Consider the following 58,238-nt stretch of genomic DNA (forward strand, 5'->3'; position numbering starts at 1 on the left):
CTTTAGGTGAAGCACACCTTAAAGTGCTGCCTCTGCCCTTTGAGGCCAAGAGAGAATGGCACAGTGAGATGTCTGTGTTCGAGGAGACCAAATCATAGAATCATCTGTGCTGGAAGGGTCACCTAGTCCAATTCCCCTGCAACAAGCAGGGACAGATCATCCCCTGTATTTAACATATTGGCTTATTCCCATGCTAATGGCTTTGATTACTGCCAGGCTGAGAACTCTAAGAAGAACACTGAAGATCCCCCACCCTGCATCTGCCCCAAGTCCCACTGTACCAGTGGCCTGAGGACCATCGCTGACTTGCTGAACACAGGGGCAGTGTGTGGGGTCCCAACAGACACCGTGTATGCTTTGGCAGCCTCCTGCAGACACCCTCAAGCCATTGAGAAAGTCTACAGAATCAAGGTGCGGATACAAAACTGACTTGTTACTTGGATACTGCTGGCATCCCATAGATGAGTAATGTATGCAAAGAGAAATGGGAACCCCTTCTTCCAAGTTGTTCTGATTCAGAACTGAGCAGATAGAGTCTAGCAAGAGCTTCACAAAAGGCCATGGATCATTTTTTTTTAAGATGAGCAACTGGCAGGAAGAGCATTCGCTGATTTGGGTGTGTAGCACTGGGAATTAGCAACTTTCTGCTTCACTGAAGGGGACAGAACAAAAACCCAATCTCAAACAGCCTTGACATGTTCCAAAGTGGGTCCAAACCTGTATTTGTCCTCTCTGCTTTATGAAGTGCTGAATCAAAATCCCAGATTTAAACTTGCCCAGACTTTGGGAGACATTCAGTGCTGGAAGAAGACCCAAAGTTTGCACCTTAAATACATCTTTTGCAGCCTGGCCCCTTCTGTTCTCCATGAGGCAATTTCCTGGCTAGCCTGGAGAAATAAGCATAACAGACTATCTCAGCTGGCACTTAGTGTGAACATCAGCAACAAAGGCAGTCTTTTCTGTCCTGCTTTGGTGCCAATGCTAACCTTCCTTGTCAATGAGAGAATATAAACAGAATGTAAATACATGCCCAGTTCCTTAGTCATTTGGCCCTGCTGAAAGTGATGTCAGCTGAGGACTGAAATGACACTGCTTTGTGAGCTCTTTTATTTTCCTTCCATATCATCGCTCACTTTACAAGTTTATGTCAAAGCATCAAAGAACTAAAGAAGTGGTCATGTAGATACCAGTTTCAAGGGGTTAGATTCCCCTTCCACCATCCTGTTGGGTTTTCTCTTGATTTATACCAGCATAAGTTAGAAGAAAATCAGGACTCTGGTGTATTAAAAATACTGATAATGAGAAGAATGTTGCCCTGCCTGCATTGGTTGTGTCTGAAGCAGGGGAATTGGGTGCACCCAATTGGGTTGCTCCCAAGAGCAGCCTACTGTGCTCTCTCTTCTTCAGTTTGCACATGCAGATTGAGCTGTGGCACAAATCACAGCATGCAGTCCCCTCCTCTGCTCAGCTTTTTCAGCAGAGAGAGCGCCTTACTTGCTTGGAGCCTGTGGTCCCTAGGCAGTATACAGACTAGGACTCCAGTGGGCTTAGATCTTCTCGATGCAGACTTTTTTGTTTCTGTTTTTTGTTTTTGTAGGACAGGCCTCAAGAGAAGCCCATCTGCATCTTCATTTCAAACCTGGATCAGCTGCGAGCAGCTGCTCCCCCCATCAGCCCACTGCTCTGGGAATTCATGGAAAATGTTTACCCAGGTGGTGTTGGCTGTATTATCAAGAAGGGAGAGTGGCTGAAGAAGTTAGGTGAGTTGAACAGGACAACACCTTTCATGATTTCAGCAATCTATACACTCTCTGAGATGTCAAGGGAGAAAACATCTCTTACACATCTTAGTACTACGTTAAGCGTAGGATGTTAAAGTGCTGGAATGACTCATAGGCAATGAGAACCAGCATGATGGTCTCTTTAATCCAGTCAGACTCAAAGAAAGGGAGGCTCATCAGCCTGGGAGGGTCACATCTTGCAAGCTCATTGCTGTTAACTAGGAATGAGCAAGCCCTGGGTGGAGGATCAAAAAGAGATGAGCAGTCCAGAACAGAAGGATGTACTTGGGCCCTTTTCCTTCCTGACATACGGACTAAGAGAAAACACTGTGAGAAACAGTATGATTTGCACTTAGACTTGGTTTCTGGGAATCAATGGGAATGTTAGAAAACAGAGAAGCAATTATGCATTAGGAGTTATGCATGCTAACCTGGTGGAGGTGTGTGGCAAAGGGTAGGGAAGGTGGGAAACAATCACAAAGAATTTGATTCTTGGATGTAGGTAAATCCATTATCTATGAAAAGAGCTACGCTGATCTGCAGCCACTGAGGTTGTGAGATTTTGCCTTCTGATTCTTACTATTCTCTTACTCCCAAAATCTTAGAGCTGCACTCATGGATTTCTGATCAAATGTGCTGCTTTTCTGAAACTGTGCAAGGAGTCTTGCCATTTTATTTGGTATATGGAGCAGAGTCACTTGCAAGGAGAGTAAGCGGTATTCCAACAATGCCTTGCCAAGTAAACCTCTTCCAGCATCCTCTGTTTGTCTTTCAAGGAGTTGGAGAAGGCTACAGCAGAGTGGGAACTCAAGACAGTATAATGATCAGAGTGCCTGACCTGACTGTCCTGGTGCACCTCATTGACATGACGGGGCCTTTGGCAATCACATCTGCTAACCCTAGTGGAGAGGTTGACAGCACGCATCACGACATGGTCATCTCGTGAGTACCCTGTTCACTGCATTTCTACTGCTCTGCAAACCACCCAACAGGCGGGCAGCCATCATGATTTGATGCTGTGTGTTGAGAGGAACTTCAACATAAAGCAGTATGAATTACCATGCCACTTTCTTTCTTTTTTCCCTACAGGCGTCTTGGCCATAAGCTGGAGGGTGTTCTCTGCGATGGAGAATCTGATGAAGTGGTAGCATCAACTGTGGTCAACTGCACAAGGATTGATGAAAGTGAGTGTCAGAAGCATCTTTCCAGTAGCATATTCCAGGGTTGCTCCCATTCCTTTCAGTAATATCAAACTGGCAGCACAGTGTTCTCAAAGAGTAACAGGTCTCGTGTGCTCAGACTTCTGCAAACATGTTGACAAAAGATGTCTTTGGAGGGCCTCTGTTTTGGCAGAATGAGGCAGTGAGAAGCAAAGCTATGCCTCAAAATTTGCCTTAGAAGAGAGAAAATGCTTCAAGTGTGAGGGTGAATGCTTCTGAAAGGAAGGGCATACGTTCCTTGTAGACCACCAGCATTAAGGTAAAGTAATCCACAGCAGTGTAGAAACACTAACTGTAGTCTTGTTTGCTGGCTCTGGGTCATCATTTGGGTGGGATTCTTTAGTGAAAAACTGAACTTTGAACTCAGCGCTGTGTTGGTGGGCGTCTTTATTTCTGACAAAGTTTATTATTTGGAGGCACTAAGCATCTAGATGGCTTTACTGGTTCAGTGTGTTTATGTTGGAACATAATCCCTTTTCCTTTCTTTCCCCCTTTGGGAATTATCCTAATTTTTTCATTCTTGCTCTGGGAAGGTGGCATCACCATCTTGAGAGAAGGCTGCATACCAGCAGGCAAGGTGATGCAGATATTTGAAAGAGTAAAGAACAGAGCAGTCTGACACCAAAGAAAACCTCACCTGAGCAAAGGAACAGCGTCTACTCTCACAAAAAGACATGATGAATCCCAAACCTCGCTGGAGCACTTGGCCTTGTGAAAGCCATACCTTCTGTAATCAAGCACTTTACCTCCTTGGGAAGCAGCAGCACTTTCCCATCCAGTGTCTCTCCTGGGAGCGTTCTGTGGCTATTAATTGTTTATCTCCAGTAAGTGCCTGAAAACCGCTGGGAAATCTGTCCAGAGTGCCAGCAGGATCAGGAGCTGATGCTGCATTGCAGGAATTCCCAGACTGCCAGTGTTTCCTGAGTGCCTTGGACTGCGGACTTCATGCTGCTTGTATACTCCCTTCTACAACATCCAGATCTGTGTATTTTAAACAGCTAAATTCAACTAAATAAATCCTCTTTTTGGAATATAAGGAAAAGACTTTGGCTTTCAGTTGCTTTCCACCAAACTGTTCATACTCCAAAAACTGCAAAGCTCTACCACTAAGCGCTAGGGGAAGAAATAAATATTGGAAGGCACACTCCTGACAGAGGGTGTACAGTGAGTTATTCACCCCTGCCCTGCCCTGGCATCCTCACAGCCACTCCCTGCTTGGAACAGGACACCTCCCAGCTGGTCTTGGGGTACTTAATGCAGAAAGCAACAGCTGATGTGAGCCCACGGTAAATGGAGGCTGAGGGGAAATCAGGGAAGAGAGGAATTCACTCTTAAAGAAGACAATCCTTATTAAAAAAACAATGAGCTAGGGCTTAAAGGCTGGCTTCAAAACACAGATATGAAATTCAGATTTGGAGGGTTTCTGTAATGTTTTTCCCTGTACCAGAAGCAGTGTCCAAGCAGCAGATCTCTGCCAGTTCCCTACAGTTGTTCCTTCTCCTCCCTCCTACTCTGGGCAGGCAGATTGTTCCCTTGGCATGCATGCAACACCACCTCCTACCACCCAAGGGACAAGCCCCTTTCCAGCTCCCCTTTATCTTAGCTTTGGAGTATCCTTTTCTGCTTCTCGTGGGCTTCTCCCCAGGGTCACATCAGAGCAGGAGTTCCCTCCCTCCCAGATCACCAGATGCTTCTCCAAGACCTGAGCAGCCAAACCTGGTGGGGCTTTTGGGGCTGCATTCCTCCCACACCTCATTATGAACACGTAAACAAACACTGACTCTGGTTCTGAGCGTGCTCAGCTTGCTTTGGCACGGGGGTTGTTGTCCCTCTGCTTCTCCTCAAGGTGCAGCCTGCCATTTAGCCTGTGCTCAGAAGTCCCCATAAATAGCAGCTTTGACTCTGGCTCCAGGTGATGGATGTTATTTCACTACCCACAGTCCCAGTTGAAAGCCTTTGGCATCTGTTCCTCAGGTCTGAGCACGGACTACCCTTGATGCTGCAACCTGGAGCCTTCTGACCCTAAAACCCACCTGTACCCTCCGCTGATGGCACTCACTGTAGGCTGTGCTGGGCACTGCAGGGCATTCCCAGCCTTCTCTGGTTTTTCAGCCCCTGCCAACTTCTCTAAGAGGAGTGAAGTCATGCTCCCCTCCCTGCACATACCCTCAGACAGCTAAACAAGCCTCTGCACACACAGTACCCTTCTTCCACACACAAGCACATATTATGCCCTGGTGAGCCATCAGCTAGCATAGCAGCTATATGACCAGTCCATGTGTCACCTTCTCCCCAGGGCAAGATCGTCCTGGAGCAGGAATCTCCCTTCTCTGTCCCTCAAGCACTTCACAGCACAGGTCAGAGGGTTCAGCTGCATTTGGCATCAGGAACCCAGATGCTGGGAAAGCCAGAGCAAGGCTGGGCCAGCTGGGAGGGAAGCAGGAAACCATGGGAGACAGAGAGGGCTGAGACGAAACAGTAGGGATTTCTGGGGATATTGCAAAATGCTATAATTCTCTCTGGTTCCGACCCAAAGCGGCATGCAACAAAGCCGTCAAGAAGTCAGTGCAATAAAACCCTGCTTCTTCACGGGGCAGAGTTACATGTAGTTCTTGTGCATCCCAGCTGCAGATGCTGCCACTGAATATTTAGTTGAAATGTGCAGATAAATGATTTGTGTATCCATATTAGAAAAACAGGGAGAGAAAGCCACTATTAACAACTGGTCATTGGCGTGGTGCAAAGAGATGTTGATCTTGCAAGCCCCAGTGCTCTGAAGGACTTAGTAAATGTCTTTAAGGCCAGCTGAGGTCCATTGCCTAGCATACTGGACTATTTGAATGGTTGGACTGGATGATATAGATATCTTTTCCAACCTTTATGATTCTGTGATTCTATATGCTTGACTTCAAGCATGTGGTGAAGTCCCACAACATGGGATTTCTCTCACGTTTCAATATTTGAGAAACTCCTTGACCTTTCCAAACAAATGTGGTTGTCAACAGTGGCCATAAATTGTTATAGCAATAACAATAAAAAAGGCAGGAAGTCTCATCTTGTCTTGTCCCCTCCACAATGTCTACATTACTGTCTCCATACTGGTGGCACAGGACTGAGAGAGTGTCCATAGTATTTTGGCTCAAGGCAAGGATGTGTGTTTCACCACAAGCTGTGATTAGTGCAACAAACAGCCCAGGATTTGGTAAACCAAGACAAAGTATTGCCTGTGATCTCCTGAGCCTTTCTATGCAAACAATTTTCCAGCGGCAAGAGCAGCTCTCACCTTGCACTGCTGCTATCTGGCAGGTAAATCACAGCTGGAATGTCTCAGCCCTCGAGGAAAGCACCTGACACACTGTGATGATGAGAAAGTCAGGTTTGAAATTAAGAACCGTTTTGCAACTTCAGAGCTATAGACAAATCTATAACTTAGGTTATAAGTGGGGCAAGATAAGAAAGCATAGGAGCATGCTTTCTACTGATGGCAGACAAAGATGGCGAAAGTGTTGTCAAGATCCAAGATGAAAGGCTCTTTAAAAATTCCTTGTTTGGGTTGCTTTTCCCTCAAAACAAAACTCAGCCCTTTGGAGTCCACTGGGCAGGGCTTCATTTCTCTCCTCTGGGACAAACTCATTGAAGGACTTAAGGCAGGACTAAATTTCAGACTGTTTTAGATCCACGAAGAAGTCATCTAGCCCTGAAATCCACAAGCCTAACTCTATGGCTTTATGAAATGAATTTATCTCAAACCAACCAGACACTTCTTTCCATCTCAGAGGACATAAACCCACGGAAGGCTTGATTCTTTCTTCTCAGTCATAATTTGGAGATGCCTGAAGTGCCAGCAGTAGCTATAGAGGGATCCCGAACTGTCTATTTTCACAAATAATGCTTCATGTATGTGTATATGCTGGTGAAATTTTCCCTGTTGGCTTCAGATGAAAGCTTATTTCCAGGGAGAACCATGATTTTTCAGAGATATTTCCTTGAGAACAAGGAAATATTCTTGAAAATCAAAAGGTTACCTATCAGCAGAACACTATTTAATCAATAAGCAGTCTTTGTGTACAGGTAGAGTGAAAGCCATAAATATAAGACAGTGAAGTTTCTATGTGCTGAGTTTCTATTGCTTATTAAAAAGCAAACAAATGAGGCTATAGAAAAAAAAGTCATTCATTACTACCTGGATTTACACTCAACCTTGTGATATTCTACTGATTGATGAGAGGTTATGGCAAAGAGATCTTTGCACTGTACCGATTTTCCAGTATCAGGTGAGAGACATCAAGGGGAAAATAGATGTTGTATTCAACATAATAAATGGCACGACTTCTTCCGCCTCCCCAATCTGTGCCGGGAATAAGCATGGTTTTCTCTTCAGCAAACAAGGAAATAAATTTTATTTCTTGTTGCTGTTCTGGTGCTGCTAAATAGAGCAACATTTCCTTATCAGAACCGATTTGGGTAAATCCCCATTCTATTATCTCATTATTTCCATTACATTGTCATCATGGCGAAGTTTTGTGATTAAAAGCTGTGACCTGTTATTTGTAACCTGCAGTGATTTTTGTCAGAAATGCCCAGTTGGATGTGGAAGACCACAGTAATACAGGAACCATAAAAGTAAAGGTGACTGAGGACATGCCCAGGAAATAACTTCAAGAAAAGCCAAAGAAAAGTCCAGATGCCGATTGATGAAGTTCTCTGCCTTCAGGAGGGTTTTGTTCAAGTGTTTTCCCAGTACGAACAACTCTAAATCCAGCAGCTGTTGGGTGTCCAGAGATCTTTCATGACTCGGGTTAGCACATCAGGTTGTCCACTCTGCCACCTTACCCAAGTGTTGAATTCGCCAGCATGCTCTGAGCTGTTACCATGACAAATGAACCTGGAATATGATCAGTAAGCAACCCACGGTGGGCGAGTAGCCCTGCGTCCTGACTCCACACATGTACCACGTCTTTGTTTCACAGAAATCTGGCTCAAGAACTTGGTGAGCATTAACAGCTGTTGTGTAGTTGTGTCCTCACAATTCTTCACAGGGACTCAAAACAAACTCCCCAAGCCCGGACCACTCCTGCTAGCATTTTTGCAAGGTTAGAGAGAAACAAACACACCTCCTTTAGATCAACAACATGAGCCCTCAATCCCTTTATTCATTCTCTTTAAACACAGGGTCCTTTCATTAGGGCTATTAGCAATAGCTTTAATACCTCTTGCTGTGTTTTCCATTGTGAGATGCTATGTACTGCTGAAGGCTCATTTCCAAATGGAAGCTGGCAATGAGCAATGATGCCTTTAGATCCCAACCAAAGGGGAACTAGGGATACTGGATTTCAACCATGTCACATTTGTCCCTAAGTCTCTCCTGTGGATGGTCTCTTCATTCTGCCCCACTTCTCAACCTTAGTGCTTGCTCAGAAGTTAGCTGAGCTTTAGTGAGATGGTTTTCAAGGACAGAACATCAGTTCTGCTAGGGAAGAGCAGCACATTTATGTGTGAATTCAGACAGGGGAAGGAAAGAGATGGAGAGGCGCGGACAGGAGCAGAAGGTTTAGAGGTTTAGAGGGCAGAAAGTTTCTGTTCTATTAAAAGAAACAGTGCAAAATACTGTTGCAAAACAGAATGTTGACTCACATCATCACAAAAGCAAATTGCACGGAATGTCACTGGTGGTGAAGGGCATCACTTCTCTGTTCCAAGAGAGATACTGAAGTCTGATAGATGGAACACCACCCCAAGAGGGACATGGCCATGACAGTATGTTTCAGGAGTTGGTTCCTCCACACCTGGAGCTGACTCATGTACAAAGAGTTGTGCTACGTGCTTTCGGTTCTGCTCAGCTCTACTCTCCTTACTTTCCTTCTTCCTCATTCTTGTTTTGCTTTTGGGGTTTGGGGCTGGTATTTTTGTCGTTTGTTTGTTCATTTGTTTTTCACTCTTTGATTATTTCATGTAATCTCTCAATTTTATGAGACATTTTCCTGGAGACAGTGAGATCATAGATCTGTGACTAGGCATTTTGTCAGTGAAAATTTTGAATATAATTTCATGCAGAGGAGGGGGGAAAAAAATCAATGTATTAGCATTTACTGTGCACACACAAACATGACTATTTCTTACCCTTCCCCTACAGATGTGGTAGGACTCACTTCCCCCATATAGAGGAGTACCTGTAGCACCACAGCCAAGACAAGCTCAAAGGACCATCAGATGTATGACGACAGCCTTCAGCTACAAGGCCCTGAGAGCTACCTTGCTTCATACCAGACATTTATCTCTGAGGAGAGATAGACAAAAGGGCTTTAGCTTGCTCAATTCTTCATTGTGTCTTCGGAGAGCTAGGGCCTGGAAGTGCAGTGGAGGATGTAACACTAATACTGGTTCTGGAAGTCTATAGGAAACACATCTCAGCTCCCGTCATGGACAAGGGGAATCATCACACCTGCATCCTGTGTGCCACTGGTCGTGGTCATTGCTGCTCACTTGGATCTGATCTAAGCAAAGCTACTTTGTCTGCTCCTTCTCTATTTCTCCTCCTGTATCAACAGTTCTGCTTCCCACTAAAGCGAAGTTTTAGTAATTTAGACTTGGTTTATTTTGCAAGCGAACACAGCTGCTGGCAGCCACAGGCAAGAAGGGTCTGGAGACCTGCAGGGAGATAGGAAGGAGGACAGAGGTTGTGGAAAGCCCTAGGCCACAAGATCTGATAACCCGGAGTGGTGACCTGACCCTTTGCAAGGTTGCAGGTGGAAAGATGCCACAGGCAGTCAGCAGGCTCATGGGAATTTTGAGGACATAAGGTGAGCCTGGTCAGGGGCTGCAGATACTAACTCATCCTACGGCACAGCGCACAGAATGGAAACGTGGGCACATCCTGCCAGCTTAGGGTGGCTGCTCAAGGTCACAGCAGAACCTGTAAGAGTTACAAGATGGTTCTGTGCATGTGTCATGATTTCAGCAGATTTTTAACAGGGCTTCAGAGCCACAGCCAGGTGCAGGGGCAGCGCTGTACTGGATGCACAGGACGGATTTCCCCATCCTGATTCAAGAGCCTCAGTTTCCAGACTGTTGGCATTTTCCCAAAAGATTTTTACGCAGCCAATTTCTTCTGTCATGCAGCTATCTCTGTTTTGCCTTATTCTGAGCCTCAGCACAGAGCTGCTCTATAAATTCCTTATTGTTACAGCTGACACAAAAGCTGGGGACACCCAGCTGGCTCAAGACCATTACAGGTTGCTTGGCTCTTGGCAACACAGCCGTCACAGACAGAAATCCAATACAAGTATAAATGGATTTTGCAGAACAGTTGAAGATCTGGCCCAAGCTTTGAGATATGCTGTTTTTTTGTTGTTCTTAATATTCCTTCAAAATGTGACAAACCAGATTATCTAGTCATGCTGTAGTAATAACCCTAAACGCTTGATGTTACAGGGAGAAGTAAGAGGAAGAATGCAGCAAGGTGAGTATGACAAAAAATCACTGCAGGTTGTGTTTTCACACGCCCTCTGTAGTACCGAGGAGATGTAAAGGTTTTGTTTCGACTCATTTCCACACCACAAGGAGGACTTGCCTTCTGCCTTTTCTTCCAGTTGATGTCCCACCCTGAGCCATAGGTGGATGCTGGCTTTCATATTTCAGCAGAAGGAGCCAAACAGATGAGGTCTGTGTCCCTACAGCTCCCAGTTCTTGCTGTTTTCTTAAATCAGAGGCAGTCATGGGGCATTTCTGACTCTGTCCATGTCTCAAGCACTTTCTCAGCTGGTTCACTCAGGAGGTAGTGGTGATGCCACCCTTCCTCTCTGAACCGCTCTACCCACTGGAGCATCAGATCCACCCACTATACCAACATGCACCCTTACGAAGATGCCATTGAGTCAGTTCCTGTTCCTATGGCACAGTTCTATTCTCAGAAAGGTGAGTTGGCTTTTCCTGTGACTAGAAAATGCCCTTCTTTGTTTTCCATTCTTTTTTCCATTGACACAGATGTCTGGACTGTACAAAGGGCAAAATCAAGGAGGAACAGGCCTGCTTCCTGGGTTGTTTCCAACCCCAGTGGGACTACAGTGTTGTTATTTTCACAAACAGGCCCATTCATGAGATGATTTTGTGTCCCAGAGCGATCTTTCAGGCCTGAAGACCTCAGAGTCACTGACAATAACATTGGCCCTTCTTGGAAATCTCTTGATTTTCTTCAGTGACTTCAAACTCCTCCTTGGATGGATATTTGAGGGTCCCGAATCCCTTTACATCCCTCTTGATTGCCACCCTGCAATGCAGCGACTCCTTCCCACTGAGCATGATGTGAGAGGAACAGCACCAGAAGGGCACACTGAGAGCCTCCTCTGAGGAGGGCTGGGCAACACTTTTTGACAAAACCCCATATTCTTAGAGGTGAAACTATTTTACAGACTCTTGTCAACATCTCAGCACGGATTTGATCTATGATTTTTTCAGCAAATTGTGCTGAAAAAGGCCAAGATTTTATAATGGGAGTATTTTGGGTTTGACACTTGTAACAGTGGCTCTTTCTCTATTTCTTTTTAAAAATGTTCTGCTTAACCTTGAATACTGGGAAAACTCAGGAAATACTGGAAATTATTTTGCCCCTACTTAACAAAGTATCCCATTTATGTCTCCTCCTTCATCCCAATTTGCTTTTATCCCAATTTATTTGGTCCTGGTTTGCTCATTCATAAGAGAGGTGTGGAGGGGTACAGCAAGGACTGAATTAAGTTGAAGTTGCTCCCTGTCTTGCACCTGTCATGTGAAATGGTTCCTGGCGAGTTCTCCCAGCATCCTGCTCCTGACAGCAACAGTTCCTGTAAGAAACATTCATCAGGGAGAGAGGAAAAGATGGATCGAGGCAAGGCACCTTGTGAAGAATCCAGCTTTCCAAACTGCTTTTAAGCTGTGGCACACTAAAACATACTATTATATGAAGCATGGGGAAGCAGCACCCACACTTAATTTAAGCCAAGGCTGTTTTACATAGCAAAAGGCTTTGTAATGCTTCTTTCCAGATTCATATTTCTTACTGTGCTTCCTCAGGTTTCAGTGTTTATTATTTTTGTAAAACTTGGTTAAGAAAAGGAGCCAAATTCAGCCTTGTTGTTTATGAATTCATTAGCAGTACCCAGCAAGGAAGCTGGCACCGGGGGGTTGATGTTAGTTATTATGCTTTCCTCCCCCCTTGTCTCACATCCTGAAAAGGGATGCAATTTGATCCACTTGTAAGATCATTTGTGCACTGCTGGCAACCCCCAAATGCCACGATCATATTGCTTGCAAAGTTTTTTTCTGGCGCTTGCTGCAGATGATAGCACAGCCCTGTGCGACTTACAACTGTTTATTGAAAATATTTTATTGCATTCTGTAAATCAGTTTTAAGAGACACCAAAGAGATACAGTAAGTAGACCAGTGAAACGATTTCACAAACTCAGTTATCTGACAGTTTCTTTCTCTGCAGGAAGAGAACCAGTTCTGTAAAGAACAAGCTGAGAAGACATGGTTCACAGAGGTTTAGCTACTCTGACTGCATAGCATTTATGCTTAAGTTCCCATAGTGTTCCAAGTGAAATCAATGAGATTGTTCATTGGTTTCAGCTGGAGTTTGATCAGCACCTTGCACCTGAGTCAGGTAAAAGTAATGTCAACAGTTTTCAGAGGCCAAACAAGCCACTGACTGTATGGCCGTGCAGATTTCACCAAGGAAAACTCCTTGAGTTTCTTTGAAATTTGTTACTTCCTCCAGTTCAGGTACCACTCTGTACAAGATGTGCACCCTGAAGGAAACGTACCATGAAGTATGTACAGTTATGCCAAAAGGCAACAGACCAGCTTCTAGCATTTTCAAATGCAGTGCATATGATTCCTTTGAAATTCATACTCTGCAGAAGATAAAATGAGAAGTGAGGGTCTCCCATACTGCTCCAGCACTCCTAAGGCGGTATTGTTGGAGACATCAAAATGACAACTCTACCCTCAGACTGACTGTGAAAATCCAAAAATGGCACCTCAGACAACAGCACTTGTTTTAGTGTTGGCTTTTGTGACTTCTATTCAGAGAAGATCATATATCAAAGATAGCCCCAGTTCCCAAGACTACATTTTGCTTCACCTTTTTAAGAAGTTCACTGTATTCACTAAGGTAGTAGCTGAATACACCTTCCCTTCTTCCTCTTCCGTTTTCAGCCTCATGCAGTGTTTGTTCCTTAACATATAATTATATAATGTTTCAAGTTAATTATTCTCCACCCCAAACCAAAGGCATTAACTTCTAGTGAAAAGAAAAAAGCTCTGATACCCTGGGCTCAGCCAGTCGCTGATGTAACACTTTCCTTTCAGTGAGAGCTGGCAGTCTCTGTAAGTGAAAATACTGCTTCTACAAACTGGGTGAATGTGATTGCAAATCAGGGATATTTTAGCAGTATCTATAGAAAGGTGAATAAGTCACCCCTGTAGCTGAGAAATCTCTCCCCTTCCCCAGTTTGACCTACACGTCATTTTCCAGCAAACACCTCCCTAGTGAGCTCATAACTGCACATAACAGAAGTCAGAGGCGAGTGTGGTTCTCACGGCCTCTATCAGCAGACCGCAGTGCAAATCTCTCTGCTGAGGCGGCCGTGCCCACCCCGTTGTGCACAGCATGGACATGATTCAGATGCTCGTCCTGGCCTTTTGTGGTGCAGCCGTCACTGTTAGGGACCACTGAGTGTTTCTTCTGCACCTGCTCCAGTATCTGCAGCACCTGGATTTAACAAACACAGCGATAAGTGTGTTACTAGTTAGGGGGAAAGTACTAATTGCTTCTCCTGCTGTTCACATAAACTCTTTTCTTTTTTAAATCTACCCGTCTGGGCCCATTCTTGGAATTGCATTAAGCATTTCTATCTACTCAAAGGTCTCTGGGACAGGTGTGAATACAGAGTCTGCCCCACTGAGATCAGAGATATTGGACCTCAGAGTCCTTTCTCTGAGGAATCAGTCTTGTGTTGCACGTTCCTCATGAATTTGCCCAGCACAGAGAAGTGCAATGATGGTTGCAGGATCAGGACACAGGCAACATGGAGATCTTTCATTCTGCACTGTGATAACTCCTCATGCTATCACAGATTTTTTCATCTTTTTATAGAACAGGAAATTTCCAGTCTAATGCTTATTTCACGGAAATGGGCAAAGCAGAGAAAGAAAGGGAGAATAAATAAGATCAAGATTAATTTTACCTGAGACTTGGGAATTATACCAACTCTGAAGAATCCTATGTTTCCACTGTCAATTTTGGTGCAGTCCACAACAGTAGAGGCAATATTCTCTGGAGAAGGACCATCGCAAAGAACTGCATCCACCTGAAGAGCAGCAAATTTCCACACCAAGTTCAGCACATGGGCAGCGAGATGGCAGTTTCCCCTTCTCAACAGAAGGCAGCTGTCAAGAGCAGCTCAGCTCCTTCCTACACCACAGTATTGCCACTAACTACCTGTTGAATTTGGAATGAACTCAGAAAAAGCCAAGAGAGTTCTCCGGGATGTGAATCAGTAGTAGAAGCAAAACAGGTTTGCATCAGCTGAGGAGCTTTGAAGGATTCCCATTCGAAAAGCAAAGGTATAGAAGAAGAGCTTTTTTGAGGAGTTAGTGGTGAGAGATTTACATAAGCTGCCAGGAATATATTGTCCTAAGGATTTAGGATCTCAGGATACGTTAAAGCTCCAGTGCCTGCTTCAGATAAGCTTCAGGTTTAGATGGGAATCCCCAGTGTTCTGATAACTCAGTGGCAGCTAGAGCCCTGCCACAATTAAGCATCAGTGTTTCTGCTGCTTGTACAAAGTGAAGCATTTTTTTGTTGCTCGTATCATCCTTTGTTTGAAGACAAACTAATTCATGTTGCCAAGCCATAACTATACCATATAAAACAGAAGCGTTTTGGATTCCCACCAAGTTTTTCATTTTACGTTGTTCTCTCACTGCGTCACCAACACAAGGAGTGTCAATGACATATTTAATTAGATGTTCTCCCATATTCTTGATATCATCTATTGACTTGCCTACTGGGAACAGAGTAATTGTGTTCTTCCATCCTTTTGGGACCTGCTGGACCGAAAAGACACAAAGCCACAATTACCTTATCTCCTAGCTTGGCATACACTTGGTTGTGGTGTGTTGTGTCTGCCTCTCCTGTTGGATTAGCTGATGTGACCACAATGGGGCCAACCTGGTGACAAAAAAAAAAACAAACGGTAACAAGAGCTCTCAGCAAGTTCTGTGGTACAAAACAGGTTGTTACCCCAGCAGCTGCTGCACAGGTAAAGACACTGAGTTACAGGTTGTAGCTGCTGTCATTCCACAACTTCAAACAAACCTGTGCTTACAACAAAAGTGTTCAAGGTGCGACCACTCACCAAGTCAATGAGGTGCGTGGTGACTGAGCAGTCAGGGATGCGGATGGCAACGCTCTGAGGGGTACCAACGTATTTAGCAGAGTCCTTCATTCCCAGGAAGTCCACCCATTTACCTGCATAAGGAAGGGTCACACAGCACTTACTGATGTGCATCAGTCCAAACACAGTGATCTTTCTAGAGATACTGCCGTGGAACACATGGCATTGCAGGGAAACATGACTTAAAGTTGGAATTTCAAACCCAAAGCTGTCCAGAGAGTTTGGAAGTAGCAGATTTCCTCACCTCTGGGAATCACTAAGCTAATAGGAGATGGCCAGGCAGCATCCATGAAGTCCCAGAGGAGGGGGCTGAACAAATGTTTTGCAGGTTCTAGTTGCTTCAGGCTAGAAATCCAGAGTGACATGGGGCGCTCCTGAGCCTGGCGCTTGGAGCTGGAAAGGAGGCAAGGAAAATGAGTTTAGAAGTAAGCCAGAATTTAATTTCAAGCTGAAAAAGAAATGGCGTTGGACAGGTCTGGAGTTAGATGTAGTACTGCAGGCCGAGAGTCTGTAATGGAAGTAGGACCGTTTCAACAGACAATCTGAGAGGAAGGGACTTGAATGTCTGCTCCCAGTTACAAATTCCAAATGAAGGCTTTAGCTTCCTATGTAGTGACAGGTACAAGACCCAGTTTCCCAAGTTCTGAGGGGTCTCAGCTGCTTACAGTAGAGCTAGAGGCATTTGTTAAACACAAGAGGGATTTTAGTTGTGCCAATATTTATCTAGAGATATGTACAATAACCCCCTGCTCTATTTTGACATTTCTTGATCTTTGAGTTTCCTTGTGATACCCAAGCTACTTGGCTCCATCACCTGTCGGGAGCCTTCAATATACTGTAGGACAATTCTGCTCAGCTGTCTCCTTTTTCATTTGGATCTTCTCCCCTGGGCTTGTAACGTTATTGTTCCTGGTAAAATTAAGGTACACGTCTCATTGCTCTGAATGGCTGCTGTAGCCAGAACTCAGTAGAAGATGTATCTCTGACAGGCTTCCTTAGCCTGGGAAGCCTACACCAGGGCAACGAGGCAAATACTCACCGGTGAGCTTTCTCCACAGCATCAGGCCGATTACAGGCTGCTACAAGCACATACACAGTGTCAGTGGGGATGCCGCAAGTCCCTCCATTCTTCAGGATATCTGTTGGCATGTGAACAGGGCAGAATCCCTTGAGTGACTAGAAGTGAGGGTCTGTAATTCACGGGAGAGCTGTCACAGACAAAACAGCCAATTCAGTGCTCTCATCTCCTTTTTCCAACTGGCAAAGTATTTCCTCTGACAGTGCATTTTCTAGCATTCACCCAAGAAGAGATCTGGCATTTAGGGGAATTCTGGGACATATTCATCTGGGCTAGAAGTCATTCAGCCCTGTGGAGAAAGCAAGCACCATGCACTCTCTGTAGAAAGCTGTCAGTGGGAGCCCTAGCCTTGGAGGATACACGTTTCAGACTGCATGTGCAGACAGTGACATGATATAGGAGAGACAGCAGTGAGTTCACTGCTAAACCCAAGTCCTACCAAGGAATTGATCCTATTTTCCCCCATAGTGATTTTAGTTTCTAAAACTTGGCCCACTTGGTCAAAATACAATCAGATTATCATGGTTTCCACTTCTAGATTGAAAAAACGTCCTTTTAATACCGTTCTGCTACGGAATCTCCCAGAATTACCCCTCCACCCTGCATAATCCCCTATATATTTCCCTTACCTGCAATTCTCTTGACTGAGGAAGCTTTCCTGGCAGGCAGGTGAAGGCACTTGGTCATTCCTCCCCCCACACCACTAAGCTGCACAAGGGGCCTACCCATTGGTAAGCAGGAACCCTCAAAGGTGCTGTTGAAAAGGGCAGATAGGAAGCAGTAAAAGCTGACCAGACCAAAGATGAGAGTGGCAGCAATGTCATAGCCAGCTGGAAGAGCACTGATGGCATCCAACAAGAAGCTGACAGCAATCAGCAAAAAAGTGAGGGCGTAAAAGAACCAGCTGATGCTTAAGAAGAGCGTGCAGAAGACGATGAAGCTATTGAAGAGCATGAAAGCAATAATCCCTACTGCCGTGTGGAAGCTTCTGCTAGTGCCATAGAGGCCCCCATATCTTGTCAAGCCCCAGATGATCCACATGACAGCATAAAGAATGAAGGCACTGCTCTCCAGGGTTTTACCCCGGGCAAAGGCCACTGAGCCACTTAGAAGCTTAAGGATCCCACCAGCTACCACTACCCATGGAATTACAACAGTAGCAAGTGGAGCTTGTGGGTCCCCAGTCACTGTAATTGAAAACGAAGCGAGGACACTACATGCATAGCCAAGTACTTCAGCATCTGCATACTTGGAATACCCTAGGTAGGGTGTGTGAAGGTTTGCCCCTTCACGAAGCTTCAGAAAACTGCTGCTAGCAAGCAGGGCCTTCACAACACCCTCCCCTGTTGGGATTTTGGCACCTGCTTTCACATTGTACAGGTGAATCAGAGTCATCAAGGCTGAGGCCACAAAGATGGCCACATCCATTCCTTGGGGTCCGCCTTTGAAAAATCCCTTGGGACAACAAGCTAATGCAATGCAGTAGGCCACGTAAAACAGCAAATACAGGCCATCCGCCAGGCTCTTAAGAGTGAGAAAAAGAGCCAAGACTGCAAAAAGAATTGAAAAAACCACAAGGAATGGGATAGGAAAAGTTGGCTCCTCTGTTTGCCAGATTGGGTATAGAAGGCAATAGCCCCCAGCAAATTTCAGGATGGAAGTGAAACCAAAGAATGTAGCCATTAGAGCGTCCATTGCACGGTATGATAAAATGCAGACTCCAATCTGGTAGATCCCGGCAGCCCACAGCCAGGGCACTTGACCAATAAATAGTTTGCTAGTGACACCCAGGAGCCTACAGCCGAAGACACTGGCAGACAGCATGTTCAGGATAAGACCAGTGACTGCAAAATGATTCATGCTGACACTGGTGGACTGGATCTGCTCACGGGCTTTATTTTTGGCAAGATCTGTGCCAGGAATGGCTATTTTCTCTTTGGAGAGGAAATAAAGAATCCTTCCCAGAGCAAAGTAACCACCAGCTAAGCAGACAACCATATAGTTGCAAGCCACAGCAGAGGAACCAAAAGCTGTGTTATAATGCATGGCAACTTCATGAGCACTGGCAAGTGAGACAGCAGAAGCAATCACAGCTAGAATGACCTCTCTGTTAAGGAAGCCCACCACTGCAATAATGAGTAGTGCCAAAATAAACGTGACCAGGCCAGGCACCAAGGCATTGCGGAAGTCACCGGTGTCGTTCAAAACTCCTTGCCCTTGCAGGATGAAGACCACTCCATAGCCACACCAGAACACTGAGATGGTCAGGAAAAGAGACGAGAATAGAGTGGCATTTCTTAGGCTTCTCCAAATTCCTATGAAACAAATGGCAGTGAAGACAGAAATGTGATTTCGACACAGTAGGTTACAGAAAGTAGCACTTAGGACAAGCAGCTGTGCTACAGGCACATTGTGTGTTGGAACCATGATCACTACATGAGCATGGAGCTGCATGATGGTCAACAGAGCTACTGAGAGCTTGGATTGGTCTGCACAAAAGGAACAACATGCCATTTCAACCCACAGATGCCTGAACTAGTCCCAGTGAGCTTGGAAACAGTTTTTAGAGAGCTCATATAGTCACTCTTTTAAAATTGTCATGATCATGATAAAGCATTTGTTCAAAACTAACATTTATCTCTTTGGTTGCTTAGATAGGAAAAAAGTGGTGTGCTGGTATATTCCTCAAGCAGGAGACGTCAGTGGTCTGGCAAGGCTGCCACAGTTTGTACTAACATGTTGGCAAAGCAGACCAAATACATGTAAAGCTATAGAAGGGGAGGCCTGCAAGCTGGCTGCCTTCCGAGTCTTACCTGCATATGCCAAAAGAGATGATAAAATCAACAGAAGAATCCCTAGAGCTGTGCTGGGGATCACAGGGGCTGCTCTGAGTGAACTGTAGAAATGTACTGCCAGCAAGAGTGATCCTGTGTGTGACAAAGGAGGTGGAAAAAGAGAAAGAGCTTGTAAACTTTGCCCCTCCCAAAAAAAACACCAGAAGAGAGCCGGAGTGACAGGAGCAAGGAACAGAGAAAAAATAACAGTAAAAGATCTGTAAATAATAAAATCAACAGGGAGTGTTGTAACTTGGTTTGTGTCCAAGGTCTCACGACTTTCTGGGTGCCCACTTTTGAGAAACTTGAACCTAATTGTACTTGAGGTGCTCCCTCATTGCTGGAAAAAAATAAAAAACAGCTCTCCGATTCCAACAAACACACAGACACGCTCTGAAGATGATCACATAAACCTCGTGACTACAGAAAACTCGCCTAAAAATGGAAAGGAGCAGCACTCAGAAAGATGAAATGCGACGGACAAAAGAAAGGGAGTGGACACAGAAAACAGAGCAGCGGGAGAGACAGGGAAGAGAGGAAAGTGCGTTAAAAAAAAAAAAAATCACTTATGAAAATGACTATCAAAAAGCTTTGATTTGCTTCCCACCTAGGTTGAAAGAAGTACAAAAATTCAGGCCAGCATTTTAAAGCCAAGACAAATATGTTGTTGGCTGCTGAACCAGGCAGAGGGATCTCCCGTCTCTAAAAATTTTACCCAAGCGGAGAAGATTTTGAGTAAACAGACTTTTTAACCCCTTCAAAAAGGGGGTTGTCCATGAAAGCTAGTCCCAACCCCATCCTCCCGTGCCAAGAAGACTCGAACCCTACCTGCGGAAATGCCCAAGAGCCCTACGGAGTAATGCAGTGACTCAGCTTTTCTGACTGCCATCGCAGAGTTCGCTGAAGACCCAGATGCGGGCTGAAATGCTGCCTCTCTTTCTTCCCTAGCTCTTTATAACCAAACCAACTCCACTGGCCTGTGTTCCTCCCTGCTCTCCACCCCTTTTCCCTACAAACATCTTCTATTAGTGTTTCTTTCTGCATGCGGGAGGAAATGCAAACGAGTTTCTTGCTGCAATAAATTTCAGTCTGAGTCAGAATGGACTGCTGGTAGCTCCCTCCAGGGGCCTGTTAATTTTACTGTTGATTAACCCTTGTTAAAAAAGACACTTGAAAAATAACACTTACGGTTTATTACTATTACTGCCTTTTTGCTATTGCCAGTGAGGAAATTACACTGGTTAAAATCAAGGGTTTTTAAAGACTCCATCTTGCTGGAGCAAACAAGTATTTTGTAAGCCCAGGAGATCCCTGGGGACCAGTTATTTGTCCCAACACCTGCCACAGTCCTTCTGTTTGCCCCCATCACAGCTATGAATGCCTGGCACCAATGTTCTGTGCTGGGCAAGCCCAGGGCATGTTCAGTGCCATTCCCATAAAGGTGACTTTTGTCCATGTGCCACTCCACATCCATCTCATCCAGCCTCTCTGCACACACTCCCAGGGAACTCCTCCTAATTCCTCAGGGGCTTTCATGAGTGAGTTGTCAGTGCAGTCTGGAGACCAACAGTGCGAGGATAAAATCTGGAAGTGTCTTACTTTCCAGGAGAACTGTGCATGCAGCAAAGTGATACCAGTCATTGCCATGATCACTGCTGTATCCCAAAGGTGACATGAAGGACCTTTTCACAGCTTCCTCCTGCTTGCTACGAGAATATGTGAGAATATGTGATCAGGGCAATGCAGGAGGCCATGGAAAGCAGTGGTCAGTGGCCCATGGTCATAGTGGGATCGTGTTGGTTACACATCAACTGGGAATCCAGAACAATCCCAGGCTGGCAGGATCCACAGATAATGCCAAAGGACGCTGCTCCTCCTGCTTGCTGAGCCGCATGGACTGGGATGGCATGCTTCCACTGAGAAGTTGGATCCTCATGCAGGCCCCCAAACATTTGTGGTTTCTTCAGTGCTTTGGAGGATACACTTGGAGAATAGCTACAGTGCAGAAGAGTTCCTTCACACTTATCTTCACTAGAATATTAATGCAGATTTAAGCAAGGTATCGATGTGTGTACTCTCATTTAGAATGGAAAAACTTAGCCGAAAAGCATTAATTATCAAGAATACATCTGTAAAGATCTGCAGATCTTTAAGTTTAATTTGCCTATTGAGATACACCCTGTCACACAAGGAAGCAAGCTCTAGAACAAGCTTATTTTGTTCAGTTACACGTAGACAATTATTTCAGTAAGGGGAAACAATGCCATCAGTTTTCAATATGCAGAGCTACATGATGTGGTTTACAGCAAGTCCGAAGTTCACTTCAGTCATTAGCCATGATCAATCTTACAATCACAGAATGGCTTGGGTTGGAAGGGACCTCAAAGATCATATAGTTCCAACTTCCCTGCTATGGACAGGGTTGCCAAACTCCAGATTAAGCACTAGATTCAGCCAGCCTGGCCTTGAACAATCCTTCTTCTATCATTAATTGATTGCTCTCCTATCAGTACAAGTAGGAAGAAACTGTCTTTTCAAGTTGCAGCATGATTCAGCTGTTTTTGTTTTCCTGTAAGAGGAAATAGTACAGTTCTAAATTATGCTTACAATAACTTAGATATGAAACCAAACAGAAGAGAAAAGGCTTTGGGAATTTCCCCCACTTATCTCACATTTTAATTTTTTCATGGATAATAAAAGCTGTTTTTCTACCCATCAAACAGGTGCTTTATTCCCGTTTGTATAGTTGAGTATAGAGTGCTTGACATCACTGTTTTTAAGATGCATGCAGTAAATGAAGTCACATGTATCAGAAAAGAACATCTTTCTTATGCCTGTATGACTAAGGAACTTGCCAAGAAACTATTTCACTAAAAAGAAAACACACTTCACATCTCTTCTGAGAGAGACAAGAGCATTTTCTTACAAATAAGCCTAGAAAAATGTTCTTTAGTCAAACTGCACAAATTTTGTTGTTCACTGAAAAATGGCAAGATAAGCTTAAGAGGTTATTTCAACACTGAAAAGCTAAATCAGAAATGCTCATTATCTTTTCAGGTATAAGCATATCAAGGACAAGAGAGAACGGGTCTCCACATGAGCCAGGAAGCATCCCCGCCACATGCTGTGAACCTTGCAACCATGTACATCTGTATTGGTCAGGGTTCTGCCAGTTCCTACTACCATTTTCCTTGCAAATGTTGTTGTTACCTCCTTGGACAGATGGTGCTGTTGATGGGGAATTGTGTTATTCATTCCTAACTCAGGACCTGAAGGCCAGGAAACAACTGCAAAACTGCTCTTCAGGGAGGGTGAGGACACTTAAGGTCAGAAAAGGATACCTTGGTGTTAAAAGGAGAGAAGCTGCTGGTGCAGTGTAGGGTCTTCAAAATGGGGCACATAGAGGAACTGCACTGGCTGGAATACTTGCTGTGGGCTAGCTCCCTGCGATACCATCTTACGCACAAAGATTTTACTGCTTTAGTCTGAACTAGAATGGAAAACCGACATCTCAAAAGGAAAAACAGCTGCTCTGTTGAACAGCTCACGTCAGTTGGGGATGCTCTAGAGACAACGTGCTGGTAAGAATGTCTGCATGGGAGCAGTCAGTTGAGGAAACAAATAATATTTACACACCCTGCCTGTGGCGCTGGAAATAAAACCATCTTGCCAGTAAGAAATTCAGCCCAACCCTTCTGGCCCCACCTGCTCCTGGGGGAGGGATCAAGCTATAAAAGGCTCCAGGCAGTTCACAGAGATGCACAGCAATCTGGAGCTCTCCGGGGAATCCTTCTGCTCTTTCTGTGACCATGGGAAAGAGAGTGGCTGTTGTGCTGTCTGGCTGTGGGGTGTATGATGGCAGTGAGATCCACGAGTCTTCGGCTGTGTTGGTGCATCTCAGCAGGGAGGGGGCACAGGTAAGAGGCTCCTGCCCCATTTCTGTCTCCTTTTGCCCAGGCTCTGCTTTTCACTTTGTCTCTCTTGCACAAAGCACTGCTCTTAGCAGCTTTGCATCTTGCTAGACCAATCAAGTTTCTCACTTTCGCTGGGGCCGCTGCAAAGCGTTGTGAGAGGAGTCAAAGCAGACAGCAGTGTCAGGGCTGCTACAGCAAACATGAAGAATGCTTTGCTCTCTGCTTTGTGCTCACAGCTGTGCTCTATGAGAGGACTGGCTGTGTGCTTTGTGCTCAGCAACTCTGTGTGCTACTCAAACTCTGAAGCCAACTTTCTTAAGTGAACCTCTCTGTTTCTGGCTTACACTTCCTCTCTTCTGCTTTGGTACTTCTATTTCAAAGACTACCAATGACTTTGGCTGTTTGAAACTCATCCTTTCAAAACACTGAAGATTGAAACAGGAAATAGATGAATCCTTGTGAGTTGAACTGGAGAAAGGGGAAAAAGGGTGATCCTGCAGCAACTGCTGTTACACCACTAGTCACAACAGCTGCTCTTTGAGAGAGGAAGAGGAGAGGAGCCCTGTGCAATTCCTTTCAGCTCCGAGCCACCCACAGATCTGGGTTGGAGCTGCTTTCTTGGAAATCGGAACTGCTCCACTAAACATGAAGGCACACTACTGCAGGGCCTGCCCACCCAATTCCAAAGCCTTCAGACTGTGTTCGCAGTGTGGGTTAAAGCTGAGACCTGTCTAAACTGTCTCTCTGCTGCCTGTAGTCTCGCCTCTTTCCCTTCGCTCCTGCAGCTGCTGCAGTTCTCCCGCCTTACCTTAAACTGTCGAGCTTAAAGCATCGCCCTGAGCTTATCCCTTGGTTGGCAGGGACCTCTAGTGGAGAAAACTCAGCGACTGTATGGGATAACTGGCTTTATGAGCACAGACGGGGCCCACCACAGCAAAAGTGGTTGCTTGGGACATGAATGGAAAACTCTAGGAAATGAGCTTTGTGCATGGCTCTTGGAACAACTTGTTTTCTTGGGAAGGAAAGGAGTGGCTGCTCCTTCTCCACCATTTCAGCTCCCAAAATATAACACTACATATAACAATAACCTTCCTGATCCCACTATTGCATACAGGTGAGCCTGAGGCTCATTGCAACCACCAACAAAGGTCTTTCCTAACAAAGCAACTCAAGTGTTTTAATTTGCTACCTATGGTATTGAACATGTTTAGAATACGTGCCTGAGGGATAACAGACCTTTTCTTCCCTTCTCAGGCAGAGGTTTTTGCTCCTAATGTTGACCAGATGCATGTGGTAGACCACGTGAAAGGACAGCCAACTCAGGAGAAGCGCAATGTACTAGTTGAAAGTGCCAGAATAGCCAGAGGCAACATCAAGGATCTAGCTAAGCTGGATGTCAAGGGGCTGGATGCCTTAATTATACCAGGTAGGTTGGTATGTGGGATCTGCATGCCTATGGTCTTGGAACAGCTTAGATATATGTAAGCCTTGAAAAACATGGGCTGAGAGAAATTGGGCAAAGCCACTGGGGAAGAAGATAATTTGGGAGACAGGACTGGAATGATGGACATCCTCCATCTGTGCTTGCATAAACTTATATTACAAGAGCACATGGCAGAAATTTGTCCCAAGCAGAGAGAGCAGATAACCACCAGTTGACTTACTCTCTGTACCATCTACTTAGCTTCTTTCTACCAGATGTAAGACTATCCCCTCCCTCACCAACATGCCTGCCTTATTATCAAGAGAAGCAAAAGCTGGGACACAGAGAGGGTGACTCAGAAGTGAAAAGTGCAATCTCTTCTGAAATCAGTCTTCGGTGAAAGTATTTCACTGGGGTTGGATGAGACCCGGCACAAGGATTAAAAGACAAGTGAAAGCTTGTCAGCGTGCTGAAAGAGAAGAGCTCATAAGTGGAACAGGGTAACCAGCAGTGCACTGATACCTCTCCGGTTTTCTTTAGAAACAGAGGTGGTGCTTTAGAATCTTATCTTATGGTGGTCAGGAGCTGAGAATATTCAGGGGCTTGCAAAGGTTTTGCTTTCTTTCATCAATACTGCCTAAAGGCTTCTATCCACCAAATCCATTTTAACATTCTGACAAACCATAGCTGACAGAAGCCCTGCCCCAGGGCACTAATCTTCCTGTCTAACCTGTTTCCCTCTTCTCAGGTGGCTTTGGAGTGGCTAAAAACCTGAGTACTTGGGCCACCCAAGGAAAGAACTGCACAGTCTCCAAAGAAGTGGAGGATGTCCTGAAGGCTTTCCATGCTGCCAAAAAGCCCATTGGTCTGTGCTGCATTTCCCCAGTGCTGGCAGCCAAAATCTTCCCAGGCTGCGAGCTGACTGTCGGTCATGACACAGAGTGTGAGAAGTAAGTAACCTTGGGATGCTAATACATAACTGTACCATGAAAGTCACAGAATCAGCAATCTCTCCCCAGTGTATCTAGTTCTGTGCATCGTGCACCTTTCAGTCCCAGGGCAGGAAAGGTGGGGAAGATGCTGGACCACTGACTAGAAGTTAAGCAGATCCTGGCTAGGAACAAGATGGCTGCATAACACATAAAAGGCAGGGATTAAGACTGACATTATCCATCCATGAAAGCTGTGACTGAATTCTCCCAGTGGCAGGAAAGAAACTGATGGCTCTCGTTAATGGTATAGAAAGCTGGTGAAGAAACCAAACCCCAAAATAAGTCTAGAGTGCATAGAATTAAGCAGCAGAACAACTATGCTGGAACATCAAGGTTTTATGTCAGCTTTACTTCAGCACTGTAATCTGGAGATTTTCCTGATGCTACAGCCTTAGGAAAATTCTTTTGACAGGGAAAGATTTAGAACCTATAAAGCAGGCTTTTTATAGGGACCATCCTCTCTGTAACGGCCGAGAAGATGCTGTTGTGAGGTGCAAACATTTTTTTATTGTAGGCTTTTCTCAGATCCTCTACATTGGTCTTTTTTCTTATAGATGGCCTTATGCAAAGACTGCTGAGACTGTGAAGGAACTTGGCTGCAAGCACATAAACAAACACGTCACTGAAGTTCACGTGGATGTGAAGAACAAGCTGGTGACCACCAGTGCCTTCATGTGCAATGCCCCCATTCATGAGATCTATGATGGTATTGGAAAAATGGTCAAAGAAGTGATCAGGCTTGCCTAAATGCCACAAAGCCAAATGTCAACAGGCAAACTGCTACTCAGAGTTCTTCCCCACATTGCAACACCAGTGGCTGCTGGGGTGAGAGAACTGGAGCAATGTAAGATTGGCATATTTTATCATGGACATACCATTTACTGTGCTGACCCCAAATCAGCAGCAGTTCTGTGATTCTGTAATGAGTGTCAGTGCACCATAAGCTGGCACACAGATGCCAGATGTCCACAGATTGCCACCATTATCTGTGGTTCTGAGTAGCTGGGCAGTTGCCTGGGTCTTTTCAGTTATGATTTGGCTGACCTAACAAGCACATCATGTGTGAACGGGAATTGTTCAGAGATTTGTTATAAATCTATCTCTCCCTACTTTTCACCATATCACAGAATAGATGAATTAGTGGCAAAAGGAAGGAGCACAATTTTGGTACTGAATAAAACAGGCATATTTTACAAAGGCTGAATGCTGCTTTTATTTTTGTCTTTTACTCTGCGTTAGGATGTGTTCTTAGTGCTGGTGGCTGGACAGTAAGTGGGGAAAATAGCACAGAAGGAAGTCAGCAGTAACAACCCCCCCTAGTTTTCCTAGGTTTTCTCAGAACTCAGACTTGGTAAAAGCAGAAGCAAACCAACATTAGCAGGAAGGTTTAACAAGAAGTTGTTAAATTCTTCTCTTGTATTAATGAGAGACCAGTTACAATAGCATGGGGGTATTTTGGAAGTAGTCTAGGTGGAAAGTGTCAAGGGTGAAATCTGGGCATCCCAAAGAAAATGCTGCAATTTCCAACTGCTTTCAATCTCTAGGAAAATTCCTAGAAATTATGTGGAAGCAACAATTCTGCATTGCTACAGGGACAGACAAGATACCCATCTAGCTGAAACTGGAACGTCAGGCTGGAAACTGGTTGGGTGACAGTGAATTTTGGCAAAGAGAAGACACTAAAAATAACTGAGTACTACATATAGTTGTTCAGATAACAGGCCAGGCACTGATTTGTAAGGCCAGAAGGATCTATTCATCTGCGTAATCTGACTGCTCTCCAGGAGCACAGTAACTCACATTTTACTGAAGCAAACCTGCTGAGCAGATTTGTTCTTTGCTTAGAGACACTGCTATGCCATTTGATGGCTCGTTCCTACAGTTAATCACTGTTATTTAAGATAAGCCATGCCTTATTTCTTTTTGTAGTTGAACAGCTTACTTCCAGCTTCAGGATTTTGAAAGGTTTGTCTCCATTAGATTGAAAAGTATTTTAGATGGTAGCTTGTATGTTCGTATATAGGCTCTTATTCTATATGCAGCATCACATAATAATTGCAGGCTGAACTGTTAAATTCTCACAGTATTCAGACATTTTTTCTAAGCCAGTAATTATTTTCTGAGACTCTTCTAAGTGAACTCGTCAGGCTCTTTACATCCTTTCCAAAACACATGCACATTTTTGCACTCTCAGCAACATGGCAAGATCCTTCAAGACTATACCAGTGATCAAAATAGGAAGGAACGTACCCCCATGCTGCAGTGGAGCTGCAAAGAGGAACTCGAGCACTTCTGGCAGGGTCACAATGGCCCAGAATGACAATTGTACCACGTTGTTGGTTTTGTTTTTAAATAAAAATGGCCCTTAGCTTTTCTATATTTTTTCCACTGCTTCTCCTACCAATCATTTTTAAGCAATTGCCCACCCTCCATAACATTTACTAAAAATTGAAAAGCCTGCAAGACATGAAGGATCAGCCAGTTTGGGGGCAGTAGCTGCCAGGAAAAAGACGGAAATGTATGCTTAGCATGGAAAGTCTACAGATCCCCTGGTCGACAATACCCAGAGAAAACTGTGCTGAGCATTCCAATCATGAAGAAAATTCAGTCTGAATTTGCATTTCATTAGGAAGGAAGCACAAATCCATGGGAGACCTGACCTCATTACATCTTCTAGTCTCATAGCTGTATAGTTGTTCTCCTGTACTGCGACTTTGGAAGGAAAATTCAAAGTCTAAGATATTCACTACCGTATGGAAAATAACTGCTCCCGAGCCCTCAAACTCTTGTCTTTTACATAATACCAGAGAATCAGGAAAGGTACAGAAGTTTTTATCATAAATACTAATGTTTGAAATTTATATTTTCTGAGATTAAGAGTGTTTTGACTAACTTTATCAGGCTGAAAAGCCATGGGATGCAGTTACAATACAGAGAACTCTAGGGGAAGGCTAATGAATTTGAATTAATCTCAACCTTTAGAATTAACCCACACAGACACAGAGCTAGCAACAGAACTGTTTACTGGGATATAGAAAACTGCCTGCAGTGATGGAGCAGAATCAACACCAAAAATGAAACATCTCAGTGTGTTTTCACACCCAAGAAAGGCAACACACAAAAAAATTCAAAAGTTGGAAAGAAGTGATACTGCAAACAGTTGTTTACAATTGAATGGGAGAAATAAAGAAAATCATGTAGTTACAGGTCAGACAATGTCAGAATCTGCAAAAACTCTTCTGGATCCACTCCCCCATCTCCATCCACGTCTGCTTCATCAATCATCTCCTGTCAGACAATGAAGATTTGGGAGACCAGATTAGGTGGGATATGAGAGGATGGAGATCATAAAGCCTAAAGACCAATAAAGATCTCAGGCAAGGCTTCTTGTTAACATAACAGATTGTGTCTGTTGCAAAGAAACAAAGCACAATTTCCCAATCCGTAAACCTTTACACTCCCTCCCTGAGCAAGAGAAATACGCTTGTGCTTCACAAACCTGCAGCTCCTCGTCTGTGATGTCTTCTTTAACCTCACTAGCCACCAGCTTGAGTTTCTCAAAAGAGATCTTGCCGGTGCCATCATAATCAAACAGCTTGAAACCTTTCAGGATCTCCTCTTTTGAAAATGGCTCCGCCTTAGCAAGGAAATGAAAAATGTCTTCATGCAGGCATGACATCATACCACTCTACAATCCCTACTCAGACACTTTACCCAGCAAACATTTGGAATAAAATCCAAGGTATCAATTTAGTCACAGAGGAGGGCTATTTACCATTGCTGTTCCTCTTTTACTTTTCTTTCACTTTTTTCCTCTTCTTTTCTCAGTGTTACCATGTATTAAAGGAAAAGCTAAAACAGAAGTTTTTTGAACAGTATGGGGACTTGGCCTGGAATATCCTGGCCAAGCTTTGTCAGGAAGAGAGAGATTAGCAACTCTACTGAAGTGGAAGCCGCTGCCAAGAACGATCCAATGGCTACAGCTGTATTTTATTTCAAAAGTGAGCCAGGCTTGCGCTGGCCATTGCTGCCTTTATTTACCTCACACACAAGCAATGTGTACACAAGCCTTCAATTAGGTGTGGGCTTTGACTGAACTCCAAAGCATTACTATGGGGAAAATATGGATCTTCACTTTGCTCTTAGCATAGGTCCAAAAACACACACCCTGGCAACTCTGATGGCATGTACACAGGAATGGCAGTGCCAGCTCTGACCCAGTCATCTCACCAAGCCTTGCAATGAAATTACAAGGATGTGAGGGGCAAAAGCAGTCATGCTGGCGCTGTTTGAGAACAGCCTATGTCTGCACACAGCCAGGTACTAGAGCATACAGAGGTGTATGAGCAAAGGAATCCCAGAAGGGCAATGCAGACTAAGACACATGAAACAAAGGGCTGGTATCAAACAGCAGATCTGAGGACACTCCACAGGCTCGAGTGGCTATTGCCCACAGGAGGGGATTTTTCATTTTCATCTGGTGTGTGACATTTGCTCCCTGCTGTTTTGGTTTTGAGACAATCTAGAACTCTGAGATTATAAATACGGAGCTGAAATTCCACATGTAAAGATTTAAAGGGGGAGAGGGGAGACTGCACTCATTCCTATTAGGTCTATCTCTGCTACGGTCTGAGGGCTGACAGTGGGACTCCTTCCTGGAGATTTCCAAGTCCTTCAGTTTCCAAGGAAAGATCCCAGGCACTGCGCTCAGTGCACTCAACGATAGGGAGGAATTGTCTGCTGAAATGCAAAACTACCTGAACTAGCCATCCTAGATCCTTGTGGAAAAGGCGGGGAGTGGTAAAGACAACTCACCCAAGGGCAGATATCTAAAATACCTCAGATGAAAGTCCTGTTTCTCTCCTGCAGGGAACCAGTAACCCAATCTACTGCAAGTACCTGCATTGTAAAGTTAAGCAAGAGGAATTTCAGTCTTTGCGACCAGCTGGGCTCACACACCATTTTCTGGGTCATCACCCGCAGAAATGACTCAAAGTTTATCTTCCCTGACCCATTCTCATCAACTTCAGAGATAATTCTCTTCATCTCCGCTTTTCTGAGTTCACAGCCCAGAGCTCTCATCGTTAGCTGCCAAATGAGAAAGCAGATCAACGTCACTGTACAAGTCAAAAAGAAACAAAGCAGAAAAGACATTTGAAGCAAGTAGGTGCACGTAAAGGGGGGTGGGGGTGGGAAGGGGGAGGAACAACTTTTTGGCTCTGTGGAAAGATAACAGGACAAACAGCCTGTCTACAGGGCAGACAACAGAGCAGCCTTCTGACTCTGCAGTGAAACTGGGCCTGTGCCAGAAGGCTGCACACGTTCATGAAGCCAACTTGGTGACAAACCTGATTAAGAAATTTCAAATCCCACAGCCCCATTCCAGGTGCTCATTTTTGCCCATATATTGCAGCTTATCAACACAAGCACTTATTTATCAGGCCAAACAGAAAAAGGAGTTGCTGAAATCAGAATGACTGAAAACAACCATCCTTGGAATGTGAAGGTCTTTCAGAGAAGACCTTTTAGAGATCCAGGATGTGATTTTTCAAGGCACAGTCTCTGACACACTACTTGCTTGCTGCTCTTCACCATTCCCATCAGCTCCTTATTGCTCCCCTGCCAATTAGCACTGCATTCCTCCATCTCAACAGTGCCAGGAAATGACTGTATATTTGCATATGTGTACATATATTTGTAATATTAAATTTATTTTTAACCCAGATCACTTTTCCCATGCAATTTCCTCCATGCTTCTGCAATTAGCTAGGACAATTGCACATACAGTTGAGACAGCAACAAATGGAAGGGCAAGAACTGTGCTAACCAGCTTGTCTCCCAGCATCTCCACGCAGACAAGCTGGCTCAACCCTCCTCTATAAGCGAATGGGAAGGAATTGTGTGCAAAATATCTGAGCAGCAGGAGAGGAAAGGGCTGTACAAAACACAGAACAAGCCATTCATCCTCCATTTTGTCCCTAAAGAACAGTGTTCTGTAGCTGTCTGATGTCAGCAGTACGAGGTTGTGGAAAACTGGGAGGGAAGATCTGCGGGAAGTGCCAAGGAGAAGGGAGGCTTCAGTCCTTCCTAAGGAAACCTGGCTAAAACACTGACACCATTCTTGCATGATTGCTGGCTGCATAACAAGCCAGAGTTCTAGCAGCAACGCCTGACAGTTCGGCAAGTGATCCAAAAGCAATAAGTAGCAAACACTAATTGCTCTGTAACAGCTCCACAACAGGTGGAGCTTGTAAATTATTAGGCTTATTTGTGCTTGTGAATGATTACCCCTACTTGCAACATTTCTGTTTACTGTCACCTTTGTTTGACTACAGGTAATTTTGGTTCCGAGAGCACCTGCGCTCACAAAGCATCCCTGTCAGCTCTCCGGGCCGGGGATCCAAGCCCAAACATCCCCTGGGAGCTGCAGCCCTTCAGCTACACAAGGCATGTGCCGTCCCTTGTAAAAGCCGTTGATGTGGGGCTGCTAGAAAGCTTCGCTTGCACATCTACAGGAAGCGATTGCTGTGCAAAGGAAGAAAGCAGAGGAGACTCCTGAGCAGCAGAGGGGAACGGGCAGCTTCAGCCGCCCCGGCGTGCCTCCCTGCAGGGAGGGGCTGCTAAACCGCGCAGCCTTCGCTCCGCTCCCCGTGCTTCCATTTCACCAGTGAACACGCTGCATTTTCGCGGCTTCCTGCCTTCAGGTCCTTGACATCCATCAGGCCGGAGCCGTCGGGGTCGAACGTGTCAAAGGCCTCTCGCAGCTGCTGCCTCTGCTCAGCGCTGACCGGTAACGTGGGGGCCGGCTCCTTCCCCGGAGCCTTCGGGCCGCCAGCAGCCTGCAGCGGAGAGACCCGAGATCCTCGGACCAGCAGCAGCCCCTCCTGGGGACCGCTCACAGGACCGGCGGATCCCACCAGCTCACCATCCCGCCGCCGGCAGCGCCCAGCCTCCCGGCGCTATGGCAACCGCGCTGCCGTTGGCCATCGCACCTGCCTGTCAGTTAAAGCGTGCGAGCTGATTGGGCGAGGCGCAGAGCGGGCGGGGGCTGGTGCCGCGGCTCCGTCACGCCGCCTTCTACCCGCCCGCCGGTGTCCGCGCTGCGGGGTCGCCAGGCTTCCAGTAGGAAGGGTGCGGCGCTTCCAGAACAGCACCAGGGCTGGGGCACGGCACCAGGCTCGTCCTGAGGGACGGAGCGAGTCACTGTTGTGAAGGATGCAGCTTTGCGCTGGAGAAAATGAGCGTTGCGTGGTTTCGTGTGGTTCGTTTTCAACCGTGGCTCTATCCTGGAGGTTTGCTCCCAGGGAAAAGCGCACAGAATCCTTTCTAATTGGCAGCAAATAATTCGAAATAAGCCCACACTGTCCTGTATTTGAAATTTGGATGGGTGGCTCATCTGCCTGGACAGCCTAAGTCTGAAGTGCATCATTTCTGACAAAGAATGACCCGCGTTGTGCATCTCTGCAGGAGAACCATCAGCAAGGAACTGCGTATTGCGCTGCGGTTTTTAGGTGAAAAAAATGAAGTTTAAGGCTAAAAGTCGGATTTCCGCACGGCAGGATTAAACAAAACCGTGAATCACTGCAGCAGCAATAGAAGGTCACCCGAGAATGGAGTGGAGTGGATAAAAGACTGGAAGCTGTACAGAAACCGACAAACTTGCTAATAAATTGAGCTCGTTTGATGAATAAGCCGAGCTTTTGACGTTTTTGCCGTTTTCCTGTGCGTCTTCTCCTTCGCCACACGGGGGCACAAGAGACTGCAACAATCTGCTCCCTTCTGACACATTGCTGCTATCAATCAGTTTTCAAAGGCAGAAAAAGGTCTGAAAGGAATTCTACGTAATACAGGCCGAGTTCAATTATTGTTATCTTTCATGTCTAGTTTAGCTTTCGATTTTTCCCCATGTTTATGAATTGTTCGAGTAAATTGAATGGTCAGCAAAGGGAAAAAGGCAGATACTGTCAAAAGCAAAGGAATTGTGTTTGAATTGAGGAGCCTGGAAGATATTAAAATTTCTGCAGAGGAAGAATTCATTCTTCTCTCATCTGAGAGTGAGGAGGAAGGATGCCAGAGGAACTGCTGGAACAAACAGAAGTAGCGGAAGGACCGGGGTGCTTGTTTCCTTCCAACACAAAGCAGAAGCCATCCTTCCCTTCTGCTCTCACCTCAGACAGATGCACTTCAAAGACAGAATATAGCGTAGTTTTGTGTCTCCAGCCAAGCATTTCGTAACTAGACCCTTCTGGAGATTTCAAGTCTCCACTCTGAAGTACCCATAGTAATCCTTTTTATTATTTGCCCAAAGATCAGACAGTGCTGTCCCAGTGGAGATGTGTTTTTGTATACTTCTTTCCACAACTCTGATGGTTTAAAATAAGACATTTTATTTGAAGTACAATCTTATATTTGAAACCACTGAATATTCCTGCAAATGTATATATCACCAGCACTGCTAATTTTCTCTTTCTGCAACGAGATTCCTTTAAATGTGTGAACTGAATAGCAGGAGGTTAAGTTGCAGTAGTCCATTTACTTACTTTTTCAGTTTTAAGAACATAATAAAAAAGGGGGAGGGAATAATCACCATAAGACAGCGTAAAAAAAGCTGATCCCCACAAATATGTCATATAAAGAATTCACTGTAACTGAGCCCAAGTCAAGGCATTAAACTAGAAGCTTCAACTGCTGGGAAATACAACTGTACACTCTCATATTTTGAGTTCTTTCTTTTCCAAATCATAATGATCTGACATGTGTCTTACAGTCAGATAAGGATCTGAATACTGTTACTGAAAAATGTAATGTCTGTCTTGAAAACGAACAGTGCAAACACCTTACGAGCGCAAACAAGCAACCACGTTGCTACATGTAAGCAGGTTAAGTTGGTAACTGTTCACAAACACAAGTTTCAGATCATTTGCTTAAAAGAAAGCATTGACCTAACTTTTCTGGTCTCTTTATAGAAATAAAAAGCTGGAAAAAAGTGAGGCACCTACCAGACATACACACACGTGTGCAAACAAATACAACAAAATTCAGTTTCAGTAAAGGCTGGTCTTCTTCATGATCCGCAAGAATTCCTGCTCGTTCACTTCCCCATCCCCATCTCTATCTGCTTCATCAATCATTTCCTGAAAGATATTTGTGTTCAGAAATGAGATGCAGATTAGAGTAGAATCAGAATGATTAGATGAATTCAGAATTAGAATCACTCTTTAGTAAATAGCATTGGACAGGACAGTGTTGGCTCAAAGTCAGACCTAACATGCTTTGAAGTATTTTTTAAACTAGGCAACGTGTTTAAATATGTTTCACAAAACTATGTGTAGGGTATGTCCTTTCAAAGGAGCTATCCTGGAAGAAATGGAGTGCTTGGAGCAGTTGTTCCTTTCCCATCACTGTAATTCCACAGAGAGTGACAGTTACTGTGACACAATTTAACCACGTATGCTTAACCCATCTTTGGCCTTAGAATTTCTATTTCTGAATTGACAGCACTTTTCCGTTTCTTTAGGGAAAGAGCTTAAATTAAGCATTACAGCTTAATAGCAAAGATCCCATGGGATGCTAGAGGACAGCACTGAAAATCATAGTGACCCCTGAAGTGGCTTCCTTCCCCAGTGAGAAACAGATTCTCACACTTTATTCTCAATAGTTAGAGAGAGACTTCAGCTCCCCAAGCAGGAGGAGAATGAGATTGTGGCTATTTACATGGATTTAAAACTAAACATGAAACCAACTAATACACAAACATTCTGTGACTGTCTTTCAATTCAGTGAAGAAAGCATAACCTGGACCTTTAAACTCCCACAATCCACAAAGGCTGATAATGAGTGTTTGTGCATCATATGATGTAGGGGAACTGCTGGGTCACAGCTTGAACTGGTAATTGAGCATCTGGTGAAGGGGTGAAGGGGTGTGTCTGGCCCAGGGAACACAGGCAAATTGTTTACACCTGTGCTCTACACATGGCCACAAGGGGTGGACCCACGGTGGAGCCTCCCGGGGCTCATATAAGAGCCAGCCACAGAAGGGAGAAATCTCTTAGGTGTGGGCTGCTTGCTGAGAAGTGCTGCATAGCTAGAGAGCCCCTTCACCAGCTGGGTAAGCTTCCCCTTTTCTTTCTTCTGTATACAGTCATTGTGTACCTGCTAATACTTTGCTTAGCATCACTCAGAACCTGTTAGAAGTGATGTTGTCCCTTTGTGAGGGGAACGCATGGTTGCTTACACCAGGTACAAACCTGCAGCTCTTCATCTGTAAGATTTTCACCCAGTTCTTTGGCTACACGTTTGAGGTTTTTGAAAGAGATTTTGCCAGTTTCATCATCATCAAAGAGCTTAAAAGCTTTGAGAATCTCCTCTTTGGAATCTTTATCAGCCTTAAGTTTAAGGAGAAAAGCATTAGTTATACTACGTATAATACTCAGAAATTGCAATTATAGCATACAAGAATTAGAAAGACTAAGAAAGTCTCATAACTTTAAACATACATGCACTGCCACAAACATACACGCAAAAGCTGAAGGTAGAAAGACACAGTAATGCTGCTTGATCCTCAGGGCTTCAAGTTCTTTTCTTTCATATCTTGTTAGACAACTTCAGGATTTCAGTGTCAGGATCCTTCACTGTTAAATACTTGCTTTTACCCAATATTTTCTAGGACTTTTAAAAGCAGAAATCTCATCTGTAAATATCTTTTATCCATGTAATGCATCAATGCTCCTGACAGAGTTCCGTATGCTAGAGTTGTCTTTCATCTGTGATAAAAGTTCTGGTTCCCTTGTCATACGTGCATAAAACTGATTGTTAAAGAAGCTTATTAATGACATTTCAACCATAATATTCAAGTAAATGAGTGAACTGGCCTATGACCAGGTAAGATTTAACTTACTTGTTTAGCATTAAGAGTGAACTATAAATGAACACTCAAAAAAGCCATAATATGACAGAACTTACTTAATGTTAGTAACTAAATTTGATGAAGCTTTAAGATAGGGAGAAGGGGGAGGTGTGTGGTCTGTCTGTGCTTTTTCTCATCTTCCACTAAAACCAAGAGGAGGTGAAAGTGACTCATCCATTTTCAAAATTTCTTCTTTCACTTCTAAAGCTTACATACCATTTTCTGGGTCATCACTGCCAAGAAGTCATTGAAACTGATTTTTCCTGTTCCTTCCTTATCGATATCTGATATCATTTTCTTGATTTCTTCTTTCTTAGGTTCAAACCCTAGTGCTCTCATGGCCACCTGTAAGGCCAAAAGAAATTAGTCATACAAAACTGTAGCAGGAAAAATATCTCTTAATGACAAACACAGTTAAACTTTGTGCCATACCACAGTAGATCATGTTCTCAAGGAGAGCAGCAAGGTCAAGGAGCTCTCTTAAAGCAATGTTTTTCATTGCACGAGGGCATGTTGGGATGCAGAAAACACGCAGCCAGTTGTATTCTTCTAGACATCCTTCCTTCCTTTTCTTTAATTCCAGAGTTTCCTAAACACATTGAACCACTGTGGCGACACCCTCTTGTGAGAACTGGCAGGGAGATGGAAATAAGGTTGGGAGAAAAGATTTCTCAAAAGAAATCTGGATTAAGTCCTAGCATACCTGTTTTGGTATGTAACAGTTTAATTTCTATGGTGGGCATTCAGAATAAAAGTATCCTGTTTTTATTTTTTTTAAACAAAAAAAAACCCCACAAACAATATTATCATGTAGTGCTGTAGTGATTTCCAGTGCTGCTAGAAGACAATACAGCTGCTTTCCTGTGAGGAGAATTGCTACTAACCCTCTCTTTTACATGACAAATGTGACACTGAGTAACAATTCAAAAAAGCTCACTTAATGCTCTTGTGTAAGCAAAGTGGCAACTGTAAGACTTAGAAATGTCTTGGAAGGAAGGTTTAAAAAAAAAAAAAAAAATTAACCATGCTTTAATACAAGTGACTCCGTGCAAGAAGCTTCTGTCATACTTGCTACTCAATTGAACTCCTTGCAGACTTTAATCTGACAGCTCAAAGATGGAAGCTCTTAAGCTTGCAGACCACAGGGAACTTCAGGTTTTTTCATTTTTGTGAGAAAGCCTTAATGAATGTACAGGAACACTTTGCATGGTTTCAAATGCTCCGAGCACCTGAAAGTAGTAAAAGTTACAGCTAGAGGGCGATGTGCTTATTGACAGCAAGGGTTTCACTCCAGAAAACACATCTGCAGGTCCGTTCCTGTGTCAGGCCGTGCTTTCAGCAATAGGAAGCCTCACCTTCAGCTCCTTAACATCAATGTTCCCGGTGCCATCTGTGTCAAACAGGTCGAAGGCCTCCCGGATCTCCTGCTTCTGCTCTTCGGTCAACTCCGGCTTGGGACTCGATTTCTTCCTCTGGGACGCTGCTCCCAGCGAGGGCTTCTTGAAGCTGGAGGCCTTGGCATAGCAACACAAGAGCAAACGGGCATCAGACCGCCCCGGGAAGAGCGGGAAAGTCCTGCGGAACGGCGGCCCCCTCAACTCGCCCCGGGGCCGCTGCAGGCTGACATGGGCGGCCCCGCGACCCCGTTGCCGGGAGAGCGGAGCCGCCGGACCGCACTCACCATCCCGGCGGCCGCTGCCTCGGGGCGGTTCCAGTTCAGTCAGGCCGGTGCTCAATACTACCTTCCCCCATTGGCTGATGCCGCCACGCCGCTGCCATGGTAACCGTCTCTCTGATTGGTGGAGAGACGAAGGCGGGAGGAGCTGAAAAGGTGGCTATTGGTCAGCAAGTGGTTGGGGCGGATCCAAGAGGCAATGGGACCTTTCTGCCTTTCGTCAACGCGGTTGGCCGAAGTGAGAAGGGCGAGCGGCCAATCAGCGAGCGGTAACTGCCTGGCGCGATGCTCGGCCCAGGGCTCGAGGGAGGGGATGAGGGGAGCTGTTGTGCGGTGGGCGGGGCTTTGCGAAAGAACGCGCGCTGATTGGTGGAAGGGGAGAAGGGGCGGAGTCGGACGATTGCTGAGAGGGGAGCTGAGGAGGGGGTGAGGGCGGCGCGGTGAGGTGAGGAGGAATCGTGGTGCGAGGTGCGGGAAGAGCCGCGGAAGGGGCAGCTGAGGGGTGTGAGGGAGGGTGGAGTCGTATGGAGGCGAGATTGAGGGGAATCTTTGGGATGGGGGTGAAGGAACTGAAGGGAAATCGGAGGCAAAGCGGCTCCTCAGCGGCGGTGAGCGGCGAGACCTGTCTTGAGGAAGGGGCGGGGAGGGGCAGCTGGGGGTCAGAGCTCGTGCCTGTTTTTCCCAGCCTGCGTGGTGTTACTGGCTGGGCGGGCACCAGTCCTGCTTGCTTGTTTTCCTCGTCACCTCGGAGATACCTTTTCAGATAACAAAAAAAAAAAAAAGCCAGCCGCGTGGATTCTTAAGTGAGCTAATTCAATAGAGCTGTTTTCATAGAGCTGTAGGACGGCTTGGGTTGGAGGGAACCTTAATCATCGACTTCCAAACCCTTCCCACGGACAGGGATGCCAGCAGTTCAGGCTGCCCGGGGCCCATCCGACTTGGCTGTGTGCCCCTCTGGGGATGGGGCACCCACAGCTGCTTGTTTTCCCGCTGGCTCCGTGCTCACAGGTGTGGTACTGCGATGGCAGCGCTGCTGTAGCTCTTCCTGAGTCGGTCAGGTGAGGTGGGTCAGGGCATGCTGAGCAGCCCGGGTGGGAAATGATTAACCCAACATCCACGTCAGTGTGCAGGCAGTAGGAGGCAGTGTGAGCCAGCGGCTGAGAGTCAGGAGCACGGAGTCAGCCTCTATAGCAGCGGTTACCATGCTGATTTTTCTTTAAAAGTGACTGTAAAACCGTCAGAAATCTTTGTGTAGCTCACTTCTGTGATGGAAGCAGATCTGGATAAGTATGTTATCTTTTTCTGCTTTTCTATGACCTCAGCCAATATTGGAGTTTAGTTTGCTATCACAGGGATAAGGATGTGTTTCAATGAAACTGGTGCCATCAGCAGTCTGTAAGGCAAGAACTTGGCAAATCTCAGCTCTCTTTGCAGGCATTTGTTCCTTGGTGTGTGAGCATGATGCTTCACTTCCGTTTTGCTATTCCAAACACCCTCCAGCAATTCTATTTTTGAAGAGGGAACTGCCAAAAAAAAGAGTCGTTTGTGGTTTTGTAGTATAAATGTTTGGGTTAAAAGGAAGTGCATGAAGTTATTACTAGCCAAATAAAAGGATGCCTTTGATATCAGGTGTATTTGATTTTAGTGGAGTTATGCCTTTGGGAAAGCTGTTTGACGTCAGTGTTAGCCATGTGTTACTTGTCTAGTTCAACAGGGCCTGGAGATTTAATTCACTTATTAATATTTTTTGCTTTAGTGTAATGGCTTTGCCTCAATTCTGTTAACTAGAAATTTGTTTTTAAAAAGTTATGCTTGTGTTAATTACATGCTTAAGATGGCTGTTGCATTGTGAATAAAATTATTCTCCCTTTTTTTTTTAAAGGAATTAGGTTAATACTAAAACATCTGAGAAATGGCCACACGCTTCAGATCGGTGAGTTGAGGACTTCCACCTTGCTGTGTGAAGATTTGCCTGATAGGAAGGTGTTTTCATAGATAAGTCTTCTGTAACCAGGTGAAATGAGGCTGCTTCTGCATTAAGGCCTGCTCCAAAGCTATTGCTGGTGGAAAAGTGATTTCCTGAGGAATGTATCTGCTGCCATTACATTCCAGAGAGACCCAAGTGATACTTCAACTCCCTAAAAACCTCAGGGACTTTGGCAGGGCTGCCAAATGAATTGGAAGGAGATCTTGCATGTCAGAATCATCCTGATGTATCTTAACTGTCCTGTGTTCTCATGCAGGTGAGGTCCTTGAGGTCAACCAGACTGTTGTAACCTCATTCTACTATTATTACACTGACTGCAGGAGGTTTTACTATACAGGGAATAACATTTTGCTTCCCTTAGAGGGCAGTTTGAGTGCTACATCAGAAGTATAGTTTAATAAGCTGTTCTGTTAAGTTGCCTGTGTTTCTTTTTTATAGGCAAACTTCTACATTCTGGACCACATTCTCACTTTTTCTTCTGAGATACAAGTAAAACCAATTAATCTCAAATATTTAGGAAACAAACAGAAACACAGCAAACAAAAAAAAAATAACTGTAGCATTGTGTTAGAGTGCATGAACAGCCTGTTGTATCTTTGTGGTGCAATGTTAATTAGGTATCGCATAGATATTACCTTAGGAAATGAGCTCATGTGTAGCCTGACTTTCTGCCAACCTTTTCTAAAAGGCCAAAGAGTTCAGGAGCAGCACTGTGAGCTGCAGTTATGCTGATTCTGGTTACTGAGTTGGTTCTCTTACCCCTTTCCCAAAAGGTGCATGTATTGCAGGTTATAAATATGCTCTAAGGTTTATTTAATAAATCTCATAATCAATAAGAATGTTGTTCTGCTTGGGAAGCAAGGACGTGTTCATATAGAAAAGCCTGGATTGCATCAACTGTGGTGGGAGAAAACTGTGATGCTGCTGCTTAACAGACAGAGGGCGTCATTCTGCCATTATTTAAAACTTTGAGTGCTGTGTGCAGTTTTGGTGTGTTGATTTCACAAAGAAGATGCTGGAATGAGAAGAGATACAAGCAAGAGCAAGCTAAGGACATTGATGAAAAGGAGCAACTGCCTTTTGAGGAGGGGCTGAACAGACAGAGAGGGGACTGCAGAGGGGAAGGGTTCATGAAGTCAGGAGGTGGATGAGCAAAGCAAATGCAGACAAATGTAGTGGGGCCGTGCAAGCAGCTGGGACTCCTTGAAAGTCCTTGGACTCAATTAGGCTTCCTATATCATCTTTGTTTTGATGACTGTAGGAGAAGAGTCCAGTACCAGATATAGAGTTGGTCCAACCCAGTGGAACTTATTTTTTTAATGCTTTTAAGCAGTCTCTGCTTTGCATGCAGAGTTCCAAGTAGCTGGTTATGTCTTACTTAGTTGCTCAGTTTCACTGAGCTTCTCTTATGTCTATTGCGGATAACTGATACTTTTGCAGTTGAATCTCTGTTGAACAGTGTAGTACTTGGAAACTTCCAAACAACTGTTGTCTTTGTGTGGTTTCACTGGGTTAAAATTTCTTCCAGAAAAACTGCCAAGGTAGGTCTTTGCGTAACAACAAAAAGGAGCAAATCTATTTCCACCAAAAACAGAACGGTCTTTGTACAGAAACTTCCTCAATCATTGCTTAAATGTTCTGTGATGATGGTGAAATCAGCAGAGTCATTCCAGTGACCAGACCAGAATCTGTTAATTAGTGACTTCAGCCACTGAATTAAAAAGCGTTTAAAATAAATGAAGAACTAATGACTAAATGAGGAGGATAAGCTTTGCCTTTACCCGATTGCTTTCTTGGTTTGGAGGAGCCTAAGTTCCTCGTGCTTTGAAAATGGCTTCGTCCTTCCTAGCTGTGATGTTACTGTTTTGTTACCTGTGTTGTGTGGCTGGAGTTCTGTGTGCTTTACATTAGGGTGCTGCTGATGTACATCTGTTTGCTGTAATGCTTTTTTTCTCCCTGTCTCTGCAGGCTGGTAAGAAATGTACAGTGATCGGTGGCTCCGGATTCTTAGGCCAGCACATGGTAGAGAAGCTGCTGGACAAGGGTTACTCAGTCAATGTGTTTGATATTCAGAAGGGATTTGACAATGACAGAGTGCGGTTTTTCCTGGGAGACCTTTGCAACAAAGAGGTACAGACCACTGAAAATTGTGTAGATGGGAAGGATGCTGTTTGTACTGGTGTCCTTACAAACATACAAGCAAGCCTTATTTGAAACATTAAGTGGCCTGAAGGCATCTGAAAGAGTACCTGTGTGCATCTCCCAGTGTTTCCTGGTGAAGCTGGTAGCCTCATCTAGAGCACTTAAATATACTCAATGTCTGCTTAAAGTGGAAAGGAACCGAACTTGTTTCTGGATTACAGTTTGCTTTACTGTTAGCTCAGTTAGACAGCCTAATTACTGCCACTATTAGTAATTGCATGTAGGCACTCTCCTTGCTAACCTCCACTGCAAGAGAATGGCAGAATGCGTTATTCCACACAGTTAAGATGCAGTAAGAGGCTTTGCCTTAAGTCATGCATGTGAGCCCTGGCATAAGCATTTGTATGCAATGTGCAGAGAGGTCTCTGTGCCAGCATGAAGTATCATGTCTCAGACTGCAAGGCAGTCACCTCAAAGACAGACAGTGCCATGGGTGCTGTTGGCTGTTAAATGTATTGCATGCAGATTTTTCAACTCCTCTCCCCCACTAATTTTGAGTCTCATGCCTGCACTTGAGGTTGTTGTATGTGGTTAAACTTTGATAGCCTCCGGATCTCAGAAAGTTCCCAGGCTCTTGTCTGGAAAGAAAAGATGGTGTGGTGTGTTGTTTTTTTTTTTTTTTGTTTTTGTTTTTTCCTGACAAGAGGTGCTGTGAAGACCAGTAAGGCTGATCCTATTCCAGCTGCTTGCCATTATGGAAGGAACTTGGCTTGAAATTAAGCAGTTTTGTTTTCATGAGAAAAAGAACTGTGCTTTTTTTTTTTTTTCTTGAGTAGTCACTGTTGCTGTTGTTTCATTGCTATCTTGAGCAACATATCTTCTTCTTAGGCCTTACTCCCAGCTTTACAAGATGTTTCAGTAGCATTTCATTGTGCATCGCCAGCACCTTCAAGTGACAACAGGGAGTTATTTTATAAAGTGAATTTTATGGGAACCAAAGCAGTCATTGAAGCCTGCAAAGAAGCTGGAGTGCAGGTAAGGATAGAAAAGTTTGTGAAGCATGCAAGTTGTTCATGTGAATTTGTGACTTCTGAACCATAGAGCAGTTTCAGTCTGGTTTGGTAGACTCTGATATATTGAATTACATATTGAATTCCTACTTGTTTTGTGGAAGTTAATTGTAGGAGAGCAAGACTCTGTCCTTAGCATCTGATATAAGCTCAGTCTGTATTTGTCCCAATGCATTGCAATTTCCCTTAGTGGAGGAAGAGTATCCATTAAAATTTGTTTTATCAGACATCTGGGGAATCCCTTAAGGCAGAAGTGGCAAATGGATTCTTTCATGCCTTAATGAGGGGGCAGCTCTAAAGGTAGCTTTTCCTGCAGTGGAATTATTCACGGCATCTATTACTTATGTGAATTCACTGACATCTAATGAAAAGGAGCACATTTGTGGTACAGTCTTAGTATAAATTGGTTTAGAAAGTCATTTACACACAAATGAAAGAAGAAACCAGGCTGCTCAAGGCAAACTTTTTATCTTGCTATGTTATGGTATCACAGGTTTTTAGTCAAACTCGTACCACGTTGTCAAGCACGATGTCTGAGAAGTTCCCTTACTCTGGGCAGAGATGCTGCATCCAGAACGTTTTGTACATTGTCCGTTCACAAATACAGACCTGATGATGTTTAGAATTCAATAATATATAGGACTCCAAGCACACAGTGGTTTGGCTTGTTTATTTTTTTAATTTTTGCTCCCCCTCTTTGAGTTGTAAGCTGTTGTAGGGAATGGGCTGTGCAGTGTTTACCTTCTGGCTTAGTCTAGATTCTGTCAGAGCAAGAAGCCCTGTTGGAACTTGCTGGATCTAGTTATCTTTCTATTAAAATGTAGACCTTGTTTAAAACCACGTGTTTCTGATTATCCAAATGTATCACTGGATTCCTGTTTGGAAACTGAGGGCCCGTTTTTAGCCAACAAAAACATCCTGGATAATTCTTTTTTTGTTGTAATCTGGCATGAGATTGTTATCTTAAAGATGAGCAAATATATCTTAAAAGCATTCGCTGGATGTTAAATACTAAACTTACTGCTTGTTGAATACTAAAGATGCCCAGCCAAGTAGATGCTGTGATTTTTTTCTGAGAGATTTCCCCACTGACTGGTTACTCTGGAGGCATGAAATATTTTCTCTTTCTTCAGGAGGTGGTAAATGATGTTATGGAGTCCCATTAAACAAGTGAGGCGTTTTCTTACCTGGTTTTAGATCATCTTCTGTTAGCCTGTGTTGTTGTAGACATAGTTTATTCTCCATAGATAGATTTGATTATTATTGTCCTTATTCAACTTTCATAAATTACTCTTTTGCCTTAAGCTTTAAACTGCAGTTTTCTTTCACGTGCATTGCAGAAATTGGTGTTGACTAGCAGTGCCAGTGTTGTTTTTGAGGGGACAGACATAAAAAATGGAACAGAAGACCTCCCTTATGCAAAAAGTCCTATCGACTATTACACGGAGACAAAGATCCTACAGGAGAAGGTATTCATCACCAGCTGGTTAACACTATCATTTTCCATACTAAAAAGTGCCCTTTTAGAAGTAATCCTCTTATGTGAGTGTTAGCCTTTAAGAATTTTTCTTACGTTATTTGAAAAGAGCTTGGTTAAAAACAGTGTAAAAACACCTGTTCATTCACAAGCATAACCACTTTGCTGTAAAGTGGACTAATGATGTGGAAGCTTGTGAGTAACAGAGCTAGCCCAATATTCTTCTGATTGCATCTTTGTTTTGGGCGAATGGGTGAAAGTAGTCAGTATTTATCTGCATGTGGTGTTCTTGAACAGCTGTGGAAAATCAGTAGAACACTTTGGAAACTCCAAGTAAAATTAAATCTATGTAGCACTTGGTGCTCTCAGGAAAAAGGGATCACACTCCTAACTGCCATCAGCAGGGCCCATGATAAAAGTTTTCCGTTAACTGATGAGAAAAATTAGAACCTTCAGTGCCCTTCTTCTATAACATCTGGAAAATTTATCTGGACTTCATGGGGTTGAATGAGAGTCCCTTCCCTTTGCCTGTCAATTCATTAAGCGTTCAGTAATGAAAAAGGATTGCTCTCTTTCTCATTAAAGAGAAGGAGATGAAAAAAGAGGAAGTGTCATATGTAACGGTATGGATGCATAGTGATTCTTCCCAAGATGATGAGTGAATACCCTGTCTGCTCTAATGTTGCTGTTGGGTTATGTTACTAAGCTGTATTTTTCCTAACTTCTCTTTCCTTACAGGAAGTGCTGAGTGCAAATGACCCAGACAACAACTTCTTCACTATTGCTATTCGCCCACATGGAATATTTGGCCCTAGAGACCCTCAGCTGGTTCCCATCCTCATCCAAACAGCTAAGAGTGGCAAAATGAAGTTCATAATTGGGTGAGCAAGGTTTAGTCACTTTTTAGCTTCTGTTAAACTGTTTTGGAAGGGGGTAGCACTAAGTCAGAAGTGGTGTTATTGCATGGAATGATCTTCTGATATAAGAATAGGATATTCGTGATAATATGCAAATCAGGACCCTTGTCCTGAAGTGTTCAATGTCAGAGAAGGCAGGATTTAACCTTCTGCACTGGCAGTACCTTTTTTGGCAAGTGCAACATATTTCTGGGAGGAAAAAAATGTAAGTTTCTGTAACTTTTCACCTGTGATCCAGGATTCTTCTTCCATAGCCCTCTTGTGCTAGGGATTCATGCACTCAGATGAGAAAGGGTTCTTGCAAGAAGTGTATCAGTGGGAAAAGCAAGCATAGCTTACATTTTGTTGCACAGTCTAAAGGCTTTTCTTCTTAATCAGAGTGCTCAGATTGCTTTCTGTTAACTAATACATACTGGCGTTTGAAGATCTTGTGTGTATGACAGTATTCTTTGATCTTAGTGTCATGAGTATTAGATGCTTGCCTTGCTGTTCAGCCCTGCACAGCTTCCAGTGGACCACTGAAATAGCTCATGCTGCTCCTAAGGAGTTTAAGTTTGTATTACAATCATGAAAAGAAATGTGCTCTTTAATTTATAATAGATTTTTATTGCATGCAGGAAGCTGTTCTGTGTACATACCCATGTGAATGAATGTGCTAAGGATAAGAGAAAGAAAGGGAATGGGGCTGTTTTTCTGTTCTTATTCTTCCTTATAGTTCACTTCTAGACTAATCTCTCAAATTGATCTGTGAATGGCAAGCCTAAATAAACTTGACCTTTTGTTTTGTCTCCACTTTGTTCCAGCTCAAACATGCCTTCTTCATTTGAGTTTCCCTACTGCTATAAAGACCTGCATATCCCTTCCAAGAAAGCAAATAGCCATTCATCCACAAAAGTTGAAAGTGAAAAGTATTAATTCTCGGAAAGTTGGATTGCAGCAACGTTGTTTTTGTCCAAATGAGTGTGGTGATGGTTTTGCAACAAACCATTTGTTTGATTTAGTTGGATTCTTGAAAGTGGTATGCACATCTATTTTCTGTAGCTGTGTAGAATTGGATTTAATGCAGTGGGTTGAAACTCTTTCAACTGTTTTGGACTGAATTTGGCTTACTGAGTAAGTTGAATTTCTTGGCTCATGAAATTTTATAATTCAAAGCTTGTCCTCAAGTGACCTTCTGTGTGCTGCTTACCACTGTTCTGCTTCTGTGGATCACTGTCCTGATTCTGGGATCTGTAGGATCTGCAGCAGTCTTAGATAGGGTACTGTTATGGGAATATAAACTTTCTGGGGGTCTTAACAAGAGTTGAGGTAGTATCTTTTCCTCTGCCTCAAAATGAGGTGCATCTTGTATCAGAGGGCCTGAAGTTGTGACACAACACAGGGAAAAGAGGGATCAGATTGGCCTTCTAGTGTTTAAAGAGAAATGAACTTTATACAGTTGTAGATAGTGACAGGACAAGGGAGAATGGTTTTAAGTTAAAGGAGAGAAGATTTAGTTTATATGCCAGGAGAAGTTTTTCACTGAGTGGTGAGGTGCTGGAACAGGTTGATTGGAGGTTGTGGAAGCCCCATCCCTGGAGGTAGGTTGGTAAGGGCCAGGTTGGCTGGGGCCCTGGGCAGCCTGATCTAGTGCTTCATCTAGCAGTTGGCAACCCTGCTTGCAGCGGAAGTGTTGGAGCTTGGTTTGAAGCGATGTCAAGGGTCACCCAAGTCATTCTATGAGATAAATATATATATATATAGGTTGTGTGAAAGTCATTTTGCTACAAGTAGATTTTTCAGCCTGGATCCCCTTTGGGCCAACTTCTTCCTTTAATCTGTGCAGGGATGGGAAGAATTTAGTAGATTTTACCTATGTGGAAAATGTGGTCCATGGACATATCCTGGCTGCAGAACACCTTCAGAAAGACTCTCCTGTGTGTGGGAAGGTAAGGAAAATGAATGTGTAAGTAACTACGTTTCTTAGCTTTTGTGTAGTAGAGTAGAATAACAGAAATATTAACAGATTTATAGCACTATCATGTTCTGGGCATGCTTTAATGTGTTTGCGTTGTGTTGTCATTCATTTTGACCATTTGTGAGTGTCCTAACCTCTGGAATGTCAGAAGTTGTCTTTCATAGCAAAGAAGGGATTCACTGCTTTTCAACTGGAGGTAGTTGGTGAAAAGTAGTTTTTAGTGAAAACATGTTTGCAGTTGAGTGAGAGATGCCAGCCTTGTGGGTGTGAACATGAGCTGGGCCGTTTGTACAAACCACTTTATCTGACTTTTTGTCTTGTCTTTCAGGCATTTCATATCACAAATGATGAACCAATCCCTTTCTGGGCTTTCATGTCCCGTATCTTGACTGGCTTGAACTACGATGCACCCAAGTACTATATTCCTTACTGGCTGGCATATTACCTGGCCATGTTCTTGTCTCTAGTGTTGTGGCTGTTAAGTCCACTGGTGACCATCAAGCTCACTTTCACCCCCATGCGGGTGGCATTGGCTGGAACATTTCACTACTATAGCTGCGAGCGGGCCAAGAGGGACCTGGGCTACAAGCCAGTGGTGAGCTTGGATGAAGCAATAGACAGGACTCTCCGGAGTTACCCCCACCTACGCCGTGCTAAGGCCTGAGAAGTCCTGGATGGATTTCATTTCTACTTGATTTTCTTAATTGTTTTGACATCTTAACGTGATCACTGAAGCAAATTCCAGTAATTCTGTGAAGCTGAGTTTGCCCGAGTTGTTCCTCCTCATCACTATTACCAGAACAAATTTCTCTAGATTGGAAAAAACTTCATGTAGTAGCTGTGCTAACAGTTCTTTCTTCTGATGTGATTTGTTGTTCCAAAGCAGCTGCCTAACCCTAAGGAGTACGAATTAACACCCTGCTGTGTCCTCTTCAGTCCCAGCCCCATGCATCAGCATTCCTTCATCTTTCCGCTCCACCCTTGTCCTCTGTTTTGTTGCTCTGGTGATAACAGCCAACTCTTATAACTACAGATCCATTGATGAAATACTTCACAACTGATTCCTCTCCGTGGTTTGGCTTTTTCAATACAAGAGTGATGAAATAGAGACTCACACCAAAAAGGATCTCTGCCACCATTTTTCTTTTTAAACTGTTGAGATTGACTTTATTATTCTGAGGCTGCTTTTAGATTTCACTGTGATTGATGGGTTGATTTGGTCTCTTACTGAGGAATTGGTAGGAATTGAGATGAGAAAAAGCACACTGGGCTTCTTGTAAGGAAGCACGAGCCTTTACTTCTACTGGAGCTTGGTTCTATTCAAAAAGAATACAAATAAAATAGGAGAAATTCTGAACTTTGTGTTCCATCTTTGAAAGGGCAGATCCTATTCTGAGCATCTCGGCACAGACTGTTTAAATTATTCCCTTTGTAGGGGGCAGGAGATCTTTGCTGTGGGCATTGTCAGTCAGCACATTTTACTGTAGTTTACTTGCTTCCATAAGAAAATTATATTGATTGGAGGATCTATTGCACAAGGCTCTCATCTTGTCTGCCACATTATTGTTGGTAATGGGTATTGTGTTGCATCGACCCTTCAGAACATGGGAAATTCTTCCATAAGAGAATGATTATAATGCTAGGTTCACTGAACTGTTTACTTTGCCACTTATATTAAGTTTACTTTACTCCACAGTCTTGCTAAGAGCTTTGGTAGCTTTTTTTTTTTTGTAAATGAAGAGCTTATGTTAGGGTTGGAACTTCCCAAATCTCTGAACTGTGGGAAGTGTCTCACTGTGTGTTCATAATTGTGCCTAGCTCAGTGAGCCTTGACCTCATCTGAGAGCTCAGTATGCTGCCAGAGTCCCATAGAAATTAGTGAGTTTTTTTAAGCTTCTGGTTATCTTATGGCTAGTTTTACTCATGTTTTTCATATTTGCTCTTGAAGTAAATACTCAGTTACTTTGATCACTTCACACAATTCATATTTGCACTGGTCAAACACATTGGCTATTTTTTTTCCCAGAACATAGTGTTAAATGTTTAAAGCTTGAGTTCTAGGATGCAATTCTTAAGCAGAGTTTCTTCCACCACCCCCCCTCCCAACAATGCCAATTAAAAGAGACCAATTGAATCTGCTTATATCCACCTTCACATTCACTGGGAAACATGCCACTTTCAAATATGAGTTACCCCTGTGTGATACATCAGCGTCCTGCCACAAATTTGCTGTTAATGTGAAGACCCTTTCTTTCATCACTCTTTCAGTGATGTAACAGGCTATGGGTGCCCCATCCTTATCTACCCAGTTTATGCCACATAAAAAACCATAATGGTGAAACCACACCTAGCTGAGAGTTGTGGCTTTATGCCCAGGGTTTATAAAACACCAGGCATCTCACCTTAAAGGACAGGTAAGGACTGAAGTTCGTTTGTTCGTGCTCCTCTGTCTGAAGCTGGGCCTGTTTCCAGGTGTAGTAATGCAGTCAGCTGATGTTAAGCTTTTAAATGGCTACTGGAAGAGTGGCCTTGGGAAAATTGGCAGTTCAGTTGTACCTCTGCCACACGCAGTAGAAGTAGCTGATGGTTTCAAACTGGTAAGTACAAAAAGCCTTGAGGGCAGAGCTGGTGCAGAAGAGATGGATGTGCTGCTGTTTGGACTTACGGTCCGGCACAGCATGGAACTTTAGGTCTTCACTGTGGGATAGGGATAGCCATGCTCACCCAGGAGAGGTGGAAGAACAGAGCTAAAGGGGAAGGGGTGCATACTGACTACTCAAAAATAATCTGGTAAACACAGTTTGGCCTGTAGATGGCGTTTCCCAGCTGGAGCTGCTCAACTGCTTCTAACCTAAAAAGTGCTCTCAGGCCTTGGATGAAACACCTGTGCAGTTACTCATCTACCTGTGCATTCTGAAAGTAAATGCAGAAGGTGCTTTAGAAACGAGAGGCACTGGAAGTTCAGGTCTGCTGGACAAAAAGCAACAGATGGTATATTCCCTCGTGTCTGGTTAATACAGCAAGAGTAAGCAAGATTTTTGCTTGTATAGGGTTAAGCAGTTTCTCAGAGCTGGGCATGGAAAGAAGCATTGCATCATGCTGAAGTTGGTTTTACTTGGTATTCGCTATGTAATTAGGTCAGCTCCCAGCATTTCTTCTGAGAAGCTGACTAGCTTCTGTTCTGCAAAACAGAAGTAAACACACGTTGTTGCTGTGGTGGAACTTGACATCATCATGCCTATAGCCCTGGCCACAACAGAGGAGGAACCTTGCTTTATCCATAGCTTCTTTCTATCCCTGATCAAGACTTCTCCTTTCAACTCTGCTTCTTAATCCAGTAAGCACTCATGCGAGTCCTGTCTTATGTATTCTATGCAAACAAATGAGACCTTTACAGATCTGCATTCCCCTGCTTGTAATTTTTTGCATGACTTCTCTTTGCAACTAGTATCTTACATGTGTCTTGTGCAAGCACGCAAGCAAGCAGGAAGCTACAAAGCAAAAATTGCTGTTGACAAAATTTCATTCCAAATATCTAGGGTCACATCTGCCCCTCTTGTTAGTAATGTTCAACAGGAGCTGCTGGGAGCTTCAAGGGCTTTCCTAGGGCACCCTTGTCAGATTTGTAATCTTTTTCACTTTGCTCTCCTGGCTTTTGCTGCAGCTCCAAATTTTGCTGTCCTGAGATGGTTTTTGGTTTGGCAAGCAATGGAAGAGATAAATGAAATCTTCAGTTTCTTTCCCTAGAGAAGAAGAAGAGGGAGTGGAAGACAAGGGCTTTCTCTAAAATGGATCCAAGTTGAAGGAGGGAAGATTTAGGTTGGACGTTAGGGGGAAGTTCTTTACAAGGAGAGTGGTTAGGCCCTGGAACGGGCTGCCCAGGGAGGTTGTGGATGCCCCGTCCTTGGACGTGTTCAAGGCCAGGTTGGACGGGGTCCTGGGCAACCTGATCTAAATGTGTGTGTTTGGCCCTGCTAGGCAGGGGGGTTGGAACTACATGATCCTTGAGGTCCCTTCCAACCCGGGTGATTCTGTGATTCTAAATGGAGTGAAGTAACTAAAAACCCCACTTCTTTTGTAGAGAGACTGTGAAAGGAATGTATGCACTGTAGGTGTGTTTCAGTCTAAGAAATGCCTTTCAGTCTTGCCATTGGAGTGCAGAGGAGGTCTTGTCCATAAACACCTTGGTGCCAGAAAGGAAGAATAATGGCTTGGTTGCAATTATTCAGAAAAAGTAAGAGGAATATTTGGTGAGAAAGGACAGAAGCCATCTTGTATGTCCAGAGAGCATTGAGGCAAATTTTTGTCAAGCTCGAGGTGGATATGTAGGAGGTTTTAGGTGGAGAACAGTGTTTACATCATGCAGGCGTGCAGTTGCTCACTGTCTTCGTTGTCTTAAGTGCACAGGGACCTACCATCCATCACAGTGCTCAAATTAACCCTTTTGTGGAACTGTGGTAGTGGCTCCTTTGGACTCCATAAACCCTTGCATACGTTGTTCGGATCTGCTGGTGTCAGTTATCTCAGAGCATCAGTATGAGTTTCCACAGCTTTTAGCCCTACAAAGCCAAACATGATGTGGATGGGCTGTGCTCTGCTCCTGGAGAGAATTGTTTACCAAGTTTCATTAATGCTTGTGCAAACTCTTTGGAAGTGCCAGGTCCACAGATGTATGTGATGGTGCAACTTGGCCCTTATTATTGGGGAAGGAAAGCTACTTGTTTGCCTTAGAGCCTGGGGGCAGCTTGCTGAGCTGGCGATGAGAAATAAATAGGCATCTCCCTGCTTGCAACAGAGCATGTTTGAGGGTGTTTCTGCTAGCAGATTGCACGTATTGTTTTATTGTCTTAGCAGTACCATCAGGCTGGCTCTTTTGCCCAATGTTTACTGACAAGACAATATTATCTTAATTCTGAGAGCTCCTTTGTAGATATGTTTTCATGACTATGGGTGGTTTCCTGGTAAGATTATTTTATTCTAGCCCTAAACAGTCAAGTATATATGATTCTGTTCTGCTACCTGCTATTAGGAAGGTGAGGTCTGGCATTTCAGAAGCACTTTGTAATGAGGCCTCACGAAAAACCAGTTTGTTTCCCTCGCAACAAATGGGTGTAGCGATTTTACACCCTTCTACTCATCGCAGCTCTGCTCAGTCTCTTGTGAGGCTTTGCTTTTCTGTAACCTTGGCGAAGGCCCAAAATATTGATGTGTTGGGTGTCTTCCTTGTATGTTCAGTACAAGATGGTTGCACTGGGGAAATCGCTACCCGAAAGACAGGAGGTATTTATGTGGAGTTCAGTGCTCTGGAGTGGTGGGAACTCATTTTTCTGATGAGACTCAAATTCTAAATATACTTTAACTGCTCAAATACAAACTAGACTGGTCAGAGAGTGGCAGAAGTCCACTGCTGTCAGCAGAATAACAAGAATTGCTCTGCTGCTCCATGCAACCCCCTTTCTATAAAGCTGCCTGGATTTCAAAAGTTCAGCAGCTCCCTGCCTTGTAATGTTGCTGTTTCTAAAGGTACACAAACTGCAGCTCTGCAAAGGAACGCACTGTGGAGTTCTGGCAACTAGTTTTAGGCTGGCTGTCTCTGGAAGTGGTAGGAGCATGCCCTGGGCAGCAGGGAGCTTAGGACAGGCTGATTTGTCCTACCTAAAAGAGTGCACAGTAGCTACATATTAGAGGCCAACCTGCCAGCCTGAACTTCCTCATCGCTGGTTGTGGCTCTGGTATCCCCTTTGGGGCAGCTTCTGGGTTTCTTAGGGAAACAGAGAGCTCATCTGCTGGAGTATTTACTGCCATTGTTCCTCTAAAAACAAGGACAGCTCACCTGCAAACTCAAAAAGATCAATGTGTCTTGTTGAAGCATAGTCTTCCTTAGTTTTTCTATTTCCTGGTTGAATGTGTCCTTCATGCTTGCTACATTCTATCTTTGAAAAGTTCTCCTATACTATAGTCAAATCACTCCTATTTTTTTCATTTTTTTTTTTTTTTCTTTCTTTTCTTTTAACCTATGCTGTCTGAGTTCTTTAAATCTTGCTGTTAGGCATTCTCTCCTGTCTATAAATGGTTTCTGTGTCTGCAGCTTCCTTGTGTGATGTAATTCTTATGCTTGCTGATTCCAAATGATCTGCTTTGTACTAAGGAATATAAAGAAGTAATATAAGCAGTGGTGAAATAAGCATTAAGCAGTCTTAACTGAGGAATCTTTGGGAGGTGCTTGTGCTTTTTTTGTAAAGGGGTTGCAGGGAGAATCCATTTCCTCATAAAATCAGATACTCTGGGCTGAAATTTACCTGTAGCTGTTACAGAAAAACCATGTTGCCTAACTGGCGATGGAAAAAAAGTTCTTCTAACCTGTTGCCTCCTCCCTTCCCTCCTGGAGGAACGTGTACCTCTGGAAAAGGTTGTTGAAACAGCAGTGCAAATCTCTCCTGTGTGGGGCTGCGCTGTCTCCAGCACAGCGGGATGGCAGCTTGACCACACCTTTGGCTCATGGTCTGAGGAGAGAGTCCAAATCTGCAGCAGGTTGGGGTGTTTTAAGACAGACCCCATGGATTTTAAACTTGTACAGATGAAAAAGGCCCTTCTTGGATTCTGCTCCTGTACTGATGAAGATAAGGGACTTCTGTTGACTGTAGCACATTCAGGGTTTGCTCCAGAGGTATGCAGGTGGATGCTGATATTTCCAGATGAGGCTGGCCCTGCTGGTGAGACTGAGCTTGGTGCATTTGTCCTGAAGTTTCATGAATATGTCAGTATTTAAATGCTACTTCTTGCAGGTTTAAGAGTTATATTTTTAAAAAAAATTTTTTGGCCTCTCAGCATCAGGCTTGTAGTTGTTGCTCTATATGTTAGTGAATGAAAGGGGCAAAAAAGGCCTGATTTCATTCCACCTACACACAGGCATGTGCATACACACTGCATGTTTATATTAGAAACCACACATAAGAATTCCTTCCTTTTGGAGTCTTTATGCTAAAGCTGCTTCTAAAAGCTAGAAAAAAAAAAAAGAGATTCCTGATTTGCTTGTGTCAGTAAATGTCTGAAGTTAAATTAACTTTCCTTACAGATCTTTCAGCTTCTGGTCTGCAGCAACCTACAAGTACTGCATCTGAGCGACCCTATGGTGTGCTGCTCTTCCAGTCTCACACAGGCCTGCCCCTGGCTGGCAATAAAAACCTTCTGCCTCTGGCCACTGCTGTAATTTTGAAATGCCATGTCATTAGAAACTGAACATGCTCCTGTAATTATGAAGAATACCCATCGGGGATTCTGTGCCTGCTGGTGTGAGTGACATTCACCTGTACTTTGGAAAGAGGTTTATCTAAAAGCTTTTTTGGGATAAAACTACAACGATTTGTTTGAGAGTGATTGTCCTTTTAACTGTTCAAGCTGCTGCACACCATAGATGTGCTTGCTGAGCCATACTGCAATTCCATTGCAGTATGGGATTAGTATGAACTGGGGTGATACAACACGGTTCTTTTTATCTAAGCAGAGTATGAAAACCTTTTTTTAAACAAAAAGGATGCTCTCTCTTCTTACTGAAAAATACAAGACAAAGCTGCAATTTATGTTAATGTATCTGTATACTAACACGTATACATGTGTATCTTACATTTGCAGTGGTGTTCTTTGTCTCTTGCCCTCTGGCATTGTCCTGGTCTAGGTAAGAAAGACAGACAGTCCATCCCCATGGTCTCCTAGTCCTGGAAAACAGCAGCTCATGAGATTTTCCCCTTTTCTGATTTTTAAAAGCATACCATCTCTTTCTTTCTCTGGGCTGTTAAGTAAGAAGCCCGCTCCCTGAGAGCTCTGCCACATCCGTGCATCCATCTGTGATCCACTTCTCTGCTCCTCTAGTAGTGGTGTTTGACAGCCGTGTGCAGAATAGTTTCAGGGCTGCTGTGTGTTGGGGTCATGATGTTGCCCCATGCAGAACTCTTACCTTTGGAATACACAAAACTTGATTCTCCTTGCAGTTGCATTACTGCAACTGAAAGCAACGGTGCTGAAGGGCTGTGCTGCACCAAGAGGTGGGGAGAGAGAATTGAAACTGCTGGGAGGGTTGCAGGTTTATTTGCTACAGTAAGCCAGGATCTTCTATGCACTGAGTGAAGAGCGGGCATTGTTGGAGTCGGATTCCTGCCACCCTGATGGGGAGCTGCAGTCCTTGGGGTCCCTGGTTGCTGTGATTGACTGGGACTTGACTGCTGCTTCTCAGCATGACTGTGAGGCTTGGATAAATGATGTCTTCGCTGTTGCTATTTTTCTCTACGTAAGTCTCAGACATTTTGTCTTCAAAACATTTGAAGGGATGTGAGTATCTCACTACTGGGGGCACCACATACATCAAGGGAAGGTGAAGCCATGAGTTATTTTCTCTCCTTGGGGCTGCAGTTACAAGTGAATCGCAGTTACAAGTGAATCACAGTTTCCTCCTGTGATGTCCTCCTGTGATGAAATGGGAAATAAATTGAAGGAGAAGTAGATATAGTAGAATAAGGACCCTTTTATTCCAACATAGCTTGTCCATGAGTGGCAGTTTTAGCTTTATCGTAGTTCTTCCTTGGCTTTCACAAACAAGCCTTAAACCTCCTTGCCTTGCTCCTAAGAAGCTTCCTGAGGCCAGTATGATGTGTAGCAGTGAGTGGGCAAATGCTATCCTTCATTCATGTGTTGTTCTGCAGCAGCCTTACATCTCACAGTTTTGTTAGCCTGTAGCTGAAATGACATAGCTGGTTTGCACCAGAAATCCATGGCTAACTTAAGTGAAATAAAATCTCTTCCTTTGTTCCTTCTATCAGGAGCATTGCGACAGGATCAGCCCAGTATGGAGAGCCCAGAGTGGGATTGAGGTGCCAGCAAATGCTCGTGTGTATTCCTGAAAGAGAAAGGCTATGTGAGGTCAATACTGAGTCACTGGGGCTTCTAGGTGGCATCAGGAGGTGAAACATAGGAGAATGAAACCTAAGGAGCATTCAGAAAGTTGACAATGGCAGGCTAGAATGGGGGTAGTTCACGTTGGGTGGGAAGATGTGTCTTTCTTGGCATTTCTGTGCATCTCACTCGTCTACATGCTGTGCAACAAGTCTTTTACCAGCAGCTTGAGCATCCAAGTTGTGATAGAGTTGCCAGCTCAGAAATGTATTCTTTGCTTTTCTACCTTTCTGCCACGCCCTGAGTTTAAGACCTGTCTTTATATCACAACGCTTTGTATGTATACTTGGGCCAGTATTTTCTAGCTAGTAACAACATTTTATTTATCACTACGCTCATTTCCTCTTACTTAATTAAAAAAACAATTCTTTGCTGCATTTCTTTCTTCTGAGGAAGAAAGCAATGTTGACAGACATCATCACAACTGATGTTGTAGCCTGTATTTGTGCCAGTTCAACAAAGTTTGTCTGCAGCCAGTAGAACTCAGATGTATTGTTTTAGAATTTTTTGTTTGTTTGTTTGTTTGTTTTTTTGTTTACTGTCATGGTGCTCATAATAGGTGTTTGTGTGTTTGTTTGTTTTAACATTTGTTGCAGAACAGTGTGTTCATACTAGAAAAAGAATTGTAGTCCTTAGACCCTGGGGTGTCCCTTCTGCTCGTTTGGCAGAGGATCTACTGCACCTAAAAGGCTGGCCAGGCTGTTAGTCACTATTATTTCAGGAAATAACTGAACGAGCCTTCAGCAAAGGATGGGGTGACTCAAGGGCTACTGAAAATAAAGCTGCACTGTCAGCTACAGCTCTGAATCAAAGGATGCTTTATGAGGTAGGGACTGGTCTGTATTTTAAATAGACTGTTTCCTGCATTGGACACCACTCTGTGCACGTCAGGGTGTGGCTTTGTGAACATCGCCTTCTCTCCTGTGCCTATCTTAGCTGGGATCAGCAGCAGCCTTTGGGGAGGAGAGCTGTGCTGAGCCTGCGCAAGTAGATCAGAGAGAAGGATCTGCAATCGGAATAACAGTGTTGGCATCAGAGCTTTTCAGGCATTATCTCTGCTGTTCTGGTGAGAGCCAGGGGTGTATCATTAGCTCTGTTACAGCTCATCCCAGCCCAGAACACTGGTGGTTTGCTCACTGTTCTGCAGCAGGTCTGTCACACAGCTGAGAAGGCAGATCTTTTCTGTGATCCATTTACTAGAGGGTTCTTGCTACTTCAGATCAGTTTGCAGACGTTGGTGAGTGCAGATAGAGAGAGGTTCTAACATGTACATGGTTGAGGCTTTACCATCTTTTGGTCATCCTGTGGCAGTCTTGGGCTGAAGCCCTAACTTCTCAGAAGTGCTCTAAACTCATGTCTCTAACCACAAGCCTTTAGGAACTCACTAAAAGTGTGTCCAAGGGTGCTGTGTCCAAAAGACTGGTGGAACTGGGCCTCAGGGAACTTGTGGCAACTACTGCAATTAATTAAAAGGGAAAATAAAT

General features: G+C 44.1%; 4 protein-coding genes across 4 annotated transcripts; 2 read left to right on the plus strand and 2 right to left on the minus strand.

The window, feature by feature from the left end:
- Window positions 1-23,157: 23,157 nt before the first annotated feature.
- Window positions 23,158-26,424, plus strand: LOC306951571 (glutamine amidotransferase-like class 1 domain-containing protein 3, mitochondrial; the record flags this gene model as incomplete). The annotated part of the gene is made up of 4 exons (XM_079542098.1): window positions 23,158-23,265; window positions 24,517-24,688; window positions 25,434-25,635; window positions 26,232-26,424. 4 exons carry the CDS (start codon window positions 23,158-23,160, stop codon window positions 26,422-26,424), a joined length of 675 nt encoding a protein of 224 aa, XP_079398224.1.
- Window positions 26,425-28,878: 2,454 nt separating this feature from the next.
- Window positions 28,879-32,664, minus strand: LOC306951333 (uncharacterized protein; the record flags this gene model as incomplete). The annotated part of the gene is made up of 5 exons (XM_079541820.1): window positions 28,879-28,965; window positions 29,177-29,314; window positions 30,637-30,765; window positions 32,343-32,516; window positions 32,647-32,664. 5 exons carry the CDS (start codon window positions 32,662-32,664, stop codon window positions 28,879-28,881), a joined length of 546 nt encoding a protein of 181 aa, XP_079397946.1.
- A 2,057-nt stretch (window positions 32,665-34,721) lies between these two features.
- LOC306951334 (centrin-2) lies at window positions 34,722-38,267 on the minus strand (the record flags this gene model as incomplete). Its single annotated transcript, XM_079541821.1, has 5 exons — window positions 34,722-34,811; window positions 35,925-36,062; window positions 36,800-36,928; window positions 37,939-38,097; window positions 38,187-38,267. 5 exons carry the CDS (start codon window positions 38,265-38,267, stop codon window positions 34,722-34,724), a joined length of 597 nt encoding a protein of 198 aa, XP_079397947.1.
- Window positions 38,268-40,170: 1,903 nt separating this feature from the next.
- NSDHL (NAD(P) dependent 3-beta-hydroxysteroid dehydrogenase NSDHL) lies at window positions 40,171-48,472 on the plus strand (the record flags this gene model as incomplete). Its single annotated transcript, XM_079541889.1, has 7 exons — window positions 40,171-40,191; window positions 42,214-42,375; window positions 43,276-43,422; window positions 44,798-44,926; window positions 45,673-45,815; window positions 47,677-47,779; window positions 48,137-48,472. The coding sequence occupies 7 exons, from the start codon at window positions 40,171-40,173 to the stop codon at window positions 48,470-48,472; spliced, it is 1,041 nt and encodes a 346-aa protein (XP_079398015.1).
- Between the last annotated feature and the right edge of the window lie 9,766 nt (window positions 48,473-58,238).

Source organism: Tetrao urogallus, assembly GCF_951394365.1.
Source record: "Tetrao urogallus genome assembly, chromosome: 13".
NCBI lineage: Eukaryota > Metazoa > Chordata > Aves > Galliformes > Phasianidae > Tetrao > Tetrao urogallus.